At 40.0% G+C, this 72,089-nt stretch overlaps 5 protein-coding genes across 8 annotated transcripts in view; 2 read left to right on the forward strand and 3 right to left on the reverse strand.

Moving 5' to 3' along the window:
* The first annotated feature begins 13,723 nt into the window (after positions 1 to 13,723).
* Positions 13,724 to 14,570, forward strand: LOC133852503 (uncharacterized). The gene has a single exon (XM_062289272.1). The coding sequence runs from the start codon at positions 13,737 to 13,739 to the stop codon at positions 14,568 to 14,570; it is 834 nt and encodes a 277-aa protein (XP_062145256.1). The 5' UTR covers positions 13,724 to 13,736.
* Positions 14,571 to 16,727: 2,157 nt separating this feature from the next.
* Positions 16,728 to 17,417, reverse strand: LOC133852504 (uncharacterized). Its single transcript, XM_062289273.1, has one exon. The coding sequence runs from the start codon at positions 17,415 to 17,417 to the stop codon at positions 16,728 to 16,730; it is 690 nt and encodes a 229-aa protein (XP_062145257.1).
* Positions 17,418 to 21,528: 4,111 nt separating this feature from the next.
* LOC133852196 (transcription termination factor MTERF9, chloroplastic-like) lies at positions 21,529 to 32,129 on the reverse strand. Of its 3 annotated transcripts, none has more exons than XM_062288896.1 (3): positions 31,887 to 32,129; positions 24,863 to 25,881; positions 21,529 to 21,730 (listed from the first exon to the last, which is right to left on the reverse strand). In XM_062288896.1, exon 2 carries the CDS (start codon positions 25,868 to 25,870, stop codon positions 24,884 to 24,886), a length of 987 nt encoding a protein of 328 aa, XP_062144880.1. In that variant the 5' UTR covers positions 25,871 to 25,881; positions 31,887 to 32,129; the 3' UTR covers positions 21,529 to 21,730; positions 24,863 to 24,883. The 3 variants fall into 3 exon arrangements, with proteins under 3 accessions (XP_062144880.1, XP_062144882.1, XP_062144879.1); XM_062288898.1 differs by lacking the exon at positions 31,887 to 32,129 and adding an exon at positions 26,107 to 26,188; XM_062288895.1 differs by lacking the exon at positions 31,887 to 32,129 and having other exon boundaries at positions 24,863 to 26,262.
* Positions 32,130 to 43,288: 11,159 nt separating this feature from the next.
* Positions 43,289 to 43,861, reverse strand: LOC133852505 (transcription termination factor MTERF15, mitochondrial-like). Its single transcript, XM_062289274.1, has one exon. It carries the CDS (start codon positions 43,859 to 43,861, stop codon positions 43,289 to 43,291), a length of 573 nt encoding a protein of 190 aa, XP_062145258.1.
* A 16,226-nt stretch (positions 43,862 to 60,087) lies between these two features.
* Positions 60,088 to 72,089, forward strand: part of LOC133852315 (uncharacterized) — a 12,173-nt gene continuing 171 nt past the window's right edge. The window contains exons 1-8 of one of the 2 annotated variants that reach the window (XM_062289052.1): positions 60,088 to 60,375; positions 62,942 to 63,050; positions 63,905 to 64,020; positions 69,026 to 69,145; positions 69,358 to 69,447; positions 70,376 to 70,524; positions 70,996 to 71,263; positions 71,928 to 72,089. The exon at positions 71,928 to 72,089 is cut by the window's right edge and continues 171 nt beyond it. In XM_062289052.1, the coding sequence (XP_062145036.1) occupies positions 60,142 to 60,375; positions 62,942 to 63,050; positions 63,905 to 64,020; positions 69,026 to 69,145; positions 69,358 to 69,447; positions 70,376 to 70,524; positions 70,996 to 71,263; positions 71,928 to 72,089 (1,248 nt within the window). In that variant the 5' untranslated portion in view covers positions 60,088 to 60,141. The remainder of the gene's footprint in view (positions 60,376 to 62,941; positions 63,051 to 63,904; positions 64,021 to 69,025; positions 69,146 to 69,357; positions 69,448 to 70,375; positions 70,525 to 70,995; positions 71,264 to 71,927) is intronic. The other variant, XM_062289053.1, reaches the window with a different exon arrangement.

Raw genomic sequence — 72,089 nt, forward strand, 5'->3', positions numbered from 1 at the left:
CGATATCCCCCCTCGAACGACTCGAAAGAGTTATGGGGGGATACCCAGAAAAGAATCCACCTGCATCTTTTCTCAGACAACTCAAAAGGGTTATGGAAATGATGCAGGGGGGGAAACCCCTCATTTAGGGGTTACTAAAAATATAACGCTAAGAATGCCCGATTCCTTTCCTCGAACGACTCGAAAGGGTTATGGGAAGGATATCACAGCAAGAAACTTCTCTGTTATTCCAACATCGAGAGCAGGGAAGAACAGACAGCCCCCAGGTATCGATTGATCTCTACTAAGAGTAAAGCAGCAGTTCGAGACAGAATGAAAGCACTTCTTCATCAAACTTCTCCAAAGATGATCACGCTACATCAACGTCCACCCGACTCCTCACCTCGAACGACTCGAAAGAGTTATGGTGGGGATGCTCAGGGAAGAATCCGCCCGAATCCTTTCCTCGAACAACCCGAAAGGGTCATGGCATGGATTCAATGGGAAGAAACCTCCCGGTTGGGGATTTCCGAAGGGATGAGGACTAGAATCCGCCCGATTCCTTTCCTCGAACAACCCGAAAGGGTCATGGAAATGATACAAAGGGTTGAAACCTCCCGATTGAGGGTTTCCGAAGGATAAGACTAAGGATATCCAGAAAAGAATCCGCCCGAATCCTTTCCTCGGACAACTCGAAAGGGTCATGGAAAGGATACAAATGGTTGAAACCTCCCGGTTGGGGGTTTCCGAAGGATAAAGTTATGGATATCCCGATTAGAATCCGCCCGAATCCTTTCCTCGAACAACCCGAAAGGGTCATGGAAATGATACAAAGGGTTGAAACCTCCCGGTTGGGGGGGGGTTCTTGAAGGATAAGATTAAGGATATCCTGAATCATTTCCTCGAACGACCCGAAAGGGTTATGGAAAGGATACGACGGCGGGATTGGAGGTTTCCGGAAGGACAAGAACATCCAAGATAGAATCGGCCCAAGTCCCTTCCTCGGACGACCCGAAAGGGTTATGGAAAGGACACCAAGACAAGAAACCCCTCGGTTGGGGGTCTCTAGATGCTATGATTATGAATCATCTAAATTCAGAAATGAGGAAATTGAAAGGTTAAGATTTCATTTCAGTAAAATACAAAGTCTTTTACAGGTTACAAAGAATTCAGAAATAAAGAAAAAATTCAGGCCCGAGAACGACCCTTAGCCTGCAGCTTCTTCAAGAGGATCCTCTCGGGGATCCGGTGTGTCGGCACCCTAACTCGGAACGTTTGGCATGAATTCTTTACCGAATTCTTCCATTTCCTGGACTGCTTCGTCTGGAAATCCTACCAGTTGTGGCCCAACAGTTTCGAGGTCAAACTTATATTTAGGGTTCGTCACCAAAGTTCGAAAGTTTTCAAACCCCTAGTTGAATCCACGGGCCTAGCTCTGGTCTCGAAGGAATGACACATAGCTTAGTTGCTTCAGATAGCGCTTCAGTTTCGTCTGGCCCGTGTCATATCTAGCTCTGAGCCTGATCAAAAGACTCTCCGAACGGTTCTGCGCTTTAACAGCTTTGTCCCTCTCAGCCTCGAGTCTTTCAACTTCAGCCTTCAGCTTCTCATTTTCAGCTTCGGCATTTTCGGCATTCTTGCACGCTTCGGAGCACTCGTTCTGCACGGTCGACAGGCAAGAGGCTAGCTGATCTGTACGATCAAGTTCAGTAGAAAGACTCGTGACAGAGCGAGTATACCGCTCATTTGCCTCAAGTACTTCCTTTTTTAAACGAGCATTGGCAGAACGCTCCTCGGATATAATCAGGTCTCGGGAAGCAAGCTCTTCATCTCTAGATTGAAGGAGAGCTTTCAAAGTTGCCACTTCCTTCTCTAGGCTCGAGATTCAAGCTTGCACTTCGGGAGCTGGAGCAGTAGGCTGCACTTGACGATTTTCATATCTTTGCCAGAGGGCTGTCATCTTCACCAGAAGCTATAAAGAGGAAGGTAGGCAAATTTAAAATGAAGTGCTAAAAATTAGTTAAAACAAAAGTTTGTTTTCGGAAACTAAAACTTACCTGATAATGGGAAATAAGAATGCCTTGAGCAATTTTCTCGCAGGAAGAAACCCCTGCATTTCCTAGGAACCCTTCGGGGATTAGATTTTTTATGGCCTCCATTGGATGACTAAGAAGGCCTCTGCCCAAGACTTCAAAACCCGCTGAAACTCTAGAAGAAGAGCTAGGGCCCACAGAAGGAGCGGCTTTCGTACTCGGGGCTGCCTCAGATTCATTTGGCCTTAATTCAGAAGTGCTGGCCTCAGTATGGGATCTGTCCCTATCAGAAGCTTCGGGATGCAAATCTGCCTCGGGAGTGGAGGCCTCGGTATTGACCCCATGTCCTTCCGGCTCTCCGAGATGTTGGCTCGCTTCGGATTGATCCACATTTCTTACTTCAAAACTAGCACTCGGCGTATCTTGAACACCCACTTGCCGAGAACTTCCTGGCTCTTCGGTATTTACCCTCTCGGGTGTTCCCATTTGGGGCTCGGTTTGGTCAGGAGCTGTACATGGTTCTTGGGGGGTAGCATGCCCCATTTACCAGTCACAGCAAGGAGTCCGAGGAGTTCCTTCTTCCACCAAGTCTTCGACGAAAGCTTCATCTTGGGGGGTGCTAACGTCCTCATCCCTCTCTTCAACAGATTCTTCACCCGAAGGGGCAGACTCTTGCCGTACCTCCTCGGCATCAGAAGGCTTTATGACCGGCTTACCCCACATCCGCTCAGCCTCTGAAATTATTTCAACCAGACGATCTCGGACATCGAATTCCTTTTTCCTCGTCGGATGCTTCACCCGACGTGTGACTTGCACGTTGTGGGCCTCAAGAATCGGTTCGCCCTCCTCTTCAGATCTCTCTAGCACCGGACTTGTTACTGTGGAGGCTCCAACATTGGTTTCCTCAAGAGGAGTATCTGGGCCCTGGTACGATGCCTCAGAGCCAGACTCATCTCTTAAGACAAAAGGGGGTGTAGAACCAGCTTCTTGTGTAAGGGAGACTTCCGGAACGAAACCCCGAAAGCTCGCTGATCCCTCTTCGGTGTTGGTTCCAACCATGGACACCCTCGGAGGGGTTCTCTTCACACCTGAGGCGGCCAAAGGGATTTTTTGCTTCTTCCTCAAAAGAACATCCTCAGGAATTTCTTCGGCTCGGCCAAAAGGTCTTTTCTTGATGACATGCCTCGGAGATGGAGGCGCATCATTTCTTTTCTTGACCGCCCCTCTTTTGGTGATCGTCCTCTTGTCTCTCGGAATATTGTATCCAAGATATTGCCTCAGATTCTCCTCGATCACAAGGTTGTCGAAATCAACTTCATCAAACTTCTCGGCTTTAACCCTGACTGCAGACCAATCGCTTATCTTCTTGACATCTTCCTGGTCAGATATGTTAAGTGAAGGGGGTTCACTTCGGTCAGGCCGCAACAATTTCCAAGTCTGAGACATCCTACGGTTTTCGGGCAAAAGAGTACCTTTGGGGCATTCCCATTCTCCAGATACTCGAAAGAATTGCTGCTCCCAGAATTTATTATTTATCAACCCACTCTGAAGTTTGATGAGAATAGGGGGGGTGGCGGATGCACAATTCGATCATTCCCTCCGAAGTCTGCCTCGGCCTGTAAATGTTCAAGAATTGGAGAATCTTCATCTCTTTTTTCAACACAAGCCTCCAAAGGATATACGAAGCGAACATATATCTCCAGGCGTTGGGCATGATTTGATTGGGAGCAACCATCAGAAAGAGGACGAAATCCCGGGCAATCTCCGGAAAAGGTAGCCGGAGTCCGGCCAAGAACATCCTTTAAAACAGAGTGATGTCGCCGCCATCAATAAGTCGCTTCAGGGGTTTGATAAGCCTCTACACCATTATTAACAGGATAAGCCTCTACACCTTTATCTTTCCGCCCATTAGCCCAGTAGTTCCATCCACGTTCTGCAAATGGACACTTTGAGGCTGAGCCCGGAAGTCCGGTCGACTTCTTCGTCGAACGTCTCAGTTTGGAAAAATATGTGATTAAGAATTGTCACGCAGACACGTGCAGGCCGTATAAAGGCTGATTGGGTGGGGGCATTTTTGGAAGAGAAAATGCATTAAAAGGTCACGTGAGTTGCCCGTAACCGACTTTCCGTCCAAACAGACGGGCGAATGGACGGATTGTATTTTTTGCTACGCGTTGGCAAGTTTGGGGGGGTTATATCTAAATTTTGGTACATTGGGGGCTATATTGCCAAGCCATGGATAAATCATAGGGGAGAAGTGTCTTTTCCCCATGATCTTATATACAACCAACAACGCACAACCAACAAAAACGAATGGACACTTAAACAAAACAACACTCAAGCAAAATTAATAACAACATTGGATTGATGGTCAATACAACCAATAACGGACAACCAACCGCATTGGATTTATCATCATTACAACCAACAATAAAGAACTGAATACAAACATCAACATTGAATTGTCATCAATACAGACAACAACGTTCAACCACAACCATCAACAACATCGGATTGATCATCAAAACAACCAACAAAAATGTTTGACTGATAGTCAATACATTTAACCACTAACATCGGAGAACCAACAACATTGGGTTGATCATTAATACAACCAACAACAAACAATCAACAGTAACATTTAATTTATCATCAATACGACCAACAACAAAGAGCAGACAATACAACCAACAATAACATTTGATTTATCATCAATACGACCAACAACAAAAAGCATACAATATAACCAACAATGCTCAACCACGACAAACCACATCGTTGTATTGATTATCAAAACAACTAACAACAGATAACCAAAAACAATGTTTGTTTGATGATCAATACTACTAGTAACAAACAACAACGTTGGATTGAACATCAACACAATAAGCAACAAACAACCAACAATGCTCCACAATGATCAACAATTTCGGATTGATGATCAATACAACCAACAACATTGGATTAATCGTCAATACAAGTAGTAACGTTCAACTACAACCAACTACAAAGTTGGATTGATCAGCATGACATAGATTGTCATTCCCATTGTTTTTATCAGTTATTATCCAATAAGTGCATAAGGCACATATAAGAGAAAACTTATGATTTTCTAAGAGTAGTACTGTTATTTTAGAGGTTTTACAATTGGTATCAGAGTAAAGGTTAGAAGGGGGTCAAGGTATTTGTTAATGTTGTGAAAAGCTAGGACGCAGTCAAGAATTGCAACATACTTGCTTATCAGCCGAACCAAGGAACACGTCACCAGCTTGAGTTCACATTTTGACATCAGGTGATGTGGAGGCTTCTAACGAAGTGGTGACAAGTACTATTCTAGTTTCTTCTTACAAGGCTACTGTACTCGTTGACTTTAGAGCGATGCACTCTTTTATTCGTATGTCTTTGTTAAGATCTCAGCGCTAAAGCCAGAACCATCAAAACTCATAAAAACATGATAAATAACATGAACAAAATACTAACATGAAAAATGAGTTTAAGGTTCAAAGTTTACCTTAATGAAGATTGGATAACACCAAGACCACCTCCTTTTTCTCTCTAGGATCTCTCTCTCTCTCTCTCTCTCTCTCTCTCTCTCTCTCTCTCTCAAGAAATGGGGTGGCTAAGATGCATGAACGAGTATTGAAGTATGAAGGGCGTGACAAGGCTTAAATAGGCGTGGGACTGAATGATGTGGATAGTAGGTTAAATTTACTTTTCAAGCACGGTCGAACATTCGGTGTACTACTTCGAACATTTGGTGTACTATTTCTGAGCAAGGGAAGGAGTCACATCGAACGTTCCAGAGATGCTTCGAACGTTCGAGTAAGGGTCCATCTCGAACATTCTAGAGACTCATCTAACGTTTGGGTAGGGGTTAAAGTTATTTATTTGGTTTGAGATTTTTAAGAAAATTATTTTATGGCACTTAGTTGAATAAATTTAGCAATATGAGTATAGAACGGTTAATTACTCGTAATTTTTATTTTATTATTTTGGGGTATTACAGCACACACATAGAGTGAGAAACACGTTGACACATTTAGATACAATTACAAAAGGTGTTATGTGACCAAAAATAACTATTAGTAAACATTACATTTAAAGAATTGGAATCATAGAATACTCGTATATATGTCACTAGTAAGTACCTTTAAGAAGACTAACGTTACGGTCCCTCAATGCTTAGGACTTGAGGTTCATTTGTCTTTATGCCTTAAGTATTTGGGTTATAATTAGGAGTCTTTAATTGTACGTTATTTTATATTTGGGGTCTTTAAGTCAATAAAAGTTTGGGAGTTTTTTAGTTGTTTTGCAATATGACTCAATTGCAACGGTTGTAAGTCTATTTAAATCAAGCTTATGAATAAACTAATATAGAGAGAGAAGTTTATTTTCAAACCCTTGATTTGAAGAACGTAACGCTCCCAAAATTAGGTAATGGTTTTAGTTAACTTTGAGAGTTACTGGCAGCTTGCTCGGAACAATTACCTGGTAATGCGGAAAGCGGAAAGACATGAATTTGAGAATCTAAGTGTAACATAATTTCAACATCAATATCATCAATCGTAGACCAAGAGTCACCCAATATTAATCTAACTAAAATAAACATGCAATTTCGAGTCATTCGCTTAGGGCCTTCATCCTAGTGAATTTCCCGATCGAATGTTGTCCAAATATCTACCTAAATAAATAGATAAATATTTGTACGTTTTATTCGCAAGTGTACAAGATCAGAAAGATAGTATAGTAGGCAAATACGAGATCATTCCCACGAGGACTAGTAAATTATGCTTAAAAAATTCCCTAAATAATTAAGATGAGTGCAAAAAAATAAAAATATTAATAAGATCTAATAAAAGAAGAGACAAAAATATTGAAGAAATATAATAGGAGATAAGGTAGGGCTTCGATATCCACTGCTAATCATACTCAATTAAGATTCACAATGCCAATGCTACCATCATAACTTGATACTTAATGCTTACCAGACACAAGGGAATGATATCTTCTCATAAAGCTATTGATTTCCCTGAGCAACGAGTTAGACATGGTATCTACTTTAACTATTTTCTTCCTTGAAGGATTTTGCATAGTATCTACTAAGTTGTTATTCAAGAAAGCATAAATATATGGAGATCGATAAACACACTTAGATTGGAACATGGTATCTGTTCTAGTTGTCTTTATGTTGATTAATCCAAGGACCTGTGATGAGATTCTTTTGTTGCTTTATTATGCCCATGACTCGGTCATCCAAATTGACATAAATAACAAATACATACCACATACATATGATGATCAAGCATAAACATGAGAGGAATTCAAGAAAATAGGAAATAATCAAGTTAAGCATCAATATATGAATTGTAGCAAAGACGCCAATTGAAAATTTTAACGAGACATAATTAGGGCTTCAATCGAGCCCTAACTAAAGTATTAGTTACAACTAATATAAATTAAAATTATATACATACATAAAATAAATAAAGGAAGAAAGAAAATAAAAACTAGAAAGAACCTCCTTGATGTAGCATTTTATTCTTCCTCAAAGCTTGTGTGTATTTTTCTTCAAAGGTTAGGGGCTTATTTATCAAGATTATAGAAGCTCTAGAAATCATAAAACAATTATAAATAGGTCTTCTAGTCTAAATAGAATAAATACAAGTCTTTTCATTTTTTGAAATTTCCATCCAAGTAGGAAAAGAATTCCAAAATTTGTACAGATTTGCGGTTCTTTATTGCGGGGCGATTTTGACACAGTAAACGTCTGAAATAGGAAAAACCTATTTCTGACATATTTGTTTTATTTTTTATTAGCTTTCCAATGATACAAAGTTTGTCGCAATTCAATACTTGAGCCGAAATTTATGATTAAATTACAAAGACATGCTCATTCTGGATTCTTTCCAAAAATAACGAATTTTTGACGACTTCTCTTTCCTTAAATTCAAAATTGATTTGGAGTTGAATCTTTCCAAAATTGAGTTTGCCGACTTTGTTATAATCTTGAATCTTTCATAGTTCAATTCCTCATAGTCTACCTAGGATATTAACCCATTTTCGGCAAGGTTGGCACTATCCTGGGAGACCTGTAACACAATACCGATGCCATGGATATGTATGCATATCGTCATACACTAGCGGCTCGATCGAGTCCGACCTCGTGTGGCCCACGCTACTGGCAAAGCCGTAACTGTGACCCCCATTCAAGCATGGTGTGCCGGTCACAAAACAACCATTGGATCCAATGCATATAACACATCATAAACTTTTGACCATAAAGAATAACCACCATAATCGTAAGCTCATGATCGTTATCTCGAACTAGACGGTGTACTATGTCATACGATACAATAATATGACTCATTTATTGTCATTATAAAATAGGTAACACTTATTTTGAAACAGTTATAAAATGTTATGGGATTTCAACAGGCTTATAACATACCATTAAGAAAAGTAAATCATGCTCAATCAGCTTACATATCGCATTTTACTGTGATATTAGTTTTGTAAGTAGTTATTTACCTCATCCGCTCATCCATAAACTTGGACATCATGGGTTCTTGCTACTACGAAACATACCATAAAATTAATAATACTCTTTAATCTATTAATAAAACCCTATTTCAGCATTTCTGGCATCCTTCGTGTTAGTTTTTGATTGGCAGCATTCTGTTGACAAAATCACTATTATGTAATATTGTTGCTTTCACAGGGATGCCGTATATTTCAGAGTCTTCAGATATTCAGAGTTTATTTCTTTGATGTGGAAAGAGTCGTATTATGACAAGTTGTAAGTGTCACAAGCTTCATGAAGGCTATTTCAGTGTTCAAGGAATATTCTGTGCAGATTCCAATTCAAAGAAGTCAGATCCCAAGCAACCGTTTGGACGATGTGGTGTTCTCGTTCGGACGCTCATCAGTTAGCAACATCCGTCTGGACGACGAGAACTTTCCGTCCGGACGCCCATCAGTGTCTAGAAACTTCAAACTGTCAAGATTGCATCCGTTCGGACATAATGGCAAATCGTCTGGCCGCTATTAAGATTTCGAGAAGAATCCAGTGTTCAAGTGCATCCGTCCGGGCGCCATTCAGTGTTCGACAAGTAATAGAGTTTCTGTCTTAGACACAGATATGGGAAGACAGCTACAAACCGTTAGTACGATGTGGTGTTCCCGTCTGGACGTTATCCTTGGTAAAACCATCCGGATGCTAGGGCAACACTGTCCTGACGCGGCCTTGTTATGGAAGCTTTCAGCGCTATTTTGGAAAGGCGGTTGCAGTTGACTGTCCGGACGCTCGGTCAAGTTGTCCGGATGCTCTCCAGTATTTTGATCATAACTTTCTACTCAAATATCATATTGAGATGAAATTGGTGTCATTGGAAAGCAAACAAAAAATGGTACAACTTGACCATCCAGACGGTCAAGAGAAACATCCGGATGCACGCCTAAAGTCCGAATCCTTGTTGGTATAGGCCTCCTTATTTGAGTTGAAATAGGATTTCTTTAAGCCTATAAATAGGGGGCTCTAGGCTTGCAATTTGTATGAATTCGACAGTGAATTCCATAGTGCTTAGAGATGGTGTTTAGGGAGAATCGAAGATCCGCTAGCTTTCAAGCCATTGCCGGTGTGTGCTCAACAGTTTGTGTGAAGTCTATCTTAGGGGTCGGCTCTAAGGTAAATGAATCCATAAAAAACTCCTTCAAGTGGAAGATCTAGTTGGGAAGCGTTCACGATGGGCTTTGTGTCAGAGTTAAAGGTATGACTACTGCATAGGGTTATGTGAGTACGAGTGTCTAGTAACTAGCTTTATTTTTGGATAGTGGATTTCCTGGGTTTGGCTGCCCTGGAATGGTTTTTCTCTTCACAGAGTTTCCATTTCGTAACAAATATCTTGTCTTATTGAAATTTCGCATTTAAGATATTTTGTTGCACACAAACACACACACTTGGTTAATTAGAAGTCAATATTTTATTATCACTTTGAGCGTTCGGCCATAAGAACGATTGTTCGACCTGCGGGTAACAAATGTTCGATAAAGGCTTAGAGAACATTCGGCGTTAGCAGAATGCCTAACAATGTAAAGATATTCTTCCCTAACATGCTAACTCATGATCAACGCTTCTAACAGCATAAAAGAACATTCTAAAACATATCATCGTGATCACTTATGACAATCAAGAGTGAGCATAAACTATTGTTTAGGAAAAACATTTCTTTTCTTTTCTTTTTTTTTAAAAAAAGGATAACCTATAAAGATTGCATGCTTAAAATTTGTAAAAACACGAAACTAGTAAAGATAGAATATTAACAACATGAAAGAGAAGTTATATATCAAGGGTTAAATCTAGTGAGGGTGGATTATCTTCCAAACTCATTTCTCCCTCTCTAGAAATTCACCCCAAGCGAAAAATGGGATAGGATAAGTGCATGGGAGAAAAATGGTGCAAGGAAAACATAGGGGAAATAAGTATTTATAGGAAAAAGAATGTAGAGGATAAGGATCAACTGATACGTCATATGGCGAACGTTCTTGAAGCGAGGCTCGAACGTTTGTGTACTACGTCATATGGCGAACGTTCTTGAAGCGAGGCTCGAACGTTTGTGTACTATTTAGGGTTAGACGAATGTTCGTTGTACGATTTCGATTGTTCGATGTACGATCTAGCACACATGTCGAAAGCATAGGATGTACCTTCTAGACACACAATACAACACGTCATCGAACGTTCGCAATGAGAACTTAAAATGCTATCAGAGGGAAACCTGATTGTTCGCAAAGGGATAATGATTATGGTTACGTCAGGAAGGGAAACCATCGATTGTTCATTAGAGAATGACGAATGTTCGTTCTAGGGTTTCATCAAACATTCCGGGGAATAAGGAGAACGTTCGAGGGGACTCAAAAGTTACTTTGTAAATAATTTTTAGGTGATGGATCACAAAAATTTTCCTAAGTTTTTAAATTGTAAACAAATTGTTAGTTTTTATTCGAGGCATCACAAAGAAGGTTCAGGTTCTCCCTAAAAACCTACTCGAAATTACCTCGTTATGGACATGATATTTAGGTTTGTAACAACTAATGAGAACTAAGCTACTTGCATTCACTGTAGGCTGCAACATTGGACCCAAAACAAGTGGAACATACGGTTACATAATTATGCATTCAACGTACATACAGAAAGATTTGGACAATTTTTATACAACCCATATCAATAAAAATGTATTGGAACCGGGCAGTGTATAAAATATAGCTATGAGCTAAACACAATTGCGATTTTCTAATTGATTACCTTAGTAGTTCTACAGTATTCCTTATCAAATCAACATGTTTCACCTTTAACTTTGGACTTTTAGAATAAATAGTGATTTAACATTCTTTAACCATGGTAAGTGCTAACCGCAGTTTCAATCACGTGTACCTTCACAGAAGATATATGAAAATAGCTTAGGAAGGTACGTGACTACATTGCATTGCATGTTCAATTGTTATAAGGATATTATTAAGGATTTCTATATTTTATAGCAATTAATGCAAAAATATTGAGGTAGGGGGGAAAAAATAAAATTCATAGTTAGGTATTCTTGCCTCGGGGTTTGGTACAGTAGTTGAAGGAACTAGACTAGTAACATGGAACACTCCTATGCACCCTTCAAGTGCTGGGTGTTCAAAATTGCATCCTAGGCCTCGTTTGGTTCGCGAAATAGATGCTTGGAATGGAATGACTATTTCTATAGATTATTTTTTTTTAAAAAAAATAGGCCCAAAAAAAATTTTAAATTTTTTTTTTTACTATCCGGTACAGATAACCAGTTTCACCTAGGGTACCCGGACACGGTTCCCGATTTTGACTAATAACTGGGAACCAGCTCCGGATTTACACTCCTAGATATTCTACCATAAGGCATAATAATTGGAAAGTCATACTAACTACATACACATATTCAGCCAAAACATCTATACTGAAACCAACTTTCTCTTCCTTAATAATGTTCCTTGTGGTCAAACTTAATTGAGCCATAACTGTAAGCACCCAGAAAAGAAAACATATAGTTAAAAAGAAGAGGAACCATAGAGTATAAAATATATTTTTTTTTTTTTAAAAAAAAATTACAAATTAACAAATCTTCATACTCACCTGAAATACAGGTTGTTTTACATGATTTCATCATATTAATTCAAACTCCCATATTATTTTAAAGACCAGAATATTTTAGCAACCATTGTTTTGAAAGTGCAAAGTTAACGCTTGACTTCGCGCCCTGCACCTACTCTTGTATTGCTCCAATATGACCAATTCTTGCCTAAAACTCAATAGGAATAAAAAGTTTAAAGCCAGAAGTATTTATTTAATGTATTTTTTAAGACTTGCTGTTGCCCACATAATTCACCAAATGAGTCCAAATTACATGGAGGGCATTGAGGTCGAAACAATTGATCTTAAAATTACGAGTAATGCTACTTTTTATACTTATTTTATATCAGTTGACGTGGTGTATTTTAAGTGGCTTTCTATATTAGTAATATATACAAATAAGAGTAATGTTACTCTTCAAGCACATTTTGTACTGCTGGTGTGGCGTGTTTTAAGTAGTTAACGCTTTTGTTTTTTTTAAGTAGCTAACATTGTAACCACTCTTAACATGTTAGAGCATTTCTAGTAGCCTCACCAAACTAGTTTTTTAGCTATTTTGGTGAGCTAATTTGATGGAAACTCTTAAAAATCACTCTCAGCAGCTTCACCATTTTAACCAAAAAAATTTGATGACTGAAATTAGAGCATTCCTAGTAGCCTCACCAAATTTTACTCACCAAAATAGCTAAAAATCACTTTTTTTCTATTCTGGTGAGCCACTTTATTAAAATTCCCCCAGCAGTCTCACCAAATTTTACTAGTCAAATGGAATTTCCATTTAAATAATATTTTTTCAAATTTTTTATTATTTATCTATTTAAAATTTTTTGAATGTTTGAATATCTTATTCTAATGGTCATATTTTTGAATATCTTATTCTAATGGTCATATTTTTAAAAAATTGTCTTCTGCTAACGATCATATTTGTGCATATTTGTTTTATCCTAACGGTCATATTTTTGAAAATTTGTTTTTTCCTAACGGTTATATTTTTGAAAATTAGTTGTATTTCCTAACGGTCATATTTTTGATAATTTTTTTACTCTTTTATTATTATTATTATTATTTTTTCTTTTTTTTCTTTTTTCTAACGGCCATATTTTGGCAAAAAAATCTGTCATATACTTTACATAAGTAAGACCATTTCCTCCACAATTATCATTCACCCCAACTAATACTTATTTCCATTCAATCTCTATTTTTATTGTATGGCTCGTTTTTTCTTTAAGAGTCGCTCTTTTCTTCCCAAAATCCTTCATGATGACTCTGATGATGATTTAGAGATAATTACGAGGGCGTTGGAAGAAGAAGGATCAACATCACATCGTGGTGGTACCAAACGTCGTAGGCACATCGTGCGTAATCGGTTGCAAGGCCACGAAAGGCTTGTGCTCAATTATTTTGCAGCGTCACCAATATACCCTCCTAGGCTATTTCGAAGGAGGTTCCGTATGAGGCGTCCTCTTTTTCTTCGTATTGTATCCGAGGTTGAAGATTACGAGCCATACTTCGTCCAAGAAAGAAATGCAGCTGGAATACTTGGTTTTTCTTCCCTTCAAAAGATTACCGCCGCACTCTGGATGCTAGCATATGGAGTAACTGGTGATTATGTGGATGAATATCTAAGGCTCTCTGAAAGCACAGCAATGGATAGTCTAAAACTGTTTGCTCAAGCAGTGGTTTCTCTTTACTCCGATGTGTACTTGAGGTCACCAACAAATCATGATATTGCGAGATTGCTAGCGGAGGGCCGAATTCGTGGTTTTCCTGGGATGTTGGGGAGCATCGACTGCATGCACTGGAAGTGGAAAAATTGCCCGACATCATGGAGAGGTATGTATTCTGGCCATAAACGTGAAGCAACTATTATCTTGGAAGCAGTTGCTTCATATGATCTTTGGATATGGCATGCATTTTTTGGGTTACCTGGGTCTAACAATGACATCAACGTGTTGGATAAATCTTTTATATTTACTAAGCTTGCTCAAGGGCGTGGTCCTCGAGTCAATTACTCTATTAATGGTCATGACTACACGATGGGATATTACCTTGCCGATGGTATATACCCGCAATGGTCAACATTTGTAAAAACAATCTCAGCCCCACTAGGAACCAAGAAGAAACATTTTGCTGCAGCACAAGAGTCTGCAAGAAAGGACGTAGAGCGTGCATTTGGAGTGTTGCAAGCACGATTTGCAATTGTGCGTCAGCCTGCACGATTTTTCAAAATACCTGAGCTCAAACAAATTATGAAAGCATGCATAATTCTCCATAACATGATTATTGAAGATGAACAAGACACTTTGGACTTCGATTATGAACAACTCAATGCAAATCCTCTTGAACCAGTGTCGCACAATGACACAGATAAGCTTTCGAAGTTTATTTGTAATCGTCAACGTATTAGAGACTGAGGAAATCATTGTCAACTCCAATCGGACCTCGTTGAGCACTTATGGCAACTACATGGCCAATCGTAGGAGCTTCAAATGAATGCTAAATTTAATATGTATTATTTAAATTAAGATAGTCTTTATTTATAATTTATTAAGTTAGTACTTATTTATAGTTGGAAATAAAAGCTACTTTCGTAAAAACAAAAGTGTAGTACTGGTTTGTTTTTTTTTTGTTTTTTTTATTTTTTTTAGTTTTTATGAAAATGGAAACTTTCATTCAACAACTGTGACTAATACAAGCAATCAGCAAATCCCAAAGTTGTGGGGAACACAACAAAGCTTTTGACTTGCTAAACGTTAGTGGAGAGGAGATTTTGACATTTATATATTGACGTAAATTTGTAAAATACTGAGCAATAAGTATTTCTGTTTCCATATCCACCTAAAATCGTAACAAATTCTCATCAAAATCTGCTCCTGGCTCCTGGTCTAAAGGCTAAAATGCCGAACAAGCATACACATGAGAAGCATGCATTGGGGTAGAAAAGGTTCAATGCCATAACAGAATTTCCAAGCGCTATGTACTTATAAACATATCATAGATGATCATCCGAATCCACCGGTACCATCTGGAAGAGAAACAAAGACGCAAATAGACATCTCTTTCTCTTGTATCCTTTCGAGTTCTAGCACAACCATTCCCATCTTTGGTCTCCTTTTTCCTGGAAAACTCATGCATTGTAGTGTCAGTCTGATCAAATCCCTCATTCCCTCTGTGGTAAACCTTCCAACTAGCCGGTGGTCCACAAAATCATTTGAAATCAATCGTGATTCCACCTTCACAGATTAACAAAGAAACAAAGCAATAGAAGTCAATTATTGACTGTAATTGACTCTCATTCAAGGCCATATTGTTCTCACCAAAAATTTCAGATTTGAGCTGGAATGAAATTCCTTTTTGGTTACATTTCCTTTCAAGCAACTTACTAAATGACAGTCAATAATTGACTTATATTGCTTTGTTTCTTTGTTAATATGTGAAGGTGGAATCACGATTGATTTCAAATGATTTTGTGGACAACCGGCTAGTTGGAAGGTTTACCGCAGAGGGAATGAGGGATTTGATCAGACTGACACTACAATGCATTAGTTTTCCAGGAAAAAGGAGACCAAAGATGGGAATGGTTGTGCTAGAACTCGAAAGGATACAAGAGAAAGAGATGTCTATTTGCGTCTTTGTTTCTCTTCCAGATATTTCTACAACCAATTTCAAGTTTGAATCGAATTTTGGGAAATTTTGAATTCAGATGGTACCGATGGATTCGGATGATCATCTATGATATGTTTATAAGTACATAGCGCTTGGAAATTCTGTTATGGCATTGAACCTTTTCTACCCCAATGCATGCTTCTCATGTGTATGCTTGTTCGGCATTTTAGCCTTTAGACCAGGAGCCAGGAGCAGATTTTGATGAGATTTTGTTACGATTTTAGGGGGATATGGAAACAGAAATACTTATTGCTCAGTGTTTTTCAAATTTACGTCAATATATAAATGTCAAAATCTCCTCTCCACTAACGTTTAGCAAGTTAAAAGCTTTGTTGTGTTCCCCACAACTTTGGGATTTGCTGATTGCTTGTATTAGTCACAGTTGTTGAATGAAAGTTTCCATTTTCATAAAAAATAAAAAAAAAACAAAAAAAAAAAAACAAACAAACAAACCAGTACTACACTTTTGTTTTTACGAAAGTAGCTTTTATTTCCAACTATAAATAAGTACTAACTTAATAAATTATAAATAAAGACTATTAATTTAAATAATACATATTAAATTTAGCATTCATTTGAAGCTCCTACGATTGGCCATGTAGTTGCCATAAGTGCTCAACAAAGTCCGATTGGAGTTGACAATGATTTCCTCAGTCTCTAATACGTTGACGATTACAAATAAACTTCGAAAGCATATCTGGTTCAAGAGGATTTGCATTGAGTTGTTCATAATCGAAGTCCAAAGTGTCTTGTTCATCTTCAATAATCATGTTATGGAGAATTATGCATGCTTTCATAATTTGTTTGAGCTCAGGTATTTTGAAAAATCGTGCAGGCTGACGCACAATTGCAAATCGTGCTTGCAACACTCCAAATGCACGCTCTACGTCCTTTCTTGCAGACTCTTATGCTGCAGCAAAATGTTTCTTCTTGGCTCCTAGTGGGGCTGAGATTGTTTTTACAAATGTTGACCATTGCGGGTATATACCATCGGCAAGGTAATATCCCATCGTGTAGTCATGACCATTAATAGAGTAATTGACTCGAGGACCACGCCCTTGAGCAAGCTTAGTAAATATAAAAGATTTATCCAACACGTTGATGTCATTGTTAGACCCAGGTAACCCAAAAAATGCATGCCATATCCAAAGATCATATGAAGCAACTGCTTCCAAGATAATAGTTGCTTCACGTTTATGGCCAGAATACATACCTCTCCATGATGTCGGGCAATTTTTCCACTTCCAGTGCATGCAGTCGATGCTCCCCAACATCCCAGGAAAACCACAACTTTGGCCCTCCGCTAGCAATCTCGCAATATCATGATTTGTTGGTGACCTCAAGTACACATCGGAGTAAAGAGAAACCACTGCTTGAGCAAACAGTTTTAGACTATCCATTGATGTGCTTTCAGAGAGCCTTAGATATTCATCCACATAATCACCAGTTACTCCATATGCTAGCATCCTGAGTGCAGCGGCAATCTTTTGAAGGGAAGAAAAACCAAGTATTCCAGCGGCATTTCTTTCTTGGACGAAGTATGGCTCGTAATCTTCAACCTCAGATACAATACGAAGAAAAAGAGGACGCCTCATACGGAACCTCCTTCGAAATAGCCTAGGAGGGTATATTGGTGACTCTGCAAAATAATCGAGCACAAGCCTTTTCGTGGCCTTGCAACCGATTACGCACGATGTGCCTACGACGTTTGGTACCACCACGATGTGATGTTGATCCTTCTTCTTCCAACGCCCTCGTAATTATCTCTAAATCATCATCAGAGTCATCATGAAGGATTTTGAGAAGAAAAGAGCGACTCTTAAAGAAAAAACGAGCCATACAATAAAAATAGAGATTGAATGGAAATAAGTATTAGTTGGGGTGAATGATAATTGTGGAGGAAATGGTCTTACTTATGTAAAGCATACGACATATTTTTTTGCCAAAATATGGCCGTTAGAAAAAAGAAAAAAAAATTATCAAAAATATGACCGTTAGGAAATACAACTAATTTTCAAAAATATAACCGTTAGGAAAAAACAAAATTTCAAAAATATGACCGTTAGGATAAAACAAATATGCACAAATATGATCGTTAGCAGAAGACAATTTTTTAAAAATATGACCATTAGAATAAGATATTCAAACATTCAAAAAATTTTAAATAGATAAATAATAAAAAATTTGAAAAAATATTATTTAAATGGAAATTCCATTTGACTAGTAAAATTTGGTGAGGCTCCTGGGGGAATTTTAATAAAGTGACTCACCAGAATAGAAAAAAGTAATTTTTAGTTATTTTGGTGAGTAAAATTTGGTGAGACTACTAGAAATGCTCTTACGCCAGCCGATATAAAATAAGCATGAGACTGGCATTACTTTAAAAGAAAATAAAAGCCAATTAAAACTTCTCTTTGTTCGGTGTAAAATATATATGACAAATGAAAGTAAAGAATATCATTACTTTAAAAGTATTGGCTTGGTTTGTTAATTTTTTTTTTTTCTTCTCAAAACAAAAATATTAATATTCAACTCAAAATACAAAATACTCATAAAAAATTCAAAATTGCATTTACCTTTCTGTCACACCAGACCACCTTTTCACACACACACATAAAAAAAAAAAAACTCATTAATTTCAATACCCTTGCTCCAGTCACGATTTCAATAGAATTTGCACACAGAATTGGTAGATTCAGTCCCCTAATACAATCTCAAAACATGCTTTGGTAATTGGCAGGACAAATTTCCAAAATTCAATTCAATAACAGAAACCCTAGAAATCAAAACTCACGACGACTGGTGCAAGTTTAATGCTTCATGCCAATAAATTAACTAAACTCACGACAGAGAGATACTTGGAAGGGTTACCGGACCTTTCCTGCCGTGGATTTGTGGGTGACAACAGTGACTATTTTCTCAATCCAGGGCTTTTGTTGATGTTCCCAATCGGAAATTTTATGCCGAATAGGCCCATGGAATAGTAGAAGTGTAAATCCAATCAGTTATAACCGGCCGGTAACCAAAAAACCGGTTTGGTATCCAGTTGAAAATAACCGATAACTGGCTACCCGGAGCCAATTACCTATTTTAACATTTTAATATACCCGGTTATAACCGGAAAACCCGGTATATATATACACCCGGTTACCATTCACTTTCAGTTTCCAGCTTCAGCCGACACTCCACAGTACAAAGCTCAGTTGCCATTCGCCATTCGTCATTCTAGGATATATAGAGCTAAATGACTACCTTACAAGCAAAATCTTCCCTTCCCCCTTCCCCCTTCCCTTGGGTTAATTTCTTATTAAAAAAACAAATTTACAAGCAAATCCTAAGTTTCATCTAGAAAACGTTATGATGCCACTAATTCGGCAATTCCACGACAACCCTCCAACAAATATCCGGTTCTCTTCCTTCCCGGCCATCAACCTCTCTCACGCTCACGCACTGAAAAAAATTGATGAAAGAACAACGTAAATTCGACGAACATTTAACAGAGTGACGAGTAACGAAAACCCTAAGTCCTGTTTGCTTTCCAGGAAAGGAAATTAAAAATTAGAAGCCGAAGGGGAATGGTGGTGCTCACCCCAATGACTTAGTCTTTGCGACTGTGTTCTTTTGATTTCAGCATCCGACCATTTTGAAGTGCTACGCTTCTTTCGAATCGCAACAGCTCTTTCTTCAACATGGTCGCACTGTGGTGAGCCTTCTACAACGAGTAATTCTACATGCGATATAAATGTTTATTAAGTGTCCATTAAATGATAAAGTGACATTTAAAATTACCATTGAGCGTATGATTAATTAAATAGTGATTTTAAAAGACACCTCATTATTTGATAGATACTTGATAGACATTTATATCACATGTAGAATTACTCTTCCACAACCGATTGTTCTTGTAAAACCAGGCCACCATTCCTACACAACTTCCATATAGGTGTTGTAGACACTGCCGCTTGAGATTCTGCAGATAGTGGATCTACTTCAGAATTGCTTGAAATGTTATTACCCAGTCCGGATAACTGGGTATCAACCGGGGTAGCTAATTAATTTGGTACTCGATTATTGGAACCAGTTGGTAATTTTCAATAACCGGCTACCCGAAGCCGGTTACCAGTTTTAGCCAATAATCTGGAAACAACTCTGAGTTTTTACCCTCATGGAATGAAATGATTATTCTTACAAAATAATCTCATTCATTTGTTTGGTTGCACACCATTCTTCGGAATAGTCATTCCTACAATTATTTTTGGGCTATTCCTAGGAAGAGTAATGCTAGAAACAACATTTTTATCCTCTAATTATCCTACAATGCTTATGTGGCAGTCCCAACCAACTTGGTTTCCATCTTTCTTTCTTTCTTTTTTCTTTTTTTTTTTTTTTTTTTTTTTTTAAGAAAGTAATATTATGTACCATATTTTTATCTTACAACAATCCTACAATAAAGGGTGAAAATGCGGATGTGGATGCGATTATTAACAATATCTGCATCCGCATAATGCGGCTATCACTTTTAGGCATCTACATCCATAACATGCGCTTACTATCTGCATCCGCACTTTTATTGCAGTTATTATTCGATATCCGCATATGATGTAATAGACGTTTTTTATTACTATCTAAATCTATATGCAAATTAAATAATACGGTTATTACTTTACAGAAGCTTAAATAAATTAATATTTCACTTGTTACACAATTCACGATTATCAACCATAGAGGTTCATTATCTCATAAAGTAATCGAGATTTGGATTATCCAAAGAAAGAAAGGAATATATAAAATAAAAATAAAAAAATCCTTAACATAACCTAAAAGTCTTAAGCTTACCAAATTCAAAACGACCACATTTTAATGAATTTAATTAAATATAAAAAATATATATATTATATATATAAAGGAAATGCGAATGCAATTATTAATAACATTTGTATACCCTAAAACCGCTATTCGTATTTATATATGTAGATAATGGGTTTTGATAACCACATTTTGCGTATGCAGATTACGGATAGTAGTTATGTGCAGATTGCGAATGTGGACGGTTATTATCCGCTTACATTTTCACCCCTATCTACAATGCTGATGTGGTAATTCAACCAGCCTTTGAATTAATCATTGTTTAAACAAATAAATAAATTCATGGGCTAGTTGAGACTGCCACATCAGCATTATGAAAAAGTTGTAAGATAAAAATGTAGTATTTAACATTTTTTCTTTTAAGAATTTTGATTAATTCCACTGAGAACATGTGTTGTCACCAAACAAAATAATATGAATGATCACTCCATTCCAATTTTTTATATTCCCAATAAATACCTGCAATTTCTCCAGCTCTTTTTCATCTCTTGTTCAACTCTTTTTTAAATCCACTATTAAATCTGTATATGAGTTCAAGAGATTCAATGGTAAATCTGGTAAAAAAAAAAATGGATGGAGTTGGATGGGAGAAGGAAAAATAGCATTTCTCATTGAGTAATACCAATTAATTTTGGAAAAATAGCATTTCTCATACAATACTGATATGTTAGTCTCAACCAACCATTCAATTCCAATGAGAACATGTGTTGTCACCAAAAAAAAAAAAGAAGGATTTTATTATGTATTACATTGTGCTTACTACAGTAATCGATTTTAAACCTAATTGCATTAAATATATAGTTTAGGATCGCGTTTTTAAAATTTTACAATTTGAAAATATAAAAAAATATGTATTTTTAAATTGCAGTTACATTAAAATTTTAAATGTTAACCTAACTACAATTTTATAAAATTGCTTTGAAGCTGCTGTTGCTCTTACAAGTTGGATGTACGGAGAGAACGAGGGAGAAGACAACAGAGTCGTTAAAATCGTTGAATCTTCACAAGAATAGGTTGGAGTGCATGGACTGATTTTAAAGATCTGAAAGGCAATTTTAATAAAGGTGTTAGTCATTTTTTCACATTGTAATGTAATATAATACGAATATATATATATATATATATATATATATATATATATATATATATATCAAATTGAAAGATTCCTTGATATATATTTCAAAAAAGGATTGAGAATAAGTCCCCGCATGTTGCCCACCAAATAATTGGAATTGGATCGGGACTAGGCATCGCTCGCCAAAGGAGAAAAATTGCCTAGCTGCCATTCACACCGCATAGGATAAACGGGTGGCGACCTGAGCTGGCTATCGGGTCAGCGATCGCCTCAACCATTCGAAAAAACCGCGACCTGCTCCTTAGGAACTCTCTTAGAGCCTCGAGAACACTAAGCATAAGGAGGATTGAGTAGACGTACTAGTAACCGATGTGACAATTAATAAATGCAGCATTAAATGATAGGATCACTGAATGTAGGGAGAGAGCGAACAAGCGAAGACTAGCCGTTGGAAGAAGAGGCGAGGAAGGGTCGGACTTGAAGTCATTATGAAGTAGGCTGGGTCAAAAATAATAGAGAAAAGATTGAGGTAAGAGGTAATTTTTGCATAGAGAACACACTGGAACACGAGTCTTCTAAAGGTTTTCTCTCTAAAGATCATCATCTGACTTGCGCATCGGAGCTATCGCCCTCCAACAAGCTCTTTTGTCTGATTTCTTTTGTATTTGCAGCGATCCCTTGAAGATGGCAGTTTTAAGGGTGCCACTAGGCGACATAGGAGACATCGACTCAGAAATTGTTCTAACAAAGTATATTAGAATGCATTAAAAGAAAAACAAAACAAAAAAAAAAAATCAACAATTGAAAAATGAAACAGAGGAGGAAAAGAAAAAAGACAAAGAAACCCATAACTTCGCATTGTCCCCTGTTTTGAATATTATTCCCTAAAATAACCAAAAAATTGCAAATTTTTTCCATTTTAAGTAGAGATCATAGAGACCTAACCAAATATAGAAAGACCACTCCACCTCTGCGAAGGCCGGAGAAGCCCCACTGAAACAACCGGACAAAACACCCCTCTTTTGTTTCCCCTTCGAGGAAGGCGCCTTAGAAACCAGCGACCCACCCTTTGCTTCAATAAACTTCAGCAACTACCGCAACTCACCCATCACCCGAGACCATCTCCAACCTTTACGGCCTTCAAGGATCCAATTAATCCCTTTACGACCACCCTTTGCATAGTTAGCCACCTCAAGATAACGGCTGGCCTTGTTACCACCCCAATGAACCATCAAAGGTTTCGGATCTTTGCAGTAGGATGAGACGAAATCCTTCTTCACTGGAGCCTTCAACGCCTCCTCAGCCGTGGCCAACAACCACTCAGAGCATTGAAACCCCAGAAAAAGATACCCATAGAACCCCTTCATCCTTTCCTCCAAACGAAGCACAGACACATCTGCCTTCACTGAAAAGGAGAAATTTTTGGCTTCCACAGAGAAACGACGCTCCATCTCAGCCTTGTTTATTGAGCCTCAGAGAAGAAGAAACTCCACGGAGACATAATCGCTGAGCAGCACCTCAGAAGGGATGAAACAACCAGAGAACTCACCCAGAGCAGCTCCATTGGAAACACCGAATATCCTAATAGTCTGCATTAACAAACTCCTCCGCTGCAAGAACTCTAACATCGCTTGACGACGAACTCCAAAAAAGAGAAAGCGAAACAAATCTCTAATGTGACATGCCTTCACGCGCCACCGCTAGGGTGAAAAGAGAGAGTGAGAGAGAGAGAGAGGTTACGAGAGCTTATGGGGTGAGTCTTTGAAAACACATTAGGAGGGGGTGGGATGAATTTCTCTAGTTTCACTAGTCTGGAGGTGGGTGGTGGCTCCTGTACCAGGTTCTAGCATTACTTGTGGTGTGGAGATCATCTTTTGAAGAAATCGTTTCCAGAGTTATTTTGCCTTGCAAGGCGTACGGATGCTTTGGTGGCTAACCTTAGGAGTGTCAGCAACGATTTGGTTTATTGGGACATTAACTTCATCAGGTTGGTGCATGATTGGGAGGTGGACTACATCTCTTTCTTTAATGTTTTGTATTCCAGTAGCTAGGGTGGGTCGGGTTGGCGAGCATAGACTACTATGTTGGACGCCCTCAAAAAGTACATATTTTGAGGTCAAATCCTTTTATAAAGTTCTTCTCCCTAATGGTGACTCCCTTTTTCCCTGGAAGAGCATTTGGAGAATGAAGACCCCCTTCAGAGGTTGGCCTTCTTCACTTACAAAGCTTCCCTTAGGAAAACTCTCATTTTGGATAATCTTAGCAAGCCTCAGATCATAGTGATAGATTTGGTACAATATGTGTAAAAATAGTGAGGAAACCCTGAATCATATTCTTCTTCATTGTGAAAAAAAAGAAAAAAAAAAAGAAAAAAAAGAAGAAGAAAAAAAAAAGATCGATTCGTACAATATGCGTAAAAAAAGTGAGGAAACACCAAATTTCAGATCACCTAAGGTTAAGTCGAGCAGCTACATACATCGAACCAAAGAAAAAAAAGAAGCAAATGCATATATAAAGAAAAAGGAGAAAACACAAGTTATATATAGAAGGTTTCAAGATTCAAGAATTCAACCTATTTCTCTATCTGTTCTGAGGAAGACTTGTTATGAGAAATCAAAGTGTTCAGGAATCCATTTATTTTAAGTCTCATAATTGACCTAATGCAGCTTGACTAGAAGGTGAATTTGCTTGATGGATAGTGCCTTTCAAGGCAGTGTCCTGAGCATATACCATCAATCACATATTCACGTTAGCTGCCTCAAGATAAAGGCATTCTTATAATATAAGATATCTTCGAAGTCAATCAAATATATTCCATAACATTACAAAGATTGTAAGAGGGAATTGAAGCCATCAAAAATACCCATGCCCTTTATAACAACAAGATCCCTATTTTACTCTTTTCTTTTTCGTCCCAATTTTTGGAGGTGTAGGAGACGAGTAGTAAAATATATGCGACTACATGAGTCAGGTATTCTGTTTGAAGTAAATAATTGGTGTCATGTATCAATATTTGAAATCATTTTCTAGGAGAATACATGTCCAGGTGAAAACAAAACAAGATGATGCATATGCATTGAATCAAAAGTCGAGAAATACCTCAATTTGGAAGTCAAAATGTTAAAACTTTTTAGCACCACACACATTCTCAGATTGACTTCCAACCTCCACAAGATCCATCTTACCCTGATACACATTCAGCAGTTCAGGAACATTGTCCTGAAATTTGATCAAATACTTCTCCACAAAGTACCTCTCACTAGGTAGCATGAAAGATGCTGAGGACAAATCATTCTTGACCAAACCATTCGCTTGTAAAATCTGAATAACTGAAAACCTAGGCATTATCCTCTTCTCCAAGCTGAAAGATAGAACTGAAGGATTAATAGCAATATTAGTAGATGGCCAACCAATTTTGTTCACAAGGAAGTCCATTGCTTTCGTGATCTTCTCTTCCGATAAAAGCATACAATTCGGATGCCTTTTAAATGCTGAGAGGGCCATGTCCTTCGACCAACCCCACCTCTTATAAAGCTCCAACTTTGACTCCAACTTTGGTTTACGCATCTTCACTAACGCTTGGATTGCCAGGACAAACACCGTTTTCGATGGATCGAATCCCATTTCCGTAACCTCGTCGACAGCCTCAACAAACCTAGTATGCGTAGTGAACGCTTCAGCAGGATAATTACTTACCAAGGAAGAAATGGCAGATTGAGGCACTCCAAGTTGTCTCAAAAGTGCAATGTTAGGAGCCATATTATTTGTCACACTATATAGAAAAGCCCGTGGTGAGCGCTTCAAAGTTGTAAGGACTTTCTCCTTGACAAGAAGTACACTCCTGAGGAAATCATAGCAGGGGATTAGTTGTTTCTTTAAGCTTCTCGCGAACAAACGTGGGGTAGAAGAGAGGATCCCAGGGAGGTCAGAGCTCGAAACCCCCAAAGAACGGAAAAACTCAATCTTGGGCAAAAGGGTCTTCTCAGGATCAGATAAAAGAAAGTGTGGGTGTGCCCTGACAACTTTGGAAATCTGGGTATGCGTGAATCCATTCTCTTTGAGAAGATTAAGCACTGAGTCCGGTCTCTCTGGGTTCTCAAAGTCCATCCTCTGGGATGCTAAAATAGCAGATTTTGGGGACAACCCACATGAGTTCACGAGGTAAGACGCTGTAAAAGAATGTTCTTCTTCTTGTTGTTTTTCGTTAGATTCATATAATCCTATCGATGCGAATGATTTAAGAATAAAGAAAGCATTTTTCTGGAAAAAACCCAGTTGGGACCTCCTACTTTTGTGTGAGAGAACCTCTCTTGAAGAGAGAAGAGCAAGCATTGTCGACTCACCGAGTTAGTCCGATTCAGTCTTGGACCACATCTTGTTCATCAAGAGATCCTCTCGTGGGTTGGATAGTGTCACCGGTACATCCCTGAGGCTTGTCGGTGGAAGCCTTGGGAGAGTTTTGGGAGAAAGATTGAAAGGTGGAAGCTTGGAACTGAAGTGAGAAGGCGTGGATCAGACTTAGAGAATAAAGAGATACGTGGCAGCATGTGGGGGAGCCTTGGGAGAGTTGGGAGCCAGCTGGGTTCAACTCCTTGAAGGCTAAACGGTTGCGTTTTGGAGCACTGCTGTAGTGCGTTTTATATGTTTTGCTTAGTTGTTTTGTCTTCTTTCAATCTAGTCGTTTTATAGGCTTCTATATGCGTTTTGTAATACCTGGTTCTGGGCAGTATATAAGTCCAACAGGTAATAGACAGAAGACAGCTTTTGAGTATTATGAATTGATTAGTCTATGGAGGTACTGGCATCCTCGAAATTGCCGAATTATCAGTAATATACAGAAATATTCCATCCTTTTTGAATTTTACAATTCATCTTCCCTACTAAATATCTCTCCATTCCCTCCCAAAAATCCTAAACACTTAAAAACCTGTTACAAATTGGTATCAGCAGCCTTCGATCCCTTGCGCATGAAAACTCGTTCTCGGGCAATGGCTGAAGAAAATTTGTCGCGCCTACAGGATGAACCTGTGTCCAGATCTGAGTTAACAGGTATGGTCCAGACCTTGCAAGCTCAGTTGGATCAGCAAACCGCCAATTTGCATGCTCAGATGGAGCAGCAGACGGTCAACTTTCAATCCCAGATGTCTCACCTTGAGGATATGATGGCTAGACACTTTGGCTCGGGTGGAAACTCCAAATCTCCGGTCCATCATTATAACCTCCGGCAACCGCCCTTCAATGGCGGTGAGAATTTTTTTCCAGGGAGCACTAGCCAAGGGGACGAAATTTTCAAACCGAAGCAAGTTCGCTTGGATTTCCCGCGCTTTGATGGTGAGGATGCAGAAACCTGGTGTTGTCGTGCTGAGGAGTTTTTTGAATACTATGGCACTCCGGATGAACACCGCCTACCCCTTTCTTCCTTCCATATGGATGGTCGTGCCCTTGTTTGGTTTCGGGAGTTGCGTGCTAGCAATTCCATTCGATCTTGGCAGGATTTTGTCCGTTCCTTGCAGATCCGTTTTGGCCAAGGTTCTTACAATGACCCTATGGAGACCCTATCAAAATTGAAGCAAGAGGGCACACTTGAGGAATACAAGAATCAGTTTGACATACTGGCTCTTAAGGTGCAACACTTACCAGATTTTCACAAACTCAGTTGTTTTTTAGGAGGCCTTAAAGATGAACTCCGAGTGCCCGTGAGAATGTTTAATCCTAGCACGCTGGTTGACGCATATTCCTTGGCACGGATGCAAGAGGAGTGCGTGATGAATTCGAGAAGGTATCCTCTCTCTTCTTCTTATTCGGGTCAGTTCCAGCAACTCACTCACGGCCTTAGTGTCCAAGTGCCGGCTGGTTTCTCTAAGGGTAATCCTTACCCAACTCCTACTCGGACCATGGCTCCTGGCCTGTTTAACCCCAATTTGAACTCGCCACCAGGGGGCGGTCTGCCTGCTCGGGAGGGACCTAAGCCGAGCCAAGCATTGGTTCCGGTTCAGAAAATCTCTCCGGCGCAAATGGAAGATCGGAGGCGTAAAGGCCTCTGTTATTCATGCGACTCTAAGTGGACACGGGGGCATGTGTGTGCTGTTCCGAAACTGTTTCTCATTGAGGTTTTGGATGAGCAAACCCCTGATCCGGAGAAGGCTTGCGGACTTGTTGAGGAGGACCCGGGTGAATTTTTTCTAGATGAATTTCCGGAGATTTCTTTGAATGCCATTACTGGCACTCCTCATCCGAAGACGATGCGTTTGATTGGGTTGTTACGGTTGCAGCCAGTGGTTATTTTGATTGATTCCGGTAGTACGCATAATTTTGTTGACACAAAATTAGCGGCTACACTTGGCATTCGACCCTTAGTGCAGGATGCTATTCGGGTAAAGGTTGCTAATGGGGAAGAAATTACTAGCCCCGGGTGTTGTAAGGAAGTAGAGGTGCGAATTCAAGGGTCCAGTTTCCGTACTGACCTATTTATTCTTCCTCTAGCTGGGTGTGATGCTGTTTTGGGAATTCATTGGCTCCGCACCTTGGGCCCAATTCTTTGGGATTTTTCAGCACTTCGAATGGAATTCCAACATGAGGGTGCTACTTGCATTCTCAAGGGCTTGAAGCAAGGCCCCCATTTAAGTGTGGAGGGTAGTGATTCGTTTAGACTACCTAAACAAGAGCAGAAGGGTGTTGTTTTACAGCTCCTCAGTTGTCCTAACCACTGTTTTTCACTCCAAGGGCAGCATTTATCACTGAGCCAACAGGAAGTTCCCCCTCCTGTGACCGACGTTCTCAAGGGTTTTGTGGATGTTTTCAGGGAACCTACGGGCTTGCCACCTAAACGGGTGCAGGATCACTCTATTACCCTCCAGCCAGGGGCCCAGCCGGTCTCGGTTCGGCCCTACCGCTATCCTTTTTATCAAAAGGAGGAAATCGAGAAGATTGTGAAGGAATTGCTGCACACGGGTGTTATAAGGCACAGCCGCAGCCCTTTTTCCTCCCCAGTCCTGCTGGTTCGGAAAGCTGATGGCACTTGGCGGATGTGCATGGACTATAGGGCATTGAATAAGGTAACTATTAAAGATAAGTTTCCTATTCTTGTGGTTGATGAACTACTAGATGAGTTATGGGGCTCTAAAGTTTTTTCTAAACTAGACTTAAGGTCGGGCTACCATCAAATACGGGTGGTTGATGAAGATATACCCAAAACAGCCTTCCGAACTCATAAGGGCCACTACGAGTTCTTGGTTATGCCTTTTGGGCTAACCAATGCCCCCTCTACTTTTCAAAGTCTAATGAATCATGTTTTTCAACCATACTTGCGCAAATTCATCTTAGTCTTCTTTGATGATATTTTGGTTTACAGTCAAGACATGGAAACACATCTTACTCACTTATCTTTGACTCTTGAGACCCTACGGCAGAATTCCTTGTTTGCCAAGTTGTCTAAATGTAAATTCGGTTGTTTGGAGGTAGAATATTTGGGGCACATCGTCTCAGCTCAAGGGGTTTGTGCTGACCCGAGTAAGATTCAGGCAATGGTTGACTGGCCGTTTCCTACGACCCTAAAGGCTTTGAGGGGTTTCTTGGGGTTAACCGGTTATTACCGGAAATTTATCAAGGGTTATGGCTCCATCGCTACCCCTTTAACTCAGATGCTCAAAAAGAACTCCTTTGGCTGGACAGCTTCAGCTCAGAATGCTTTTGACGCCTTAAAGCTGGCTGTGACTCATGCGCCTGTTTTAGCCCTTCCAAATTTCGCCCAGCCCTTCATCATTGAGTGTGACGCTAGTGGGGTGGGGGTTGGGGCAGTCCTTATGCAAAACCACCGTCCCATTGCCTTCCTAAGTCAAGCTCTCAAAGGAAAAGCCCTCCATATGTCGACCTATGAGAAGGAGCTTTTTGCTCTTGTAACAGCAGTTCACAAGTGGAGGCCCTACCTCCTCGGGAAATCTTTCCTAGTCCGTACTGACCAACAGAGCTTGAAATTTCTGCTGGAACAGAAAGTGGGCACTCCATTCCAGCAGCGTTGGCTCACTAAGCTTCTTGGCTATGATTTCGTGGTCGAATACAAGAAAGGAGCGGATAATAAAGTGGCGGATGCTCTCTCTAGAAGGGATGCGGCTGCTACAGAATTCTCCTTGTCCATCCTATCTATTCCTGTCCTCAGTTGGATTGATGACCTCAAAGCTCAATATTTAGTGGACCCTAAATTGCAACTATTGTTGACTCAATGGCATAACAATGAGCTGAATTCCCGTCGGTACTCCCTCAGAGATGGTATTCTTCTATATAAGAACAGAATTATCCTAGGCGACTCCCACCAGCTTAAAGCTCAAGTGCTGCTCTATGTGCATGGGGACCCTATGGCTGGCCACTTGGGTTATGAGAAAACTCTCCATCGTGCAAAGAGGGACTTCTATTGGCAAGGAATGAGAAAAGACATAAAGAAATTCATTCGGGAGTGTGACATATGCCAACAGAACAAGTATGATAATCTATACCCGGCAGGGCTGCTACAGCCACTCCCTATTCCCTCTAGGGTTTGGACTGACATTTCCATGGATTTTATGGAAGGTTTGCCTCTATCTCAGGGTCATTCGGTTATTTTTGTGGTGGTGGACCGCTTATCAAAATATGCACACTTCATTTCCTTATCTCACCCCTATTCTGCGGCCAAGATAGCTCAGCTCTTCATTTTTCATGTCTTTAAACTACATGGAATGCCCAATTCCATTGTTTCGGATCGGGACACTACATTCACCAGTACTTTCTGGAGGGAATTGTTCCGCCTACAGGGCACTTCTCTTAAGCTCAGCACAAGCTATCATCCTCAGTCTGATGGTCAGACCGAGATAGTCAACAAGGCCGTGGAGAACTACCTCCGCTGTTTTACTCAAGACAGCCCTAAAAATTGGTCATCTTGGTTACCCTGGGCTGAGTTTTGTTATAATACGTCTTGGCACTTTTCCACCAAGTTGACCCCTTTTGAGGTGGTCTATGGTGTCCCCCCACCTAGACTATTGAGCTACATTCCAGGCACAACCCGGGTACAAGCAGTGGATGACGTGCTCCGTAACAGGGAGCAAATCCTTGCTATTCTCCATCACAATTTACAACAGGCTCAACAGCGTATGAAAAAATATGCTGACATCAAACGGACTGAGAGAAATTTTGAGGTAGGTCAGAAAGTTTACCTACGCTTACAGCCCTATCGGCAAATGACTGTTGCACATCGCCGATCTCTCAAACTCGCACCTCGTTTCTATGGACCTTTCTCCATTGTTCGTAAGGTGGGGGAGGTAGCCTATGAACTCGATCTGCCTAAGGAGTCCCGAGTCCACCCGGTTTTCCACGTTTCACAGTTGAAGTTGAAATTGGGATCCACTGTTTTTCCTGTGCCTAAGCTGCCTCCAGTGGACTCTCATGGGGTGTTTCGGCCAGAGCCTGCAGAGGTGCTGGACCGCCGTTCCCGTCCGCATAACCACCGGGCTCTTGTGGAATTACTCATCCGCTGGGAAGGTCAGTCCGCCGATGATGCAACCTGGGAGGAATTTCACGGGCTTCGGAACGCCTACCCACACCTTGTGGGCAAGGTGTTTTGAAAGGGAGGGGTATTGTCACCGGTACATCCCTGAGGCTTGTCGGTGGAAGCCTTGGGAGAGTTTTGGGAGAAAGATTGAAAGGTGGAAGCTTGGAACTGAAGTGAGAAGGCGTGGATCAGACTTAGAGAATAAAGAGATACGTGGCAGCATGTGGGGGAGCCTTGGGAGAGTTGGGAGCCAGCTGGGTTCAACTCCTTGAAGGCTAAACGGTTGCGTTTTGGAGCACTGCTGTAGTGCGTTTTATATGTTTTGCTTAGTTGTTTTGTCTTCTTTCAATCTAGTCGTTTTATAGGCTTCTATATGCGTTTTGTAATACCTGGTTCTGGGCAGTATATAAGTCCAACAGGTAATAGACAGAAGACAGCTTTTGAGTATTATGAATTGATTAGTCTATGGAGGTACTGGCATCCTCGAAATTGCCGAATTATCAGTAATATACAGAAATATTCCATCCTTTTTGAATTTTACAATTCATCTTCCCTACTAAATATCTCTCCATTCCCTCCCAAAAATCCTAAGCATTGTCGACTCACCGAGTTAGTCCGATTCAGTCTTGGACCACATCTTGTTCATCAAGAGATCCTCTCGTGGGTTGGATAGGCATTCTTCTTCCTGTGCTGTACCATCCCGCAATGACGGCGTCTGGGTCTGTTCTTCTTCCTGTGCTTCAGAATCAAAGAAGTGTTTGAGCTTCGCGCAGAATTAAAACAAACACTCGAAAGTTCAAACTCGAGACATAAAAAAAGGTTCTTAAAAGAAATGGAGCCCTAACTGACATTGAAGAGTGGCCTTTTCAGTTTTAGGGTACTACATTTGCCTCTTTGATTATCAATAAATTTGTTTTTTTGTTTGTTTGTTTGGTTTTTTCTTTTTCTTTTTCTTTTTTTTTTTTTAAAAAAATTATAATATTCTTCAATTTATCGCAATGTTAATATATATATATATATATAATTTTAAAAAAAATGCTGAAATTTTGGTCCTTTTTTATTTTGTCGAATATTTTGTCAAGTGCATTTTTGTTTTTTTTTGTTTTCGCGAAAGGAAGACAAATAGAACTTCAAAAAAAAACATTACAAGTTTGTTGAAAGTTAGAGGGGCAAATACAATTTCCTTTAATTTTTACTTATCAAGAAAAGAAAATTAAGGTAAATAATTTCGGCTGGGGCTTTTTCTGGTTTTTTTTTTTTTTTAATTGAATATGAGAAAAGGTTACAAGAGAGAATCCATCCTACTTTTGATTTGAACGGAAGAGAAAATGGTTAATCCAAATAATGAAACAGGGGTGGACTCCCCAACATTAGACCCAAAACAAACTAAAACAGCGCAGAGATATGAACAAAAAGTAAGAAATGAGACAAATAAATTACCCGATCCTTTCAATGGACCACTCAAGGCGATTATAAAAGTGAAAGGAAAACAGATCAGAACAAGCCCAATTACATCTCTACTCAAGACCTACAACAACCACCAAAAGATGGCTAGAACAGTAACAACGCTGTTAAAGTCCAGAAATAGGAATCGATTTTAAACCAAATTAATACATACAAATTAATATGTATTACATTGTGCTTACTATATTAATCGATTTTAAACCAAATTGCATAAAATATATAGTTTAGGATTGCGATTTTAAAAATTTACAATTTGAAAATGTAGGTAAATATGTGTTTTCAAATTGCAGGCAAGGAATGTGTGTTTTTTTTTTTTTAAAAAAAAAACGTGTACAAATTTTAAAAGTTCAAATTAAAATTTTAAATATCAAACTAAGATTTTTATCAAATGCTTTAAAGCTATTGTTGCTCTTCCAAGTTGGATGTACAGACAAGGGAGAAGGCATCAGAGTTAGGGTTGGCAATTTTTGACACGACCCACGAACCCGACACGAACACAACACGGGAAAATAGGGTTTGGGTTTAACATAATCGGGTTCGGGTCAACCCGATTATGACACGATTATCACCCGGTTATATTAAAAAAAAAAAAAATTACAGAAACTTCAAGAAACTAGAAACCGAGCACTGAGCGTCTGAGCAGCCCTTTTCTTCTTTTCACTTTCACAATTCACTCATTTCCTTTTCATTTTCACTCAACACTGGCCCTCTGGAAGAGCTTTTTCTCATCTCCGGTGGTTGACTCCTTTGTGTCGTCAGGCGAAACGACGCCGTCTGCGCTCGGCTCCGGCGCCTTCTTCTTGGCCCGCTTGGACGAATCCTTGCTATGGGTCTTGGAAATCGGCCGCTTGGTTGCCGCCGACGATTTCTCGGCCGACGAGGCTGGCTTGGATCTGGGCTTGGCGGCGGCCTTCAGGGCTGAGTCTTCCAAGGGCTTGGATGCGATGGGCTTCACGCTCCGAGCTCGGGGTGGAGGGTTTTGGAAATTAGGGTTTGTACTTTGTTCACAAAGAGCCAGTGAGCGTTGAGCGAGGATTGTGATTTTGTTATGGGCAACAGATTTGTGTGTGGTTTAGCTATGATTTGGAAATGTGATGGAAACGAGATTGTGTTGTTCAAAGAGAGACAGAAAAAGCTCTTCCACAGCCTCTGGATTGCTTGCTTTGCTTCTCTTGACTGGACGATCCTTCGACCTTCATCCTTCTGACCTCCTTTCTTCTTCTTTAGGCGATTGTTACACCGTGTTACCCGGGTCGTGTTCGGGTAACACGGTTGACAAATGGGTCGTGTTCGGGTTCCAGAACTCGACCCGATTATTAATCGGGTCGGGTTCGTATCGAACCCGAATATGTAATCGGGTCAGCCGGGTCGACACGAACCCGACCCGCTGACCCGAATTGCCCACCCTAATCAGAGTCTTTAAAATCGTTGAATTTTCTCAGGGATAGGTTGGAGTGCATTGATTGATTTTAAGGATCTGGAAAGGCAATTTTAATAAGGGTGTTAGTCATTTTTTCACATTGTAATATAATATAATACGGGTGTTACTTCCAAAAAAGCCAAAAATTTGCTTAGCTCCCCGAAGAATCTACCCCATAATCGCCCTTCACGACCTTCTGGCAGCATGATAAACCATTTATGGCCCCCCTCACCTTGAACTGCAACCTCCTAAAAACGACCGGCCGTGTTACATCCCCTCTTGATGGCGATGACATTTGAAGCCTCTCGAGTATGTCTCACGAATTCCTTGACTCTGGTATGCCTCAGCACCTCTTCCACTGTCTCTATCAGCCAAGCCACACACCTCGAGCCCAAAGAGACAGCCCCATCATAGCTTTTCCTCCTTTCTTGTAGTCGAAGCTTCGTCGTACCTGTATCCACTGAGAAGGCGAAGATTCGCCTTTATGAAGAAACGATTCTCCTTATACAAACTCAAACAGGCAACCTAAAAGAAGCTGGTACCATTGTTGGAGAAGAAAACCACTCGATCACAAAACTCGCCAGCCAAAGCCCCTTCACGATCTAACCAAAGCGACTTGAAAAGCACATATTTGCTACTCAAACTTTGACCCCGCACAGCAACCGAGCTTCTGGATGACGAAACATTGCAGACCCCTAGCTTGATATGCGTTCACGCGCCACTGATAGGGCGGCGAGAGAAAGTGGAAGATGAGAGTTGAGAGTTGAGAGGAGTGAGAATGGAGCTTTTTTTTAGTGTAAACTAGGAAGATTTTTTTTATTTTTTTTATAAATAAACTTAGTCTTATTGAAAGGTCCTAAATAAACTGAAAGTATACAAAAGAAAGCACTAGGATAAACTAGTTAGTTAATATACTAATACATTAACTAGTTTAGATAAGGGAAAAATATATTTTAGCCCCCCAAACTACTATCGATTCTCCGGATGGCACCTCAAACTACCAAAGCTTGGATTTCGACCCCCAAATTACCAACTGCTTATTTTTTGGCTCCATTCGTCAGTTTGTGCCGTCTAAATGGATGGAAATTGGGTCACATGTTGTGCATGCGACTATTTTAGCTCAAAAGCCTGAAAATACCCCTAATTTTAATCTTGAATTTACTAAAATGTCCCTTGAGATAAAAACATGCGTACGAGTGGGGAGGGCCAAAAAAATTACAAAATTGCCATTCGGGTCCTTAAGGGATGAGCAAATGTTGGCAGTCGGCGTGTGTGTTTCCGGGCGGCACATCGACCACGTAGGACTCGATCACAACAGTGTCGTTGCCCGCGGGTGAGGGGTGGAGGGTGGTGACCGACCGATACGTACTTGGCGAGGCGGTGGTTGCCACCGACGACGCTGAAGCTGATAACAATATATATATCAACAAGCATGGAAAAGTTTCACTACTACTGTCGCTAGCTGTGAATGAATTTTGGAGCGTGCGCGCATGCGGGTGATGGGACGAGGAAATCATACCTATATTTTTAACACTTGTGAATCTCCGCCCTTTCTCTGCACAAGAGCTTTCAGAGGATAATTTCGTGGTCGTGAATTTGGCCATATTTTTAGTAATCATAGATCAATGAGAATGGGTTTGCTAAATACTCTCTAACATGCGTTAGGAGATCTTGATAGTGCCCTGTTGTGTTTGAATTGGGTTTGGGGTTTAATTTGTAAAAAGGAATGGGATTTTTATTGAAAAATGACTCCGTTTTGGGTATGAGCTTCAACAGCCTGTAATATGTTTGAAGAAATCACTCAATGACCCCCTTTGTTCTACACTTACCACTTCTAGAAAAGGACTAAACTCAAGTCTCTAACAGGGTGGCCTATGATTTTTTACTGCTAAACTCAAATAGTGAAGGATTCTCTTCGTGGTGCTTTTCTCGGTTCATTCTACAAACAATATATCAATATTTATTTTGGGAGTTTTCAGACCTCCATGCACAACCTAATGTATTATAGTACCTTTTCATTAACGGATTTGGACACAATCAATTCATCTATGGCGTCTCCACTTCATATCTATATCTGGAAGTTTTTATTAGACCTCCCTCTCTCTCTGTTTTGAGCACATTTTCTTGTCTCTCTCTCTAAATTTGGACCTATAACTGTCCCAACCATACCAATCAACAGTTAGAAAAATTGCATATATATCTCTAAAGCTTTGTAACAACAAAGCCGTTGTCTATTACCGAAAACAAAAAGAGAACAACAAGTCTCTTGTTCACCTCTGTTTTCATGTCCTAAAACAGAGGTGAACAGAGCATGGTAATGGGAAGAGTCCTCAGATGTATTTTAGCAAACTCAATGAAAGAGATCATTGAGAAATTTCTACAAACAACTTGCATGCGGTGTCTCCTACTAGAGTAGTGAATTTATTTTTAATTCGAACGCTTTCCTTTTTACAATAACAGCAATCAAATTGTATTTCAATAACAAAAACTCATAGAAAACAATTTGATAAGCTTGAAAATTAATCACTGAGCTGTTCGCCGGAAAATTCCCATCTTTTAAAATTTTTCGTTTTGACTTGGATTTCGCCGAGGTGGCCGTTAGCTGGAAAATTCCCTCAGCCCTAGGGGTGGCCGTTCGCCAGCGTCAAGGTCACCCAGACCGGACTAGAACTCCTGTCCGGCGAGTCCCCGGCATTGACAAACGACTGGGTCATTGACACCAGGAAGAACTACTCGGTGTCGGTGACCTCCTCATCCACCGCTTCGTCCATCGCTGGTGCCGCCGACCCTCCCGTAGCGCCTTCTTCGTCCATCACCTGGCAGTATGGAGATCCAGCCATGTGACCTGCGATGGTGTTTAGAGATTGAGAAAAAAATGGGTGAAATTTCAGTGTAAGAGGAGGGTATTTTTGGGCTTTTGAGCTAAAAGAGTCATGTGCATGGCACGTGACTTAGTTCCGTCCACTTAGACGGCATAAACTGACGGAGGGGGCCAAAAAATAAGCAGTTGGTAATTTGAGGGGCCGGAATTCAAGCTTTGGTAGTTTGAGGTGCCATCTGAAAAATCGATGGTAGTTTGGAGGGCTAAAATATATTTTTCCCTTTAGATAATATATACTAACTATTGTTAATTAGTTAGTATTTGGGCAAACTACTATTCCTTTTTTACATTTGAGAATTTTTTTTTGACATAATGCAGTGAAAATATATAAACTATAAGACTGGAGCAGTGGTAAATTTAAAACTTTTATATTACTTACATACAAGTTCATCTTATAAGCTCTAAACAACTATACATTACTGTGAGGATTACATAACCGGCTCCTTAGGGAACTCTCCTTAGGATCGCCTCCGGCTCCTTAGGAACTCTCCTAGAGTCCTGAGAACACTAAGCATAAAGAGGATTGAGCAAACGTGAAAGTGACTGATGTGATAATTAATATATGCAAAATTAAATGCTAGGATCACAGAATGTAGCGAGAGAAAGAACAAGAGAAGACTAGCCGCCTGAAGAAGAGGCGAGGAAGGGACGGACTCGATGTCATTATGAAATATACTGAGTCACATATAAGAGAGAAAAGATAGGAGTAATGCTATACATCATGCCTTTGTTCTCCTTTTGTCCTCCCAAAATTGATGTGGCTTTTAAAATCACCATTGGATCAAAATTCAATAGTGATATATTGAAAATTCAATAGTGATTTTATGAGCCACATCAATTTTGGGGGGACAAAAAGAGGACAAGGGGATGATGTGTAGCATTACTCAAAAGATAGAGGTAAGAGGTAATTTTTGCATAGAACACACATTGCAACACGAGCCCAAAGAGACAGCCCCAACATAGCTTTTCCTCCTTTCTTGTAGCCAGAGCTTCGCCGTACCTATATCCACCAAGAAGCCGAATGAAGAATCGATTCTCCATACCCAAACTCAGTCAGCCAACCGAAAAAAAAAAATTGGTACCATCGCTGGAGAAGAAAACCACCCAATCATAAAACCCGCCAACCAAAGCCCCCTTCACGACCTTATAACTAGAGTGACCCGAAAAGCACACCTCTACTCCTCAAACTTTGACCCCGCACAATAGCCAAGCTTCTGGATGACGAAGCGTTGCAGACCCCTAGCTTGACACGCTTTCACGGGCTACCGCTAGGGCAATGAGAGAAAGTGGAAGATGAGAGTTGAGAGGGGAGAGAAGGGAGCTTTTTTAGTGTAAACCAGCTAGATTTTTTTAAATGGATAATTGCACTGTTGGTCCCTGAAGTATGCCATAATTATGAATCATTTCCTACAGTTTAAAAAATTCATAGGAAGTCGTTGCGGTAAACTATAATTACAAATTGATCCCTGGAATTAAATTCCATTAAAATTTTTGACAGATTTTGTTAAATGTCATGTCAGCGCCACATCAAACTAATAAGATGGCGACACATGTCCATCTTAATAAAAAAATATAAATTTATTAAAAAAAATATTTAAAAAAAAAAACAAAAAAGGAAGGTTTTTTTTTTTGTTTGTTTAAAAAAGTTTATTTATTTATTTTTTTAATAAATTTATATTTTTTTATTTAGATGGACACGTGTCGACATCTTATTGGTTTGATATGGCGCTGGCGTGGCATTTAACGGAATCTGTCAAATTTTTTAATAGAATTTGACTTTAAAGATCGATTTGTAATCATAGTTTACCACAAGGACATTCAATGAACTTTTTAAATCATAAGGAGTGATTCGTAATTATGGTATACCCTAGGGGACCAGTGATGTAATTATCTTTTTTTTTTTAATAAGTAAATTTAGTCTTATTGAAAGCGTAAGGCGCCCTTAAATACACTGGAAGTATACAAAAGGAAATACCAGGATAAACTACCTAGTTAATATACTAATATATTAACTAGTTTAAATAATATTTACTAACTATTGTTAATTAGTATAGTTGTAACGCCCCAGGCTGGATAATTCCAATAATTTAATATTTGGGCATCCTAACGTAATGCAGCGAAAATATATAAACTATGAGACTGGAGTAGCGGTAAATTTAAAACTTTACTATTACTTACATACAAGTTCACCTTATTAGCTCTAAGCAAACTGTACATTACTGTGAACATTACATAACTTGTCACATCAATATTCTTACATGATATTTCTAAAACTAGTCAACCATACAAATCTAATTGCTCACTTACAATGATACAATGTTTTATATCATAGGATTACTATTGCTAGCTCAAGCTACTAATTTTGTCGTTGTTGTCCTATCGTCTGATACTAACCTAACCCGCCTTTATAAATAATTTTTACAAGTGAAATGATGAGTCCACAACTCAGTAAGCAAACAGGTTAGTATTAGTGTACGATAGCGTGAACATTTCATATCTTATACAAAACATGAAATCACTACTTTACTATACTTTCTTTCTCTTTGTCCTTTCCTTTTCACATATCATCGCTCTGATTAACTCCTAGAGTCAAGGATGTGCTTCTTTGCGATCAACCACTCTCAACAAGATTGACCCACTCAACTCCTCTCTACAGTCATCATGTACACTAGCCCCCTTTGCTCAGGCTTCGTTAGGCGATAAATTCACCACGATCCTCACCTTCATGTAAACGTACTTTGGTGTGTTGCACTGCCCATTGTGATAATTACATAAACATTTCTTTTACACACAGTATTGGTGGTTCATTTTCTTTAATTTCCTTGCTGTCATTATTTCCTTAACCTTTATACATATATTTATAAAAATATTTTACAGCTTATGCCTTTTTCTTTTATTTTCTTTCCTTTATACGTAACATAATATTATCATCAAAACATATAATGCATGGTCTGGAAACAACATTCATAAAGCAATACAAATCACACATTTCATGAATAAAGATATTTTCATACATTTCATAATATTCAAAAGGTAATTTGGGATTTTCTTTAAAAACTTTGCAAAACATTGTACATAGAATGCGCCGGATCAACATTCATAGAAATACTAAAACAAGGGTAGGTTCCTTTTTTCTTTTTTTCTTTTTTTTTTTTCTAATTAAAACAAGGGTAGCTTGATTACCTCAATAGCTTACTTTCCTTTTTATGCCTCCACCTTGCAAAATGCTGATACCAAATTATCACTCTTAACATAGAGAAATGCCAATCCACCCTTGACCCCCCCCCCCCCCCCCCCCCTCTTTTTTTTTTCTTTTTTTCTTTTAATAATGACTGATCTAAAGATAGACTGAAAATGACACATCAACATAGGAAGCTTGTGGTGAGACAAATGGCACTACCCCTAAACACACACCCTTTTTACTTGGGGGAAAAAAAGTGTCATAAATTAATACCTATGTTAAATGGTAAGTCACATTTTATCTATTCTAATTTTAACATCAACTGCACGAATATCAATTTAATTTTAAGATGTTCTTATACATGGAAAATTAGTGGATGGTGAATATTAGCTTCGGTGGATGGATGTCTAGAAGAAGAATACTGAGAAGAATTTAGAAATCATTCACGTAACAATTGGCATCAGAGACAAGTTTGATGGCGGATCAAAGAGCGAAGCATTTGGAGAAACAAGTGGAATGTACGATAAAGAAGATGGAAGAAATTAATGCCAAATTGGATGGGGTCCTCTACTAGCAGCCACAAAAGGTTATATTACCATATCCCCTACCACCGCAAACATCACATGACCTACTTCACCATGTTGCAGCCCCGCCACCACAACCTACTGATAAAGAACCTACCCGAAGAACATGTAGGAGAAAAAACCTACGAAGAAGTGAATGGTTTTGTGTTACCGTGTGTGGCAAAATCATATGCACGACCAAAAATATTTTCAGCCAAAAATTGCAAGTTGGGATATGTTTTGCATGGGTTCCAAGAACAGCTCACAACGAGTGCGGAAGTAGCAGCAGCGAAGAAGGAGATCCAGCCACATTGAAAACTAGTGCTGTTTGCGAAGGGGAAATAACGGCCACCTCGAAAGCGTATGAAATGCTTAGACCCCTTACCCCTCGCTCACTCAGACGTGTTCAATGACAAAGAGTTCAAGGGGAACCTAGTACCAGTGTGTTTGTTAGAGGAGAGAAACAATCAATGGTTGTAAATAGTGTGGATTGCATACTCAAAAAAAAAAAAAAAAAAAAGTGAAGCCGATCGAAACAAAGAAGAGTGACCAACGTTTATGTCCAAGCATGGAAGAAAGGAGAAGATGGGTTCAAGATTTTGGTGGAATTGGTAAAAGGTTGAGGGAAACAAAAAAAAAAAGTCACATGAGAGTAACATTCCTTCCCCCTTGAAATGGACATTGTCCTCAAGTTCCTAAAAATCTTACTCTTAAAATCGCATATGCAGATTAGTAACACTTAACAATTATGAAAATAATAAATATTAAAACTTAATATGACCAAGGCTTTGCTCCCTTTAATACTCTCATGTGACCTTTTTTTTTTTTTTTTTTTAGTATGCAATCCACACTGTTTGCAATCATTATCGTTGCTCTCCTCTAACAAACACACTCCATTTCAAGGGGAAATGAATGTTATGAAAATAGAATTCTACGCGGAGTAGATATTAATATTAGAATATATAATACGGTAGGATATTTTCCTTATGTTAGAATATATTTTATGATTTGATACTTCATGTTTGAAAAGGTTTTTAGGTTCCTTTTACGAATTTAAAGGGTCCAAGTTCCCTCAAAACCTAACAAATTATCTCGTTATGTGTTTGTGAAATTATTCACGTAACAAAATGGTCATTTTGTTTATACATCACCAATGTCAACAGATCTCATTACAAAGATAAGAGAGTACATGAAACCTTCAACAAAGTCACATCTATGTCCCAACTATAGCTATCTCAATTGCAAAACAAGCTATTAATCTCAAATCAGATGACTATAGGACTTATCTTTCCATCAATGCTTTTCTCGAAACAAAATAGCCACTTTCTGAACTTCAACTATATATCAAGAGATACCACTCAAAACACAAGAAAATATGATTCATATTTGCTTATAACTGATCTTATCAAAATCTAAATATTCTCCATATTTCTATATAGAAACGATCAATTCATCTGCCAGACAAGGATGATTTTCAATGTCACAGGATTCTGAGCCTGCATCTAGGCATCTATGTATACGACCTGTTCTTTTCTTCTTTCCTCTCACACATGGTTCACTCTTCCAACAAGAAGAATTTAAATGTCATAGGATTTTACAGGTGCACACAGGCATCTTTGTCTACGAGCTTTTCTAATTTTCTTCTTTCCTCTACAACACAGTTCACTTTTCTAATATTTTCTTGCCAATTGTGTGAAATGAGCCCCCTTGGGTGTGCTTTAAAGTTTGTGCCAGTCATGTGGTTGTGCATAATCTAATCAAAGAATTTTTTTTTTCCTATATAACTGATGATCTAGACAAAAAAAACTGCATGAGGATACTGCTTCACTTAGAAAATAATCTATAAATTATCAAATATCAAATATGTTGACCTTAACATATCTTAGATATCATAAAGAAGTTAGCTCTTAATCTGATCACCATGAAGCACAGAATTTTGGATAATACACCCAATGTTAGTACACAAATATGGCAATGATTTTTTCACTATGAACGAATCAAAATATCATTAAAAGTGAAAGGTGCAACCTGGGGACACATGAAGTTTCTATTCCTAGTTAGGTGTTTCTATTTGTATACTTCTAGTGTACTTAGGGGCGCTTTACGCATTCAATAATACTAAATTTACTTATCAAAAAAAATACCCATGCCCTTTATAACAAATAGATCCCTATTTTACTTTTTCTTTTTGTCCCCAATCTTTAGGGGTGTAGGAGACATGTAGTAAAATATATGCGACTACATGAGTCAGGTATTCTGTTTGAAATAAATAATTGATGTCATGGATCAATATTTGAAATCATTGTCTAGGAGAACACATATCCAGGTGAAAACAAAACAAGATGATGCATATGCTTTATCCAGTAAGTATGAAATATTAAACTGGCATTCAATTAAAAGTCGAGAAATACCTTAAGTTGGAAGTCAAAAATGTTACAACTGTTTAGAACCACACACATTCTCAGATTGACTTCCAACCTCCACAAGATCCATCTTACTCTAATATACATTCAACAGTTCAGGAACATCGTCGTGAAATTTGATCAAAAACTTCTCCACAAAGCACCTCTCACTAGGTAGTATGATAGATCCTGAGGACAAATCATTCTTGACCAAACCCTTCGCTTGTAAAACCTGAATAACTGAAAACCTAGGCATTATCCTCTTCTCCAAGCTGCAACATAGAACTGCAGGATTAATAGCAATATTAGCATATGGCCAACCCATTTTGTTCACAAGGAAGTCCATTGTTTTCGTGATCTTCTCTTCTGATAAAAGCATACAATTTAGATTCCTTTTAAATGCTGAGAGGGCCATGTTCTTTGACCAACCCCACCTCCTATACAGCTCCAACTTTGACTCCAACTTTAGTTTACGCATCTTCAAGAACGCTTGGATTGCCCAGACAAACACTGTTTTCGATCGATCAAATCCCATTTCCATAAACTCGTTGACAGCCTCAACAAACCAAGTATGCGTAGTGAACGCTTGAGAAGAATAATTACTTACCAAGAAAGAAATGGCAGATTGAGGCACTCCAAGTTGTCTCAAAAGTGCAATGTTTGGAGACATTATTTGTCACATTATATAGAAAAGCCCGTGGTGAGCGCTTCAAAGTTGTAAGGACTTTTTCCTCGACAAGAAGTACACTCTTGAGGAAATCATAGCACGAGATTAGTTGTTTCTTTAAGCTTCTCGATAACAAAAATGGGTTTTGTTAGGGATAAAATTAACCCTAGAGACACGTGGATTCAGAAACATCTCGGAGTCACGTCTCGGACATTTGTTCCGCCCAGCAAAGAAAAGATCGTCTAGGTATAAAGACGTCTCGGACGTATAAAGACATCTCGGAGGTATAACGACGTCTCGGTCTTCACATTCCAGGTTACGGTATATAAAATATCCCGGGATCTCCTAGTCTGAACGGAGCAAACATATCTCGGGTATTTGTGTCTCGGAGTAATAACGCTTCGGGGTAATAGCGCCTCGGGGTAATAACGCCTCGGTGTGATCTCAATTCAGCGCGACAACATCTCGGAGTAACAACTCGGCCTTACACAACCCTGTTATGGTGCGGCGATACCCCGAGATCTCCAAGTCGGAGCGAACATATCTCGGGTATCATCACCTCGGAGGTTGGCTGAAGTGTGCCGCAGTTGTCTTAGAATGCGATGAGGATAGAATCCCAGAAGATTAGGGATAAACCACAATTCCATAATTAATGGGATAAGATAGTTATTGATACGGAATCAAGTTTAAAGAGGTACATACGCAATCAACTTCGGACTCTACAATCCCATTCGAATTCCCTGAAGATATGGTTAAAGTTCAACCAAACTAGGACTCAAACTCCTAATCCAACTAGGTGTCAAGAAGTCTGGTGAGACCGCAAATCTGGCCTATAAATAAGACCGTCACACCAGGTATGAAATTACGAATTCTCTGAGTTCTTGAGATTGAGATTGAAAATACTCTTTAGAAAATTGATTTGAACTGACTTAGGCATCGGAGTGGGCGTAGTCGGCACCCCCGACGAGTTGTTTGTTCTTTTTGCAGGATTGAAGTAGTAGATCAGAACCCAGCAGCGAATCACCAGGCGACACATCACCATACCGGAAACTGTACCAACAGTTTGGCGCCGTCTGTGGGAAAGACTTGTGTTGTTCTTACAAAAAACAAATCCGCGATGGTGACTACGAGACGTTCCAAGTCGATTCAAAACGATGCACCGCCTACCAGCCGAGACGATGTTCGTGGAGAAGCAGAATCTGCTGGACCAGAGGCCAGAATAACCCAACTGAGTCAACAGTTGGCCCATGCGTAGAAGAATGTGGAGGATTTGCTGGCTCAAAATGCTCTGCTCCAAGCTGCTCAGACGCCGCCGCCATTCAATCATGATGCAGCAGAAGGGACAAACCCTGGTGGCAACCCCGAAGGGCCAGGAGAGAAAGAAGGGCCGCTGAACGAAGATCATGGAGAGCCCGTCAATCCGGTTCCACCAACAGAATTAGAAAGGAGGTTGTAGAAGATGGTCCAGGACCTGGGCGCAAAATATGATGCGCTGTCAAAAACAATTGATTAGAAGCGTGATGGAAAGGAGTCTCTCGTGGACAACCTCTTTCAGCACAAGGAGTCGATATTCACCGAAGAAGTATCCAACTTCGATCTACCCGGAAGATTCAAGGTACCTGACATCCCTGTTTTTTCAGGCAGTGAAGACCCGATGGAGCACTTGGACAATTTCCGATCCCATGTCTCCCTGCACAAGACACCAGATGCTGTGGCATGCCGAGCTTTTCCTCTCACCTTGTCAGGAAAGGCTCGAGACTGGCTCAGGAATCTCCCACCGAGGTCGATTGATTGTTTCGACGCCCTTGGAAGGAAGTTCCTGGCCCAGTTCGTATCTGGGAGAGCTAGAAGAAAACCCCGAGGATACCTACTCTCTGTACAGCAGGGGCCAAACGAGTCTCTAAAAGACTATCTATGGAGATTCAACCAGGAGAAGCTGGACACCGAGAGTGCGCCAGATGATTTCATCTATGGAACAATCTTCCAAGGCTTGAAGAAGGATGGACCTCTGATGGCAGAATTGGCGTTGAAACCACCGAAAGATCTTCATACCTTTATGGTAAAGATGGACAGGTACATCAATCAGGAAGAAACGCTCCGAGCCGTTCTCGATAACTCCCAGCAACAACAACAGCCATCCACCGAGAAGCCCAAGAAGAAGAAGAATCCTGAGCCTGTACAGGACACCGGTCCCGGAGAATACAAGAAGGTAAAAAAGAATTTCGGAGATTATAAGTGGACACCATTGAACGCCTCCCTCACCGAGGTGCTCATGGAACTCAAAAGAGATCCGAATTACCAGAGACCGAGACCCATTCCAAGAGATCCGCCCCCTCGTTTGGCTCACAAATACTGTGCCTTCCATGATTCATACGGTCATCTGACCGAGCAGTGTGTATCATTGAGGCAGTTGATCGAGAAGTTCATCGAGAATGGGAAACTAGTCCGATTTCTCGCCAATGAGAGGAATCATCAGGAGTGAGACCATTATCCGTGGCCCAGGAGGGAAGAGGGTCGGAATGAAATGAGGAATTATCAACCGAGACAAGAAGACAGAAGAGGAAGAAGCCGAGAGCAAGCACCTCGACCTCGAAGGGATGAAGGAAGGGAGAGAAGTAGGAGTAGACCTCGGGTGGCGCAGCAAGGTAATCTCCCTATCATCCACACTATCTCGGGTGGATTTGGAGGAGGAGGTGAGTCCAACTCGGCTCGGAAGGCGTATGCCAGGCAGCTGGACGATTTTGAAGTATACTCGGTCCAGAAGCCCCCAAAGTCTCGGAAATATAACCCTCTAGTTATAGGGTTTTCTGATGATGATTATACTGGGGTTTCGCTTCCACACACAGACGCCCTTGTGGTCACCTTGACCATAGCAAATTATTAGACTCGGCGGATCCTTGTTGACACAGGGAGCTCGGCTGATATCCTGTTTAAATCAGCTTTCGATTACATGGGTGTTCCACGAGAAAAGCTGGTCCCGGTCTCATGCCAGTTACAGGGTTTTGCTGGAGAGAAGGTGTTGCCTCTCAGTTATATTGATCTACCTGTGACGGCAGGGACTTATCCGAGGCAGAAAGTCATTATGGTGAAGTTCCTGATAGTTGACAAAGTCTCGGCCTACAATGCCATTATAAGACGGACAGCTCTCAACGACTTCAAAGCTGTGACTTCAACACCGCATCTCAGCATGAAGTTCCCAACAGAAGAAGGAGTTGGAGAGGTGAAGGGAGACCAGAGGGAAGCCAGGTGATGCTACAATCTGTCCTTAAAAGACACCCCGAGGCAGCACAGTCGGGGGGAGAAAACTAAGGAAGATGGAAAATAGCAATCACCGTTGGGGGAGCCTGTGGAAGCCTTGGAGGAGTTCGAGATAGGTGACTCAGGAAAGAAAGTTCATATAGGCTCACAACTCCCTCAACCTATGAAGGAAGATCTGGTGGCGTTCTTGAGGCGCAACAAAGATGTATTTGCCTGGAGCCATGAAGATATGCCGGGGATTGATCCCTCGGTTATTGTCCATAAGCTAAATGTGGACCCAAATTACCGCCCTGTGAAACAGAGAAGGAGGGCATTTGCCGCCGAACGAAACACGGCTGTTGCGGAAGAAGTAGAGAAGTTGCTGAAAGCTGGATTCATCCGAGAGGTGGATTATCCCGAGTGGCTGGCCAATGTGGTGCTGGTAAAGAAGTCTAACGGCAAGTGGAGGATGTGCGTAGATTTCACCAACCTGAATAAAGCATGTCCGAAGGATAGCTTTCCTCTGCCTCGGATAGATTTGTTGGTTGATTCGACCGCCGGACACGAGCTCTTAAGCTTCATGGATTCCTTCTCGGGATACAATCAGATCTACATGGAAGAAGCAGACCAGGAAAAAACTGCTTTCATCACAGACTGAGGACTTTACTGCTATAAGATGATGCCCTTCGGACTGAAGAATGCGGGAGCCACGTATCAGCAACTTGTGAACCGAATGTTTCAAAGTCAAATTGGCTGAAACGTTGAAGTATACGTAGATGACCTGCTGGTTAAAAGTGTTCGGGCAAATAAACACATAGAAGACCTCCGAGAAACTTTTCGGACTCTAAGAAAATACAACATGAAGCTCAACCCCGCGAAGTGTGCCTTCGGAGTTTCTTCAGGCAAGTTTCTTGGGTTTATGGTGTCGCAGAGGGGCATTGAAGCTAATCCAGAGAAGGTCAGAGCTGTCCTCGAGATGGAGGCCCCGAGAACAACGAAAAAACTCCAATGACTGACAGGAAGGATTGCGGCCCTGAACCGTTTCATATCACGGTCGACAGATAAGTGCCTTCCCTTCTTTAAAATTTTACGAAAAGCATTTATGTGGAGTGAGGAGTCTGAGGAGGCTTTCAGGAAGTTGAAGGAATACCTAGCCAACCCACCACTGTTGAGCCGCCCAACTGAAGGGGAGATTCTTTATCTCTATATGGCAGTATCTCCCTCAGCAGTAAGCTCGGTGCTAGTCCGAGAAGATTCAGGAGTTCAGAAACCAGTTTACTTTACAAGTAAAGCACTGCATGGCGCAGAAGAAAGGTATCCTCGGATCGAGAAGTTGGCGTTCGCTTTGATTATTTCAGCCAGAAGATTGAGGCCATACTTTCAGGCTCACGCTATCAGAGTTCTAACCGAGTATCCGATGAAGAAGGTGTTGCAAAAACCTGACCTCTCGGGAAGATTAGTCAACTGGGCGGTGGAACTCGGACAATTTGATATCGAGTTTCATCCTCGGACGGCTATCAAAGGACAGGTTCTGGCAGATTTCCTGGTAGAATTCTGCAACATTCCTGAAGCAGAAGAACTTCCTAAGGAGTCAACCTGGGTTGTTTTTGTAGATGGCTCTTCCACACAGGGCAGAAGCGGAGTAGGAGTCCTCCTCAGGAATCCCGAAGGACAAGAGTTCGGTTTTACTGTAAAACTGGACTTCGTTACGACGAACAATGAAGCTGAGTACGAAGCGGTGATAGCGGGTTTGGCGTTATCCCGAGAGATGGGGGCAACTAATGTCGAAATCCGGAGTGACTCTCAGGTGGTCGTAGGCCAAGTCCAAGGGCAATTCGAAGCACAAGAAGATAGAATGGCCAGGTATTTGGAAGAGGTACGGCGATTCCAATCTATTTCGAAAGGTTCGTCATCACAAAGATACCTCAGGAGGAAAACATCCGAGCTGATGAGTTCTCGAAGATTGCATTGGGAACAGAAGAAGAGATTGAAGCATCAAGAAGGCAAATTATTGTTCTGACCGAGCCTTCGATAGCCCCGAGGACCAAGGTTATGGAAGCAGACTCAGCACCAGATGAGCCAGAATGGGCAAGGGACATTATCTAGTTCCTCAGAAATGGGTTGCTGCCCGAAGACAAGGTCGCGGCTCGGAAGGTGAAGATACAAGCAACACGGTTCTGCCTTCTCGGAGAGATACTGTACAAAAGGATATTCCGAACCCCTGCTCAAATGCCTCTCCAAGGCCGAGTCGAATTATGTTCTCAGGGAAATCCATGAAGGTGTGTGCGGAGACCACTCAGGAGGAAGGATGCTGGCACAAAAAACCATCCGAGCGGGCTACTATTGGCCTACGATTAAGAAAGATTAAGCTCTTCTAGTCAAAACCTGTGACAAGTGCCAGAGGTTCTCAAGAATCATGAAAGCAAGTCCCGAGAAGCTCACCCCCCTCACTTCTCCATGGCCATTTGCGAAATGGGGGGTGGATATAGTTGGCCCAATGCCGGTAGGGAAAGGTGGACGGAAATTCTTGGTTGTAGCTGTTGACTATTTTACTAAATGGGCGGAAGCAGAAGCATTAGCAGCTATAACCACAGCGAATGTTATAACTTTCCTCTGGAAATCGGTGGTGTGCCGGTTTGGGATTCCTTATGCTTTCGTCACAGAAAATGGGAAGCAGTTTGACTGAGAACCATTTCGGAAGTGGTGTTCGGAGCTCCGTATCCGAAACCATTATGCTTCGGTACTATACCCAAAGGCGAACGGTCAGGTAGAGGCGACGAACAAGACCCTGGTAAAGACTCTGAAGAAAAAGCTTGATAAGAAGAAAGGAGCATGGGTTGAATATGTTCCAGAGGTGCTGTGGTCGTACCGAACCACCAGAAGAACTCCAACTGGCGAGACACCATTCTCACTTACGTATGGAACCGAGGCGGTGATACCAGTCGAAGTAGGATCTCCAAGCTTCCGTGTAGCTCACTACAATCCAGGACTCAACGATGAAAATGCTAAGGTACACCTGGATCTTTTGCAGGAGAAAAGAGACGATGCTCACGTCACATGGGCAGCATATCAGAATCGAACGGCTCGGTACTTTAACAAACAGGTGGTGCCCAGAAAGTTCCAGCTCGGAGATTGGGTACTCAGGAAGGTGAGCTTAATGTCAAAAGATCCAGCGGAAGGCAAAATGGGACCCGGATGGGAAGGTCCCTATAAGGTAGTAGGATGCCATTAGAAGGGAGCTTATCGCTTAATGACCGAGACAGGGAAGATACTCCCGAGATCATGGAATGCCGAGCACCTGAAGAGATATTTTATGTAATTTATTGCTTTTTTCAGCTTTTTCCAAACAATTTCATATTCAATAAAGAATGTCTATTTCCAGTACATATTGACAATTGCAGAATCAATCTGAGTTATACTTAGAAAATAATTCACTTGCATCCTTTCCTCGAACAACCCGAGAGGGTCATGGAAAGGATGCAACAGAAAGAAATCCCTCGATTAGGGGTTACGGGAAGACTGAGAATATCCGAAGCTCCTCGGTTAGTCCAACACCGAGAACAAGAAAGAACAGAGAGTCTCCTAGATTCGATCAATCTATGAGCAGCAGCCCGGGATAGCATGGAAGCACTTCTTCATCAAAATTCCCCAAAGATGATCAAGCTACATTAGCGTCCATCTGACTCCCCACCTCGAACGACTCGAAAGAGTTATGGTGGGGATGTTCGGGAAAGAAATCCGCCCGAATCCTTTCCTCGAACAACCCGAAAGGGTCAGGGAAAGGATACAAAGGGTTGAAACCTCCCGGTTGGAGGTTTCCGAAGGATGAGGACTAGAATCCGCCCGAATCCTTTCCTCGAACAGCCCGAAAGGGCCAGGGAAATGATACAAAGGGTTGAAACCCCTCGGTTGGGGGTTTCCGAAGGATAAGGCTAAGGATATCCAAAGAAGAATCCGCCCGAATCCTTTCCTCGAACAGCTCGAAAGGGCCAGGGAAAGGATACAAAGGGTTGAAACCTCCCGGTTGGAGGTTTCCGAAGGATAAGATGATGAATTGGTTCAAATCCTTTCCTCGGACGACCCGAAAGGGTTATGGAAAGGATACCACGACAAAGTTAGAAGATTTAAAGGAAAAGAACATTCAAGATAATCTATTCCTCATATGAGAATGCAGAGAAGAATATCACAGTAAAAGGCTCCTCCGAATGCTATGATCAGAGAAGAGAGAATTAAAAGGTAAAAGTTTCATCCAAAAGATTTCATTTCATATTTGAAGTTCTTTACAGGTTGATAAAAAAGAGAAAAAGAAAGAAAAATAAAAAAGTCAGGCATCTGCCTGAGAAGCTTTTAGCTTGCGGCATCATCAAGTGGATCCTCTCGAGGATCTGGCGTGTCATCACCCCAACTCGGAACATTAGGCATAAAGTCCTTACCGAACTCTTTTATCTCTAAGATGGCTTCTTCAGGAAAACCAACAAGCATCGGCCCAACCGTCTTGGGGTCGAATTTATATTGGGGATTCGTTACCAAGGTTCAAAAATTTTCGAAACCCTAGTTGCACCCCCGAGCCCAACTCTGATCCCGAAGGTATGGCACATAGCTCAATTGCTTCAGATAACGCTTGAGCTTTGCCCGATCCGTGTCATATCTAGCCCTGAGCCTAATTAAGAGACTCTCTGAGTGATCCTGCGCCTTAACAGCTTTATTCCTCTCGGCCTTAAGCCTTTCAACCTCATCTTTCAGTTTGTCCTTTTCGGCTTCGGCATTCATAGCATTTTTGCACGCTTCGGAGCATTCGTTTTGCACGGCCGACAAACGAAGGGACAACTGATCTGCACGATCCAGCTCGGTAGAAAGGCTTGCGACAGAACGTGTGTACCGCTCATTGGCCTCCAGTACTTCTTTCTTCAAACAAGCATTGGCAGAACGCATCTCGGATATAATTGAGTCCCGAGATGCGAGTTCCTCGTCCTTAGATTGAAGGAGGGCCTTCAGTGCCGCAACTTCATTCTCCAAGCCCGAGATGCGAGCTTGCACTTCGGGAGCAGGAGCAGGTGGGGGCGCTGGACGATTTTCGTACTTCTGCCAGAGGGCGGTCATCTTCACAAGAAGCTAAAGAGAAAAGTAAGCAAAGTCAGAATCAAGATGCGGGTAGAATGAAAAGGCCTGGTTTCAGAAACTTACCTGATAATGAGAGATAAGAATGCCTTGAGCAATCTTCTCGGGAGAAGACACCCCTGCATTTCCCAGATACCCCTCGGGAATTAGGTTCTTTATAGCCTCCATTGGATGACCCAGAAGGCCTCTGCCCAAAACTTCAAAACTAGCTGAGACCCGAGAGGAGGAGCTAGGACCCACAGGAGGTACAGCCCCTGTACTTGGAGCCGCTTCGGACCCATCAGATCTTAGTCTGGAAGGGCTGGCCTCAACACGAGACCCGCTCCTAGTAGAAGACTCGGGAAGCACACCTGCTTCAGGAGTGATGTTCTCGAAGTCGATCCGAGACTCTTCAGGCACTCCGAGATGGGGAGTTACTTTGGGTTGACTTGCACCCTGTACTTCAGAAGTGGCGCCCGGCATATCCTGATCAACCGCTTCCCGAGAAGTTCTAGGCTCTTCGGTATTTTCAACCTCAGGTGCTCCAGTATGAATTTCAAGTTGTACAGGTGCAGAACATGGAGCTTGGGGGGTGGCATGCCCCGTTTCAAATTTTTCGCGGGAGGTGGTGGAGTGTCTGGACGTTCCGAGGAAGGAGTTCGGAGAGTACCTTCAGCTTCAAACTCCTCAACAAGAGGCTCATCTCGGGGGGTGCCAACTTCCTCATCCCTCTCTTCAAAAGATTCACCACCTGAAGCAGTGGGCTCTTGACGCACCTCTTCGGCATCAGAAGGTCTTATAACCGCCTTGCCCCACATCCGCTCGGCCTCCAAGATCTTTTTAGCAATTCGGTCCTGGGCTGTGAACTTCCGCTTTCTGGCCGGATGTTTTACCCTGCGCGTGACTTGTATGTCTCGGGCCTCAGGAACAGTCTCATCTCCTTCTCCAGATCTCTCTGGTTCCGGGGCAGTCACTGTCGAAGTTCCGAGAGGAGGTTCCGCAAAAGAAGTTTCTGCACCCTGTTCACCCTGATACGATGCCTCGGAGCCAGACTCATCCCTTAAAACAAAGGAAGGAGCAGCACTAGCTTCTGGTGTAGGAGAAACTTCTGGAATGAAACCCTGAAAACTTGCAGATCCCTCTTCAACGTTCACTCCAGATGACGGAACCGAAGGGGAGTTCTCCTTGCACCCAAGGCAGCTAGAGGAATGTTCTGTTTCTTCCGCAGAGGGACATCCTTGGGAACTTCTTCGGAACTTTTGAATGGCCTCTTCTTAGAAACGGGCTTCGGAGATGGAGGGGCGTCATTCCTCTTCTTAATAGCCCCTCTCTTGGTAATTAGCTGTTTGTCTCGGGATGTCGTATCCAAGAAATTGCCTTAAATTCTCCTTGGTGACAAGGTTATCAAAATCAACTTCTTCTAACTTGTCAGCCTTGACCCTAGCAGCGGACCACCCACTTATCTTCTTGACATCCTCCAGGTCGGATACACTGAGTGAAGGGGGGTCGCTTCGGTCAGGTCATAGCAATTGCCAGGTCCGAGGCATCCTACGGTCTTCAGGCAGAAGAGTGCCTTCAGGGCATTCCCACTCCCCAGAAACCCTGAAAAATTGCATTTCCCAGAATTTGTTGTTTGTTAGCCCACTTTTGAGCTTGATGAAGACAGGCGGGTGACGAACACAGAGTTCAATCATCCCCTCAGAAGATTGTCTCGGTCTGTAGATGTTAAAAAAATTGCAGGATCTTCATCTCCTTCTTCAACATGAGCCTCCAAAGGATGTACGAAGCGAATAAATACCTCCAGGCATTAGGCATAATCTGACTGGGTGCAACCATCAGAAAAAGGACGAAATCCCGAGCAATCTCCGGAAATGGTAACCGTAGCCCAGCAAGAAACATCCTCTCATACAAGGTGATGTCGCCGCCATCAATAAGCCGAGCTCCAGGTGCTTGATAGAACATCCTCACTGTTGGAGGAATTTCGTAGTTCAGACGAAGAACACCCTCATGCTTCGCAAAAAGGGCGGTTTCCACCCTTCTCTCCAGGGGAGAGAGATCCACGAAGCCGTCGGACCTTTTCGTTCGAGCCCGAGACGTAGCAGGGACAGCCGAAGCAGCTTTCTTAGGAGCCATGGAAGAAAGAAGAAAAGTAGAAACAGAGGATACAGAGAAAGAAAGGAGTTTAAGAAGAAGGCAACAATGGAGGATCGAGAGAGAGAATAGGTAAATGACGAGGAATGAACAGTGAAAGTGTTCAAAACTTTAAATACCCCCTCCCTTACGTGTCCAAAATACCGAAAGGCGCCATCATTTCAAAATTTCCGAAGTTGAAAAGGCGTGCGTTCCGTATTCAAGAATTAAATGCGCTACCTCGATAGTACCGTTTCATGATGACAAAGGACGGCGTTTCAGAGCTGACGTCGTCATTGGAAAAGAAGCGGCAAGGTTTAAATATTTGAACTGTTGAAAAGACGCGCCCTTCGCAGTAGCAGGTACAGGTTGGCAGACAGAAAGTAATTCTCTTATTTCCATTTATTTCTAAAATCAGAGAATTAGGGGGGTAACTGTTAAGGATAAAATTAACCCTAGAGACACGTGGATTTAGAAACATCTCGGAGTCACGTCTCGGACATTTGTTCCGCCCAGCAAAGAAAAGATTGTCTAGGTATAAAGACGTCTCGGACGTATAAAGACATCTCGGAGGTATAACGACGTCTCGGTCTTCACATTCCAGGTTACGGTATATAAAATATCCCGGGATCTCCTAGTCTGAACGGAGCAAACATATCTCGGGTATTTGTGTCTCGGAGTAATAACGCTTCGGGGTAATAGCGCCTCGGGGTAATAACGCCTCGGTTGTGATCTCAATTCAGCACGACAACATCTTGGAGTAACAACTCGGCCTTACACAACCCTGTTATGGTGCGGCGATACCTCGAGATCTCCAAGTCGGAGCGAACATATCTCGGGTATTATCACCTCGGAGGTTGGCTGAAGTGTGCCGCAGTTGTCTTAGAATGCGATGAGGATAGAATCCCAGAAGATCAGGGATAAACCACAATTCCATAATTAATGGGATAAGATAGTTATTGATACGGAATCAAGTTTAAAGAGGTACAAACGCAATCAACTTCAGACTCTACAATCCCATTCGAATTTCCTGAAGATATGGTTAAAGTTCAACCAAACTAAGACTCAAACTCCTAATCCAACTAGGCATCAAGAAGTCTGGTGAGACCGCAAATCTGGCTTATAAATAAGACCGTCACACCAGGTATGAAATTACGAATTCTCTGAGTTCTTGAGATTGAGATTGAAAATACTCTTCAGAAAATTGATTTGAACTGACTTAGGTATCGAAGTGGGCGTAGTTGGCACCCCCGACGAGTTGTTTGTTCTTTTTGCAGGATTGAAGTAGTAGATCAGAACCCAGCAGCGAATCACCAGGCGACACGTCATCATACCGGAAACTGTACCAACAGGTTTGAAGAGAGGATCCCAGGGAGGTCAGAGCTCGAAATCCCCAAAGAACGGAAAAACTCAATCTTGGGCAAAAGGATCTTCTCAGGATCAAATAAAAGCAACAGTGGATATATCCTGACAAGTTTGGAGATCTAGGTATTGGTGAATCCATTTTCTTTGAGAAGATTAAGCATTGAGTCTGGTTTCTCTGGGTTCTCAAAGTTCACTCTTTGGGATGCTAAAGTAGCAGATTTTGGGGACAACCCGCATGAGTTTATGAGGTAAGACACTCTAAAAGAATGTTTTCCTTCTTGTTGTGTTTCATTAGATTCCAATAATCCTATCGATGTGAATGATTTTAGAATAAAGAAAGCATTTTGCTGAAAATACTCAAATTCGGACCTCCTACTTTTGGGGAAGAGAAGCTGTCTTGAACAGAGAAGAGCAAACATTGTTGACTCACCGAGTTTGTCCGATTCAGTCTCAGACCACTTCTTGTTTATCAAGAGATCCTCTCGAGTGCTGGATTGGGATTAAGCTGGACATGTCAAAATTCCATCCGGGAATGGCGGTGTCTAAGCTATTTCTTCCAGTGCTTCAGAATTTGGGATTGTTTGGAAGTGGTCTATTGACTATTACGTTGTAGTCATTGTTTTCACTTTTCGTTTTCTATTTTTAAAATTTTGAAAACAATAAAGAAAAAAATGTTTAAAATTTGGTAAAAATTAGGGCTAGCAATTTTGACACGACATGACAACTCGACACGAACATGACACGAAATTAGTGGGTTTGGGTCTACCTTAAACGGATTTGGGTCTTAAACGGATCGACCCGTTTATCTCAGTTTGGCGAAAAAAAAGAAGAAGAAAGAAATGGGATTAGATTTATTGTCTACTGATTTAGATTATTAGGTTATTTAGGTAATTGAGGTTATGGCCGAAAAGCCCTAACTTCTTCCCCTTTCTGTCTTCTTTTCTTTCTTGGTTTCTCCTTCAAGCTTCAGCCACGCCGCCCTTTCTTCTTCAGTTCCCGATGAATGGCAGCGAGGGTGTGGGGGAGTTTGGACGGGGATTGGGGCTGGGGAGCGTGCAGTTCAGGGACGTTAGCGGTGCGAATCAGGACGTTTCGGGGAGTGAATCGAGTGATCCAATGAGTTTGGACTTGAGAGCAAATCACGGCGGTGGTGGTAGAGGCGGTGCTAATGGCGGTGGTGTGAGGAAGCGGTGTGATTTGGATGACGAGTCCACCAAGGGCGTGCGGTATGTGTTCGAAGTTCATCAACTTTTCTTTATTAGCTTTTTTAGCTTTGCTAAATCTATGGACAAATCTAGAATTGATTGAATGAATTGAGAAATGGGTATCTGAGTGAAATAACTTGTAAATCATGTTTTAGTTCCCAATTTGATGGTCTGTAATTTGAATGTATAATACCATATGGAGTTCAGAGAATGAAAACCCCCTAAAATCGAGTGTTTGTGGATGTTTACATTGTTTAGCTTAGATTATTAGATTAGGGTCAAACGGGTTTCACGGGTTGTGTCTGGTGACCCATGAAATTATCGTGTTCATGTCATGTTTGGAGCCCCGACCCGTTAATATAAACGGGTCGTGTTTGGGTTTAACTTAAACGGGTCGCAGGTCTTAACGAGTCATGTCGGGTACCCATTTTGCCAACCATAGTAAAAATACCCTTTACATCATCCTATATTTAACCTCTTTTTCAATCTTACCTCTAAAGTCAAAAAAATTGTAATGTACCACAACTAAGTTTTAAAATTTTTTAATGTTATCCATCCATTATTTAAATCCATCACTTTTTACAAAAATAGACCCACCTGTGACGCACACGGGATTTTATAAAGAGAAATGCTTTGCAAAATATCCTAAAAAATATTGGAGTGACTGAAGCCACCACATGGACCATTTGGGGGTGGCTATTTAGCCAGTCTGAGGTGGTTAGCCACCCTATGACCCGTAGAGGTGGTCCGGCCATCCTATGTAGCCAAATGGTGGTGGCTTCACCCTTAAGGGGTGGCTATGAAGCCACCCCCATTTAGCTAGCCAAGAGGTGGCGAACTACCCCCATTGGTGGGTGGCTCAACCCTTCCACATTTTGGCCACATGGAGGTGGCTGGCCACATGGAGGTGGCGAGCCACCCCCATTTGGTGACATAGGGGTGGCTGAACCATCCCATGGGCAATGGGGGTGGTTCGTCACCCTAGGCAGGGCGAATGAGGGTGGCTTTCTTAGGTCAAATGGGGGTGGCCGGGCACCCTCAATTTTATTTTTTTTTTGGGTTTTTTTTTTCTTATAAAATTGGGATATTTTGGGATGCATTTTTCTTAAAAATCTATGTGTGTCGCATGTGGGTCTATTTTCATAAGAAAAAACAGACTTACGTATTGGATGGGCAATATTAAAATTTTTTAAAACTTAGTTCGGGTTCATTGCAAATTTTTTTTACTTTAGAAGTGAGATTGAAAAATAGGTGAAATATTAGGGGGGTAAAATGTATTTTTCCCTTAAAATTATGTTTGAATAGTTTGAAAAAATGTAAAACATAATTCTGAAAACATATTAGGGAGAGTGATTCCATTCTCAAAAAATTGAATTTGTTCTAAAATTATTGTTTAAATTATTAAATGTGTTATGCCGTTATGGTTTATCTTCATGTAAATCAAGAAAAGCTAATAATTGAAAAATATTTTGGTGGCAAATGATTAACATGATGAAAATGATTTTACGGAGGAGAGGTAACACTGTACTATGAAATTCAGCTCAATTTCACGGGATATTTATGGTTGGTTTGGGTTTTGTGCGTTAGATTTTTGAAATTAAAATTGAATTCTTATTTTCTTTGCGAATTTTAATGCAAGAAAATGTGTTTGAGTGATGAATATAATTTATTTATTTATTTTGAAATTGTGTTTGGGTGTTGGATTTTTGAGATTAAAAATTAGCGTTTTTTTATAGTAGAAAATGATTGGATGTATGAAAAGTTATGTATAATAATTGTTGTTATGAAAAATAGTGTGTAATAATAATTGAAATAATAATTATTTATTATAAAAAAATTAATTAATTTAAATAATTATTATTTGGGTGGGACCCATGCAATATTTTGTACTTTGAAAACCGGCTTTAAGTGTGGAGTGGGACCCATGCATAAAGCCCTTTTTCTTTTGAATTTTGCTTGAATTTAAGTGTTTTTTCGGGTTGAACCCAAGTGGCTAGGTTTTGAAAAAAACCCGAAAATAATCTTGATTCTTTTCGGTTTCCAAACCGATCATTAAATTTTTCTTACAAGAATATATTTTCTCGTAATATTATTTTATTGTTAGTGTGTCTCTAAATAATTAATTGTGTCAATATCTTTTTTAAATTATAAAAATAATGTTAATGTCTACCTTAATAACAAAAATATCATTCATAAAATAAAAAAAAAAAATCTTAAAATTATAATAAAAAAAACTATTTTGTTAAAGAAAATCTAAAAAAAAAGGACAAACCCTGGGGTCCTTTATTTTGTTCCCTTTATAATTTTAAAATTTGTTTGTTTGTTTGTTTGTTTGTTTTTTTTTTTCTTTGAATTTATATGAATTTTTTTCTAAAACATTTTTAAAACCATTTTTATATTTTTGGGGCCTTGAAGGGCACCTTGAGTCATTAAAGTTTGTTTGGGAACAATATTTGCTACGGTGTTCGAGTTTTTCAAAAACATATCAGATTTATCTCATTTTTTTTTTTTTAATTTTATCTTAGAAAGTTAAACTATTTAAACATATTTTTTAAATTTATTTGTCTCAAAATTTACACACTAAATTATAGTTAAATTTATATTTCAAAATATGGTTAAATACATATTTGCCCCCTGTGCTTTACGACTTTTATTTTTTGCCCCCTCAGTTTCACTTTTTATCAATTTTGGTACCTGTGGTATATGAAAAGACGGAAATGGTACCTCTGTCTGATTTTCTGTCCAAAACTAACGTTCACCCACGACATTTTCTGTCATGTTGTTGTCTGGATGTTGTTGAAAACGATGTGTAAAGAATTGGGTTCTACGCTTCAAATTTTTAAGTACCCAATGACGTGGGTGGACGTTAGTTTTGGACGGAAAATCAAACGGAAGTACTATTTTCGTCTTTTCATATACCACATGTACCAAATTTGATAAAAAGTGAAACTGAAAGGGCAAAAAATAAAGATCGTAAAGTACGTATGACAAATATGTATTTAACCTTTCAAAATAACGAACACTCAAGCATGTCATATTGTTACTTTTCTGGGTATGCGTAAAATTTGCGCATACTTTCTCCTATTTTCTTTGAAATAAAGAAAAAAACACAAAACAAAATCACAAAAACATTTTTTTTTTTAAAAAAAAACTGAAACTCGAAAGCGGCGCAACAGGCTAGTGCAAAGTGATTTATTAAGGTTTTGGGAACGAAAGACAGAGAGAAAGGCAGTTGAAAGAAGGCGTCAAATGGCAGGGTCTACAGGCGGCACTGGTTCCTCGAATCCCTCTTCGGCTCCACCTCCTCCTAAGATCCTGTTAGCAAAGCCTGGACTGGTCACTGGCGGACCGGTTGCTGGCAAGTTCGGACGTGGCGGCGCTACCGATGATGAAACGGCGTCGCTTAGGTCCCGCCTTCCTTCAATCGGGTCCCTCAACCTCCTCTCTGATTCCTGGGACTTCCACATCGATCGCTTTCTCCCTGTACTCTCTCTCTCTCTCTCTCTCTCTCTCTCTCTCTCTCTCTATATATATATATATATATATATATATATAGAAAATTGAAGAAGTTAAATGAAGTTGAAAAGCTTTTAATCTAAGGACGTTATTTGTAATTAGGATTTTAGCCTAATGGAACTAAAGAAATGCTAGAAACCACATTTTTAGCTATTGTACAATGCTTACGTACAGTTAAAACATTCCTTTGGATCAGTCTGGTTTTAAAAAAAAAAAAAAAAAAAAATTTCAAGAGTTGGTTGCTACCACGGAGCATTGTGAAATAATTATTGGATAAAAATGTGGTATATAGCATTACTCATGGAACTATTACATGGCCTAGTTGAGTTAAGGTGTAATTGTTTTGGAAAATAAATCCTAAAAACTTGAAATTGCGTATTTCATATATTTTCCTCCATTTTTCTCAGCCACCAAACAACTGTGGAAGTTTTTTTTTTTGGATGAATGAAATTTCATTAACACAAAACAAAGCTACACCACACTCTAGCATTAAAGCTAGATCACTAAGGAAACACTCAGACAACCAAATCTGTCAACAATACACCCAAAATTAACATCCAAACAAACCTGTCTAACCCATCAACTAACAGTTCAACCAAAAGCTAACAACAATACACCAAAACTCTATCATTAATACCAGTTATCAAGGGTAATACCCCAATTTATACAGATTTTTATTTACATTAATATCACTTCTCCTGAATTTTCCTATACACCTAATTCTATTATTTACATCCCAAGCAACATAATGTAACAGTTTCTCTTCAGCTCAAGGTGGTTTACCATACCTAATGTCATTCTGGTGTCTCCAAGGATGATATAAGTCAGCACTCCAGCATAGTTTGCATGTGTTAGCCTTTAGGCTCTTATTTCTCCATTCCCTTACCCCCAGTCTCATGATTTCTGGCTAAGTAGAAGGAGGATCAAGCACCAGGTTTCTCCTCATAAGTTCCTGCCTTAACCTTTTGCTATATCCACAATCAAAGAACAAATGTTCAATACATTCCATAAAACTTCTGCAATACATACATTGCACCTCTCCTCTATAACCCCAGCTCGCCTGTTTTTCTCCGGTTGTTAGACCATTCCTAATAGCAAGGCAAAGAATAAAAGCTTGCTTAGGAATAGGTAAAGAAAACCAAACCAGTCTCCAATACTCCACTTTAGGCCTTCTATTACGAATTTCTTTCCAAGTATCACTGCTAGAATTCACGTCACCCTTTTTGTCCTATATGGGTCTCGTCCAAGACAAGTGTGTTCAGGGTGAAGTCTTATTTTGGTTCTATGATGTGTTCTGGAGGTAGTCGGTTCCCATGGAAGAGTGTATGACGGTTTCAGGCTCCTCCGAGGGCAGCTTTCTTCACTTGGTCTGCAGCTCTGGGCAGAATTCTTACCTTGGACAATCTCAGGAAGAGGCACATAATTATTGTTGATAGATGCTGTCTTTGCAAGCGGGATGGGGAATCAGTGGACCATATTCTTCTGCATTGTGATGTGGCCTCAGCTCTATGGAACAACATTTTCTCTCGCTTTGGTATTTCTTGGGTCATGCCTAGGAGTGTGCTTGTCTTAGTTGCTTGTTGGTGGAAGTCTGGGAGATCTGGGAGCGCTACTTCTGGGAAGATGGTGCCTATTTGCCTTTTTTGGTGTATTTGGAGAGAACGAAACCTTAGATGTTTTGAGAATCTAGAGAGCTCCCTAGAGGAGGTGTTAGAGTTGTTTCTCCATACCTTGTATGTCTGGTCGATAGCTTATTTGTACCCATTATCAATCAGCTTTGCTGAATTTCTTACTTCTTTTTCGCTTTCTAGTTAGGTGTTTCCTGTTGTATACTTCTAGTGTACATAGGGGTGCCTTACGCTTTCAATAAAACTATTATTACTTATATAAAAAAAAAGTATCACTGCTAGTATAACCCTTATTCTTTGATGTCACCCAAAAGGCTCTATCTCTATCACCAATTTTCACAACAGACAAATTGCTTTGTATTTTGACAAGATCCTCAGAACTTGCAGGAGGCCAGTTCCATTCTTTTCCAAGCATTACCGTAAACAGTTTAGCATCCAGTTTACTTCTAGAGTCATAAACCGCCCTATAGCCATACTTCTCCACCAAAACACCATTTGGATGCCAATTATCTAGCCATAGATGAATTTGAGTTCCATCCCCCACCTTGAACCTCAAGAACTTCTTAGCAACTTCTCTCATTTTCAAAATCTTTCTTAGCAACGGGGTAAAGCTCTGAGCTTTACGTTCTGTTGGTTTGATGTTTAGAGAAAGAAAACATGATCTCGGGTGAGCCAATTGGTTGTGTTTTGCTCAGTTGAGGTGAAGCAATTTTCCCGAGTTTTAAATATGAAAAAAAAAAAAACTGAGATTCAAGATGATAATATAACTGTTTCTCTCTCTCTCTCTCTCTCTCTCTCTCATCCTTTTTTTTTAACCTATGCAGTTTCTGTGCAACCAAACCAACAGAGAAAGACCGTTAAAGAATGAGATAGAAGTAGCCTAATGACTTGTGTTAATTTTGCAGTTTCTAACTGAGAATACTGATTTTATGGTGGTGGGAGTGATTGGTCCGACTGGGGTGGGCAAGTCGATTATTATGAATGAGCTTTATGGATTTGATGCAAGCTCTCCCGGTGAGTAGTGATTGTGCAGTGTTTATTATTTATTGTGTTTTTAATAAACCAATTAGGGCCCAAAAATCAATGCTACCATTCAATAATTTAGAAAAAGTTGGGAAAACAGGTGAGAAATGGAACCTTGTTTTTGGTCAGAACAAAATGGAATTGAAATTCAATAACTGCATGCTATGAAGGGAGTGAAGCATTCCATCGACTTTTGGCTGGGATGCTTAGGAGGGAATGGAATGGGATTGTAGGTTCCGTTTCCTTCTATCATTTCCTTTGAACACATCTCCTAGACAAGGGAATAGTATCCCACCATTCTCTTTAAGTTTTTAAGAAAACATTTCTGTTTCTGTTGACTTTGAATTTTTAAGAAAACACTACCTAAAAATAAGATGAGGAAAAAGGTTTATACTGTGGAATTGCGACCTAGTTCTGCTCTATGGTCATTGGTCAATGACACTCATGGAAGGAACAAACACATACTGAAGGCTAGAATTAAATGCATATTTTGACTAGGCTGTGTTGGGCCTTTCTTAGTATTTACGGCATTGTGGATAGGATGATCCTCTTTAGCCTTTTGCATTACTGTATAGTTGTATCTTTGTCTTGCCGAGGTTCTTGTCTAACAATGCCTTAAAAAATGCTGTCAGCCATCTGTCCATTTTATCTATAAATATTTTCTTTTAGGCTTCATGCTGCTGTTATTGTGACAGTCAGAATCAATTCAGCGGCAATCTTTTTTCCTTCATATGTGGATAATAAGCATTAAAATTTTGTTCATCTATAGAAAAAAGTTTTACTTAGTATGTGCAGGAGCATCATTAGGTACTTCAATAAGATAACTATAATATACTAGCTTACAGGAATGCTACCACCATTTGCAACACAAACAGAAGATACTAGGGCAATGGCAAGGCATTGTACTGTGGGAATTGAACCAAGGATATCTGCTGAACGGATTATACTTCTTGATACCCAGGTTTTATGCTAATATTTTTCTTTTGTTTAATCATATCCTTTTCTTTGTTGTAGAAACAAGATGTTAATTTTTCTTGTCTACTCCATCAATGATGTAAAAATGTTAATTAATATATGTATCATGTATTCCTTCTCGCTATACATTGAATCTCATAAATGAAGCCACAAGTTGAGAATCATTTAGATCTTCAAGAGTTGAAGTAGATTTGGGAAGCCAAAACTTAGAAGTAGGAACTAAAGAAAGCTTTATGATTAATTTTTTTTTTTTTTTTGATAAGTAGAAAGCTTTATGACTAATTAACTAATAGGATCGCGAGACGCTCAAACTGATTAAGCAGAACAAGACATCTTTGCTTTGATCCTTTCTTTTTTTTTTTTTTTTTTTTTTTTTTTTTTTTTTTTCCATTTACATATTTGCTTTTCCAATTGGACTTCCAGTCATTATGGTGATTGTATCATAAATATTTAACATTTGGCATGCTATATATACACATACTATTTAATCATGAATTTTATATTCCTAAGCAATTTGTCTTTTTGTATATCCTAAACACTATAGAAAGACATTTTCAAGTAAATATTTGTTGTGGATGAGTAGTAGAATGTCTAATATTGAAAAAAATTAAGGATATCGTTGATGAAAATTGATCATAAAGATTAGCCTGGCCAAGTCAAAAATGGTCCCTGTGGGTATTGTTGAGAATATGGATGGATTGATGGTTCTGAAGGGGTTGATGGTTCTCCCGGAGCAACCTTTGACCATAGCTTCTGTTTCACACTTTGGGGGTCTTGCACAAGGGGAATGGGGAGGGTTTTTAGACTTAATGGTTCAAGTTGATGCGGAGCAGCGCCTAGAGGCTTCAGTCTTCACTTCTAAGTCTAAAGGGAGTCGTGAGATGAAAAACTCAGGGCACGACCAATTATGATGCCAGGAGTTCTGGTTCTAGTTGGGGCAACGCAAGTGGGCACTTGCTGTGATGTAATAGTCTTTGGGTTCTGTGGGCTGGTTTTGTTGTGTTGATTGGGTTTCCTCCTGTTTTTGGGTTTCGAGGGTGTTTTTTTCTCTCTTTCCTCTTTTTTTTTTTTTGGTATACTTCCTGTATGCTTAGAGGCGCCCTTACGCTTTTTATAAACTTTTTGCTTACCTATCAAAAATATGGATGGATTGGCTGGCATTTTGGATTGCAGGGTTTCTTCCTTGCCTTTGAAATATCTTGGTCTTCCGTTGGGGGGTGGGGTTTTTTTTTTTGGGGGGGGGGGGGGGGGGGGGGGGGGCTTTAATGCCAAATCTATATGGGACAGAGTTATTAAAAAGATAGAACGTCGTTTGGTTAGCTGAAAAATGATGTACTTGTTTAAGGGTGGTAAGGTTACCCTTATAAAGAGCACATTGTCCAATTTGCCTACTTATTTCTTGTCCCTTTTCCCTCTCCCTGCGAGTGTTGCAAATCGCATAGAGAAGCTTTATCGTGATTTCTTATGGGGTGGTCTTGGTGATGAGTTCAAATTTCACTTAGTCAACTGGTCCAAGGTTTGCTCTCCAATCTTTGAGGGAGGGTTGGGCATTCATAATTTATTGAAATTCAACCGTGCTCTTCTTGGGAAAATGGCTTTGGTGCTATGGGCTTGAGAGAGAGGCATGGTGCAGAGTTGTGGTGGACGCCAAATATGGCAGTTTATGGGGTGGATGGTGTTCTAACGAGCTAGTTGGTTCGTATGGGGTAGGGGTTTGGAAGAATATTAGAAGAGGTTGTGGGATTTATTCTAGTCATACTAGGTTTGATGTGGCTGATGGCGTCAATGTTAGATTTTGGCATAATTAGTGGTGTGGAGACAAGGCCCTTATAGAAGTCTTTCCAGACTTATATGGTATTGCCCGTGTTTAGGATGCTTTAGTAGCGGCTCTATTGGAGTATTCTGGTGACTCACTTCAATGGAATGTAAGCTTTGCTAGAACGGCGCATGATTGAGAGGTGGATGTTTTTGCCTCGTTCTTCTCTTTCTTGTGCTTTGTTATAGTTAGACGGAATGGTGTAGACAAGCTTTTATAGTTCCCCTCTAAAAAAGGGTTGTTCGACGTTCGCTCCTACTATAGTGTCCTTGTTGGTAACAATGTCTCTCCCTTTTCTTGGAAGAGTATTTGGAAGATGAATGTTTCCTTGAGGGTGGTCTTTTTTGCTTGGTTGGTGGCTCTAGGTAAGATTCTTATTATGGATGATCTCAGACAACGGCATGTCATTGTCATTGATAGGGTTTGTGGATCATCTTTTCCTCCATTGTGAGGTCCCTTGTGCCTCATGGAATGACATTTTTCAATCGTTTTGGGCTATCTTGGGTGATGCCTAGTAGTGTTGTTGACTTGTTTGCTTGTAGGCAGACTGGTGGGAAATCTCGGAGTATTGTTGTGCAGAAGATGTGCCTTCTTGTCTCTTGTGGTGTCTTTGGAGGAAAAGAAATGACAGAAGTTTTGAGGACTGTGAGAGATCGTCTGCGGAGCTTGTGTCTTTCTTCTTTTTTACTCTTTTTACTTGGACAATTGCATTTGTAGCTCCTTGGGAGCTTAGTTTTCATAATTTTCTTGCTCTTTTCTCTCCTTCTACCCAAGTGTTTTCTCTTGTATACTTGAATAGCGCTTTTCGCTTTTAATGATAATTCGATTACTTATCAAAGAAAATGGAACCTAAAGATATGAAAAAGTAGTAAGTTTGTGGGCATCGCGGCAATATATAATGAAAGCTAGCTGAAGCAAGGCATGCACCTTTAAAAACTGCTTGAAGGATAATGAATGTAGTCAAGTATTTGACAGACCATGTATAGGACTGGCCTCATGTTCTGTGGGTATCCAATTGTCCTCCTTGAAGTTAGCTTATGTGCCTGCATCTTTGTGTATTTTATTTTCGGTAAATGATATCTTCTTCCCATAAACTATCAACCATGTGGCCATTTACTGCCATATATTTTAACTTAGTACAACTCATACTTCATTTTGAAGTTTCAGTGTTAGTTTATTCTCTTTGTCCAAATCAACATTTAAGTTGGATGGAAAATATGCGCAATGCATAACTTGCCACATCATGAGAAAGGAGTCTTAAATGTTAAAAGAAAAAAAAAACATCAATTTCATTTTGAAATACTCCTTGTGTTGATTACCAGCGTAAAATATAAGAGTATCTTTATCTAAATAAATGTAAAATGAGCATGTTTGTCAAGGGCAATTTAGTTATTTGACGTACTTTTCCATCAAATTCAATGGTTGATTTATATGTAGGGGGAATGGATAGAAAAAACTGACACCTAAATTTCAAAATAGGGAATAATGTAAGAGTGGTAGTTTGTGGGGGAAAAATGATATACGGGTGATAGTTTGTGGCCGAAAGTGTCATCTACCCCTTAAAGAGCATAGTAGACACATATAATGAACTTGATACCCCTAGATGTTTGTACAATTTTGGGCGTCGGACTAGGTTGAGAATAATGCTTGAAAATTCAATCTGGTCGATCGACCTGACCAAAAACCAACTGAAATTTGTCGGTTTCCAGTGTTTTATCTGGTTGTGTTGGATAGGAGGTTGGATGGTGGGTGTTGGAAACCTGATCATTACCTTTACTATTGACAGTATTTAATAATACATTTTTCATTTAGAGCTTCATGCTTATTTGCATTTTTCCCAACCCTAACCTTTGCCTCTCTCTCTCTCTCTCTCTCTCTCTCTCTCTCTCTCTCTCTCTCTCTCTCTCTCTCTCTCTCTCTCTCTCTCTCTCTCTCTCATCCACCTTTCTGCCTCTCTCGCTTTGCCTCTTTCTGTATGTCAGTGTCATCCGCGGAAAACCTACTGAGCATAGACTAGACTCTTACCTCTCTACTTCCCTGGTTCAAAACCTACCAACATTTGTCTCTCGATCGGCACTGCAAGGCCCCAACCTCTTGATGGCACTGGTCATACACACCAAACACCAGATTGGCTTGGTGGCACTCATGGTGTAGATCGACGTCCCAAATGTTGTGTTAATCCTGCTCAAACTGACAGGCCATCAATGGAAACTCATTAGTGTCAAAGTGGTTCAATAGCTACATTCCAATCAATCAGTTCAGAAGGTGATTTTCGGCGGCTAACAACCTACCAACATTTGTCTCTTGATCGACACTGCAAGGCCCCAACCTCCAGATTGGCACCGCTCATACCCCCCAAACACCAGATTGGCTCGGTGGGTTACCTCATGGTGTAGATCGACATCCCAAATGTTTCTCAAACTGAAAGACCATCAATGGACACTCATCAGTGTCAAAGTGCTTCAATAGCTACCTTCCAATAAATCAGTTCAGAGGGTGATTTTCGACGGCTGACCTTTGTTGGTTCGGCCATCGTAAATGTTTGGTAACCAATCTGTGGGTGTTGGCGCCTAGCCCTAGGTGAGGCTTTTTCCTTGTATTGAAAATAATCAGCAAGACAGAAAATGGTAAAATATGTGGTATTAGAGATGTTTCTGTTGGGGATTAAATATCACTGCAATATCAAGTATTCAAGTGTATTGCTGACATGCAATTTCTAGTGCTGCTCCCTATCTTAATCTTCATGACTTGAGAATTTAGGAAATGGTGAATACTAATTAACGTGAAGGTTAATTACTTATTTATATTTGTATCCTTTATGGAGATCGGGGGATTAGTTGGGAGCGTTGTAGTCTAGACTTGTATTTGTTCTTGGTAAGTTAGCTTTTACAAGTTTCTTTCTTTTGTGTCTTTTGTGTTGTAAGAGGCATAGTGTCATGGTAAACATCTCTTCCTTTCTCTCTCTCTCTCTCTCTGTGGAAAACAAGTCAAGACACAGTATTAGCCATCTTGTCAATTACATTTTTGGCACATTATACAAGGATTTGAAAGCTACACTCCTTTTCTTTCTTTGTCTTCCTTTTAATAATTTTAGGCATTCTCTACATTGTCATGCATATTGGAGTACTTATGTTTTCTCTGTATTCATTTATGACGTATTATTCTTGACTTGCAGTCCGTGTTTAGTCCTTCTGTTTTGGCTGAGATTATGAGGCCTGATGGCTCATCCACGATATCAGTTCTAGGTGGCGAGTCTTTGTCTGCTGAATTGGCTCATGAACTTATGAGTATTCAGGTAACTTTAAGTACTTAGTAGTGGGTTTGTTAATTTCATTGTTTGTGTAAAATAAAAGAAAGTTTTGTGAAGACGTTTTGTGGGCCTGATATTTGCTTTTGTCATGGATTTGTCTTTATTGTGGTGCAATGAAGCACATATTGACAGCTTTTTGATGTTTGAAGGTCTAATGAACTTGTCCTTTTTTGCCATGCTGCAAGGAATCCTTCTAGCTTGGTGTTATACTAGCATCCATTTGTAACGTATTACTTGTGGTGTCGGAAGGAGTTCATGATTACAGCATGTGGCGATTGATGTTGACAGTATGACCCTCATCTTGGTTACTGCTTCTTATATGTTCTATATATTTTTAGAATTGCTCATATGTAGGCAAGATCTGTTATTTCTGTTTTTGAGTGAATCTTTTGATTTTGTTTAGAAATTCTCTAATATCCTAATTTTTAGGTATGGCACGCTTGCGACTTCTGTTCAAATTAATGTCTCAGATTTCTGTTCCTTGCATGTTTGAATGTGATTCCTACTTTCAAATGTGGCTTGGAATCTTATCTAATATTTAGATTTGATCTAGTCAGAATTTCCGATTATTCCCCCTTAAACACCCCCCCCCCCCCAAAAAAAAAAGAAAGGGGAAAGGTTTGCAAGTGGCACATTTTTTTTTCCTTATAAATTTTTTTCTCACCTTCTACTCAATTCTTTTATGCATTTGCAATTGTTAATATCCTCCTCTCTTTCGGTAGTGCCCATGAATCATCCTCTAAAAGCCAACCCACATGGTGCATTCATTTGTTTAAAAGCTGGTGGTCAAAGTGGTTTTTTTCCTCAATTGTTAGAGGACCATAGCTCATGTAATCTGCTTTTCATTGTTTCATTTTTTTTTCTTCTTCTTTCTATCTTGCCTATTCTCCATCTGAAGTTTAAATCTACTTGTATTATGGATGCATAACAACTAACAAGACTCATTATTACATGGGAAATTGAAAGTTGGATTGAAGTTAAAGGTTTAGTCTATCATCAGTGGGGTTTTTTTTTTTTTTTTTTTCCCAATAAGAATATAGGGGTCTGATTAAGTAGCATGGGCAAAATCATATTTTCTGTGTTGGTAAATGAGAACCTCTCAATAGCTTTTGGATGTGCATTAACTTTTTCTAATTGTTTTTGTGGGAATTCCTCTTGTATTTTTTTTGGAATTATTTTTTACCCAATTATCTTTTACATCACTTCTTTATACAGGTTGACTTGTTGAAACATGGCATACCTGACCCATCTTCAATACTCCCTTCTCATTCCCAGAGCTCCAATTTGGGGCCTGAAAAGGAAAACAAAGATAAAGTCCATAAAAGTGAAGAGTATATGGCTGCTCCAGTTTTTGTCCATACAAAGTGAGTGATCTTTCTTAGCACAAAAGATAACATGTCTCAATGTTATATCGATGTCATAAATAGAGAAAATAACTACCTTGCCTGAAAAGGAAAGCAAAGATGAAGTCCATAAAAGTGAAAGAGTATATGGCTGCTCCAGTTTTTGTACATACAAAGTGATTGATCTTTCTTAGCACGAAAGATAACGTGTCTCAATGTCATAAATGGAGAAAATAACTACATTTTGACTTTAAATAATGCTAAAAGTTAGAAGAAAAAAATGTTTGAAGATATAAAAAGAGCAAAGAAACAATCGAACATGAGTTGATCCACTTTTTTGCGATAACATAACATAGTTGCAACATTTTTCCAATTCGAACTTTCTTTTGTCATTTCAAATTCTTTTACACCCTTTGTTCTTCTATATCTTGTTTTGTATAGCAGAATAGAGCTACAGAAGCAACTAATCTATTTGTGCTTTGCTGTTTGCAGATTGGATGACCAAGATCTCAGTCCACGTGATTTTTCCCAGCTGAGGAAAGCCATTTTACACTATTTCAACATGTCTTCGTTTATGAGAGACAAATCTAGAAATATGAGCAAAGGTCAACCACTTTCTTCCATGGCTTCTGGTATGCAGAGTAATGATCCTGATTTTACTTGGCCGGATTTGTTTGTTATCCCACGTAAGAGCAAGGATGACTTCCCAAGAGCTCAATATGAAAGTTATTTTTCTACGCTGTGCAAATTGCGGGATCAGGTCTCTCTCTCTCTCTCTCTCTCTCTCTCTCATACACAAGTATCTCGGAGAAATGCACACACATATGAACCATTGATACAGATACAAAACGATATATTTCAATTCTTGAAAATCTACAATATGGCAAGAGTATGTTGATTAAGAAATCTAAAATTAACGCTTTTAAATATATGTACAATAATACATGTGTGTGTATATTTATTAATTTTAAGTTTAAAAGATGCATAACAAACATGAAAAGGCATAAAATAGGTACAAGTAATAACACTAATTTTGAAACTATAAAGGATAAAAGAGTTCATAATTTACAACCCATGTTTCACAGCTATAATGATTTTGAATTTTGGAGGTCTCTAACTTTCTACTTATCAAAAAAAAAAGGTCTCTAACTTTCCAAAGCATTGGCTCTCTCGTCTTCTAAATTATTTTAACCTTCACTTTTTTTTTTTTAACAAACAATAAGAGTATACATTTCTCTCCTCCATGAATACACCCCCTTTTGTTTCTGAAGAAAATTCAGTTTTTTTTCCCAAACATATCCGCATCCTAATTGCATCCATGCTGTATTCATGAAAATATATGTATATTTCCCTGTATTTTTTTTTTTTTTTTTTTTTGCCTTGAAATATATGAGCAGTTTTTTTGAAGTGATTCTGTGGTACAGGTTCTATCCATGAATTGCCCACCATTTGCAAGGACCGTATCAGAACGAGATTGGTTGAAGAATTCTGCCAAGATTTGGGAACTCGTGAAAACCTCCCCAGTAATTGCAGAGTACAGCAGAACACTCCAAAGTTCGGGTCTTTCTAATCTTTCTAGGAGGTAG

This window comes from Alnus glutinosa, chromosome 12, assembly GCF_958979055.1.
Source record: "Alnus glutinosa chromosome 12, dhAlnGlut1.1, whole genome shotgun sequence".
Lineage (NCBI taxonomy): Eukaryota > Viridiplantae > Streptophyta > Magnoliopsida > Fagales > Betulaceae > Alnus > Alnus glutinosa.

Bases quoted from the DNA above. Each gene is read 5' to 3' on its own strand.
- LOC133852503 (XM_062289272.1), top strand. From the start codon at position 13,737: ATGCTAGCATATGGAGTAACTGGTGATTATGTGGATGAATATCTAAGG.
- LOC133852504 (XM_062289273.1), bottom strand. From the start codon at position 17,417: ATGAGGCGTCCTCTTTTTCTTCGTATTGTATCTGAGGTTGAAGATTAC.
- LOC133852196 (XM_062288895.1), bottom strand. From the start codon at position 26,095: ATGCTTGCTCTTCTCTCTTCAAGAGAGGTTCTCTCACACAAAAGTAGG.
- LOC133852505 (XM_062289274.1), bottom strand. From the start codon at position 43,861: ATGTCTCCAAACATTGCACTTTTGAGACAACTTGGAGTGCCTCAATCT.